Genomic DNA, 50,899 nt, shown 5'->3' with positions numbered 1-50,899 from the left:
TATATACTAGATGTCTTCAGGATGAACACTGCTTTGTTTTATAATAAGGGAGTAATTACTCATTGACGTCCACCCGAGCGCAGCCATACGGCCACAAAGGAAAGCTATACAGCTTTCACAGAAACTTCGTAGTTAAAGAAAAATTCGTCCTGGTCCGGAGTTCGAACCCGGGACCACCGCCACACCGGAGCAGTCGCTCTACCAATTGAGCTAACCGGGACGGCAAGCTTATGGTAGGGCGAGAGCGAATTGATCTATAACTCGAAGTGGGAACAGTGTTGACCAAATATTTTTTAGGGGAATCCCCCAAGGTGGAGTAGATTACAAATCTACTCCACCTTGGGGGATTCCCCTAAAAAATATTTGGTCAGCTTTGTTTTATGTACATGTATTCCGCTCAGAGAAGCATTGGTGTAAGTAAACAAAAAAACTAAGCATTTCTTGCTGAGTATGTTACAGGACTTTTGTGTTAGGTATTTCCTCAGGGCATTAATTTAATTAGGGACAGCAAAGGAATTGGCCGTGATGTATCGCATTGTGATGGTAAACTTCAGGAAGGGTTTAGCGATGTAAAATTCAATAAATTACGTTACAAAATGTAATGTATTTTCTAGTTTTTTTTCATTGATCCAGAAAAGGATTTTAGATGGCGGGAATTCACCGGTATCAATATAAAAATTTTAAATCCGCTCTATGCAACGTGATACAAACCCATACAGAAAAATTTATAAGCGAAACATCGTGAAAAACTGCATAAGCACGCTCAGAAAAACTACATCGTACCCACAACGCGCACGCACGCATGTAAAAAAAAACTGCCCTAACCCGCTGAACCACACAGATGTATAAAAAACCGTAGTCTGAAACTAAAGATGTCCTCTCCAAGAACGCCCCCAAAAACCACTGCCTATTATTCAGCGCATTCCCTCTCTTTACACAAAGAAACAAAACAACTCCTAGGACTCCTACCAGTGATGGCACCTTGAAAACACCCCAGATTATGTAAATCCGCTCCCAGTTTGAACTCATGAATTTAGCTCCAAAATAGACTCCGTTCCAGTGGACCCTCATATGCATGCGCAAGCATGCATGGTCTCCATGAAAAGAGATGAAATTTTAATTTTGATATATAAACACAGCAGTAGGTCGAGCCTCCCATCATTAGCGAAATTTGTTTACGGTTTGGGAGGGAATATCTTGGCGCTCTCCTAGCTAACTGCAAACTGAACGAGAGAGCAACGTCCACCTCCCCCCCCCCTTCCCTGTTACCCAGATGACGTCACTCGTGCTCGCCAAACTGCAGCGCATGGTGCCTATACTTAACTTCGACATCCCAGCCGGCTATTAAAACCCCATTCGAAACACCATGAGAGAAAAAAAAATGCAATGTATATTATTTACTGGTCACATGTTAATAGCCCATTTTGTTCCGTCTACAGCATGGCAAGCGAACAGCGCATGTGAAAAAAACAAAATATTTTGCCTGTCTACTTTCAACTGTAGTGCAGAACTAGCCTGATTCCTGTGTCTGGGTGAAGGGTCTACCGAAGTACATATTTTTAAACTGGCTGCAAGTGAACACCTCTCTGCAATGTAGAAAAAGAAGGCGATATGCGTGTTCGCGTTTCATTCCGGCTGGATTGTACAGCCTGAACCTTATAATGAACCTGACGCTCACGATCCTTCTGTTTGCTTCTTAGTATGATGACTCCCCATATTACTGCAAAAAATACTAAATCAGAGAAAGATAGCTTTTGTCTCTAGAATTGAACTCCATTGTGCACGCAACCAGACCATATCACGGCGCTTTCCGAGCTCTCCAGCGCCGTCATTAGCTGCTTCGATGAGACTCTTGCTTTCGACGAATAAGCGCTAGTCGGCATTGTTCGCGTATGTGGTCTCGGCTTTTGTGGAGAGCCAATACACAAGTTTGGCGAATGCAAATGGTCATAAGTGAAGTTTTGGAAACTGCAACCCTTAGCGGAGGATTGCTGATATCGCAGGACGAATAGAACGAGCGGGAAGCACCGGTGTCACCCGGCATGCCGAGCATTGCTTTAGGGAGCCGTCAACAGTCGACCACTGGCGCCGCTCGTGGATAACAAATGAGATCATTTTCGTCGATGCGATTAATCGTCGAACATGCTTCTGGATAAAGCAGTTCAGCACCGAATATTTGTGGTATGGAAGAAAGCGGATCTACCACGACCGGAAAGCGCCAGTTCTCCGGCTATCAAGTGTTTCGTCGCAAACATCCGGTCTTCTTGCAGTGATCATGCTCTGTAAACAAGTACAGTTACAATCCGCGCATCAGAAAGGGAATATTTAACATAGCTTGCGTTTTATGCCATACAAACGATCACAGGTATGCAGACAACGGTGGTACTGCAGTGCAGTCGACATTTGTGTATTCCCGCTGAAATTTCACGCGCACGCTGTAAATGCTGAATGACGAGTCATTAACTTGAAGCACTAAATTAGCGACAACGCAAGCAGTGTGCTAAACAAAGAGGAGAAGAAACAAGTGAGCAGCAGATGTCGAAATCAAGAGGGCCGAAGCAGTTGCGGGACGCGGCTCTGAGGCAAGATAACGGCCACCGCCAATCACAGGGGCGGTCTCTGTACGCATTTCGTAAGCATTTGAAACCGTCGAATGTCGGCCGGACGCCGAAGAGTGCTCAACTTTCCGCTAAGATATCTTTTTCTCAATTTCTGCAAAGCTCCGTCGACTCGAGTGGCGATCGGTTCGACGGGATTTCAAGCAACGACGTAGCAGGGGTATCGTTAGTTATATTTATTTTGATAAAGATACACGCGATATAAAGCCCCATCTCGATGGACACTTCTAAGGCATACACGCGAAGCGCCTGCGCGCCCAGCACGTGCCGCGACGGGCGTCGAAAAGTGGCATGAACCTCCATGCTCCTGGTGCTGGCTCGCTCCCCCTCGGGAGCCGACTGAAAAAAATGTCAAGCCGTGAACAGAGATGGTTGGGGATCTGCAAGGATTCCAAGAAAATTTAGGGGAGGCTGAAAGAGCTTCAAGCCATGAAGAAAAAGAGTCCCCGAGAGCCCCCGCGGTCCTCCCATTGTTGTAAACCGGACCCCGCTTCTGACGCGCGCGTGAGCGCCCGTGCGCAGGTGCCGATGTCTGACATGCACAGATATGCACAGATATCTGCTAAGGAAGGCATTGGTGGCGCCACCCTTGACTGTCGTCTGTTGCACAGAGCTAGAAGCCGGAATCTGCAGTGTGCTACGCACTTTCCAGCCGGGCGAGCAATTTCCGGTTATACCCGTTGTTGCATCCACTTGTTTTCCCTTTGAAATCATGGTACAGTGCCACACTTGTGCGTTTTGAGGAAGAAGACACTTTTGACGGCGTTAAAATGACCTGCGCCAAGCATGCATGGGATGATGAGCCATCGGAAGGATCCAGGGTGCAAGTGAGCGGGAAATACCAAGGTTTCTGTGAACCTGCAATCATCAATATTTCAGGTAAGCGTGAACAACCATTTACTGTTTTTCCCGTATTGCTTTGTTTACCTTTGCCAATGCTGTCGGCAGTTTTCGATGATAGGGCTATAAATTAAGCTAAATGGTATCATAATGCATGATTTATTTGTAAGCTTGGCTATGTGCAGTCGGAGAGTAATCTCTCATTTTTCAGTAGCGAAATTTTTACCGCCACCGAGTTGCGTTCCTGCCAGCGGTAGTTCAAGTGCATGACATGAATTGTGTAACGCAAAAAACTTAGACTAACCTCACTAAGCACATTGCGGGGCTAGTTAGGGATGTATTTTCTAAGTAACGAGACGTAGACAGCAAGCTGTAATGGATTCTCTCATATGCACGTGTCAGGAACTGAACCCTTTTAATTGTCGTAAGTAATAGTGCTAATTCTATTTTAACACGGGATCAGCATTGCTGCGTTCTGCGTGTCCAATTAGGTTACAATGGCCCCATTACATTTGCCACAAGGCTTGCGCTCTACAGCTAAGCAGGAGCAGTGGAATGAAGAGCTGGTACGCGTTTTATTTCGGGTGGTTAGTGCGAACGAATGTGTTTCAGAAACAATTGGCGTATACCTGTTTCTGTTCGCGGTTGTGCCAGGAAACTTTAATGGTAAAGCCCGAAAAAGGGGCATCGCGATGATTTGCTCTGTACCAGTTGATATTATTAAATAGATTCATCATGCGTTCCAGAGACCAGAGCAAAAAGAATTATTGAAATCGGGGCATGCAAGCGAAAGTTATTCCACTCTGAAAATTCGAAATGAAAAGCTCAGACGAAAACGCATTTCACTCTCCCATTTCACTCACCCAGCACCGACATTGGGCGCTACCAATCAGAACCGTGCCTAGCGCCCACGCAGCGGAAGCGTGCATGCAGTTGTTGCTTTGTCGGGGCTGTAGAGAGCCGCGCATTTTGACGGCGTCTTCCCCCCGTGTACGCGACGCTGTAGTAAGGGCAGGGGCGACTAACGACAAAGGAAGCTCCCCGAATTTACTTTTTTAGTCGGACTGTAAGGCTGTCAGCGGTAGCCCCCCTCCCCCCCAAACTCGACTCCCGTCTCCTGTCCGGCCTTTCTCTTCACATTTTGGGCAAGGTGTGTCGACTGGCTTTTTTTTTCGCTGCCGTCTTGGTATGGTCACGGCCGGTCTCGACGCGCGCGCTTTCTGGTCTGAGCCAACGTTTTTTGAACAGCGCTGGCCGCCATGAAGGTTTGAAGCGGAATCGAAAGTGTCGCCCCTAGCTGTATTCTTGTTAGTTTTCGTTCGCTTTCCCTGCTTCTTTCCAGTTTTTGTGGCATGCGAAAAAGCTTGCAGTACTCAGAGACATAATATTTTGGATCCATTTCGCAAGTGTGAAGGAACAATATGCAAACTGGACGCCCAACCAATGAGAAAGGCAGCACCCTATCTAGATGCCACCTCATTTCCGCTGCCGCAAATGGTCGCCGCGTTGCGACACCATCGGCTCGAAACAAGCATTTCTAGCGAAGATTAAAATATCAAATATTATGATTTCGGTGATCTCATTGCGCGTTCGGGACTCACAATGTCCCTTACTCTGCATACAAAGATTAAAGAACCCATGCTTTATGTACGTCGCAGGGCACCTTTAATAGCCCACAATGGATTTTACGGTAGGCTGTCTCAGATTCAGTGCATAATTCTGCGCAGATTTATATCATGATCGCTCTAAATTATCTCCCACGCAGCCTACACAACGGCCCTGCCGACCAAGAAGGGGCGGGAGCTCTCCGGAAAGCTGCTGTTGCTGGCCGTGGGCACTAAACTCAGCGAAATAAGGAGCGAGAAAGAAAAGCATCGACGATAAGAAGCATACAGAACTATAGAACCACAAGAGCATTAAATGTACCCCAATAAAATTTCCTGCGCAATTTCTGTGTGGTATTTGTGTTACTTGTGTTACCTATGCTATATGATTATCAGGAGCTTTAGAGCAGTATAAAACCGAGTGGTTTTTCAATTTAAAGCAGCGCTTAGAGATGTATTGGATGACATTTTTTAACGTTTACAGATTTTTATTTTACAAATTGCGAGAGATATGTTGGTTTGGTCAGTGAAGGTGGACCGTACAGCAAGACGGGCATTATGTACGTAATAGAGCTCAATAATCTGAAAAATGATTAATTATATTTAACTAATCAGCTTTCATAATTTTGATTTTGGGACGTAAGTCTGTATCGCGAAAATGAAGGCCGTCAGTAAAGAAAGATAACCTTAGCTTTTAAATTTTCGTAATCGTTAATGTGGTTCGAAATACTGAACATACACACTTGCAAGCTCAGTGAATTGCCTTGTCCGCTTCGCATATTCATAAACGCGTCGCTGCGCGTCGTATCATCGCCGAATTCAAAGAAACTTTTTCTGCATCATAAAATACACAAACGGTGTCCGTGTTTGATGCATAAAAAAAGTGACCGACAGTTTTATGCATTTTCAATGCGGGTAAACCAACTCAGCGAGCTTTGAAATGCGCAAAATCTGGCGCTCGATATTTCAAACTCCTATACCAATTTAAAAAAAAAGTTAGAAACTGGGCTCACCTTTTACGATGACGGCCTTTAATTTCGCAACATAATATCGACTCTTAGAATCAAAATAAAATGTTCATTAGTTAATGTTAGTTAATTAATTGTCTATTAAATCAGGTTTATCGCTTACATAATGTTAACCATCCTGTATAACCCCCCTACACAGCACCAACGTATCTCTCAAAGTTTTAAAATGAAAATCTACGTCAAAAATTTAAGCTGTATTACATATCTAAAGTAGTAGCGGTAAGGACGTACTGCACAGTCGCTCACGTCTGCATGTGGCGAAAACGGCATATGTATGACAGCATTCTGCAATGGTTGTAACTAATTTCATTACATCTTTTGTTTGGCCGCCCTCCATCACTGTTTGGAGACGCCACGCCCCAGGTTCACTCTTTATTGGCTAATATGATAGTAGCAGCCTGCAACATTGGAGAAGGGGAGCCTAGGTGCTTGCAGAGATTGCAGATGAAGCGCGCCGCAAATCGTTGGATTTCTTCAATTTTTTTTTTGTACCGTCTCCTTCGGTAGATCTCGCCGTATGAGGGCACATATACATAGATTGTCATTTATTATATATTTCCGTATGAAAGCTTATAAGGTTTTAATAAGGGAGTAATCACTCATTTTCATTCCGCCAAGCAGTCACACGGCTACAAAGGGACCTGACACAGCTTCCACAGAAACTTTTGCTCTTTCTTAAAAAGATTCGTCCTGGTCTGGGGACATGGTGTATGACTGTGCTTGGATGGATGCGAATAAGTAATTAATACCTTAATGGAAGTCTGCTCCGCCTTAGGGGAAATTTCCTCTCAACATTTAACCAAAAGTATATAAGGTTATGTGCAGATCTGTCAGTATATGTTCGTATATAGAACTAGCTCCATATATAAGCTCCAGCCAAATATGGACATTACAGATTTATCTATATTTGGCCATATATGGCCCATATAAGTATATTCATCCATATATGACTGTTCGCAGATATGGCTATATACGGATTTGGCCGTATCTGGGTATACAAAGACCATATATAGAAATCCCATATATGGGCTCCATCAGATATGGTCATATAAGGATAGGACATATCTGGCTATATAAGGACCATATATACATATATTTCCATATATAAGTTCAATCCATATATGAATATATAGGGAATTGGGCATATCAGGCTATATATGCCAGATATATCCATATATGAGTTCAATCATGATATAGATATATAGGGAATGGAGCATATCAGGCCATATATGCCAGATATATCCTTATATGAGTTCAATCATGATATGATTATATAGGGAATTGGGCATGTCAGACCATATATGCCAGATATATTCATATATTGTCATATATGAGTTCAGTCATGATATGGATATATAGGGAATTGGGCATATCAGGACATATACGACCATATGCACATATATGAGTTCCATTCACATAATGGTATGTAGGGAATTGGGCATATCAGGCTATATACGCCCGTATATTCATATAAGACCTTATATGCCCAATTCCCTATTTGTTCATATCTGGATTTTTTCATATCAAACCAGATATGACATTTTCGTACGGGTAGATACTCCTTTTACTGCATGCGGCAGCTTCTGCGTGCTTGCTCGCAGTTGTGTACTACACGGGGAGCACCTGCTTTTTCGGTGCGCCTAATGTAATACATGGACGGATTTAAACAGCAGAGTGACCACCGTTTTGTTCTGGTTGCTTTGTGTCAGTTTTTTTTTGTTCCTTGAGTAGGCGGAGGTCGGTGGTCAGTTTGATTGTCCTTGACCTAATACATCTAGAAAAAAACACTAAACGCGCCGGAAAGCTTTGTGCGCTGGAATGCGTACTGAAACCGAGATATAGCAGGGCGAACGTTGTTCCCGACAGCTGCATTCCTGGCGTCCCACTTCTGACGAGCAGATGGCTCTTTGCAGCCGCTGGTATTGTCGGTGAACTCTGACAGAGGTGGGTCGCAATCATGCATGTCGAGAAAGGAAGAGATTAAACGTATCCAATTACAGGTTCAGAACCGGGGGGCCAGTGCTCTATTATAAGCAGGGCCACGGAGCTGTGTTGTATGTGTCGTGTGTTTTCAGCGCTGAGGAGACCTACAAGTGGGACACCACGGGGATCCAGATCCCCGAGTTCCGTGCCGGCATGAACGTGGTAGCAGTGGTTGTAATCCTTTCTTCAGGCCCCCTTTTTGAACATGGGGTGCTGGCTTCCGACGGGTAAGCAAGCTCAGCACGAGCCAAATTCATATTAAAACTGAAAAAAAAAGATGCGCGGCGGTCATTCGCCTTGAAAACAGCATTGCCATATTCTCTACAGTGTTCTAGTGTTCTTTTCTACAGACCTTTAAGTATTTTTTTCCGGCGGAAAAACTGATTTAAACCTTGAACACGTAAAGGAATTCAGAGAAATGCCATTTGAATGAACATTCCTCGAGCTGAACTAACTTTTCAGTTCCCTCTAAATATTAGAAAATTAATCGCTAAAAGCCCCTTCTATTCATTGAGACTGTTTTTCAGGTGTGCAAATTTTAGCACTTTGCAACTTCTAATTCTGCGAAATCGAAAGCATGAATGCAGTGCTTTCGAGTCAGTACGCATACTTTCGGCTAACACGCAGCAGTTTGTGTTCGCGAAGCTAAATTTGAAAATTTTCAGCACTCTACTCTCATTTGCAAAACTTCAAGATCCGGTATTTGCTTTTGTTTGGTATGACTAGCCAGCTGGTTTTTAGCTCTAGCAGTAGGCGAACGTAATGCCTAGCGCGAATGTCTACTTTAATTTTCACGAGAAGCTGTAGAAACTTTTTTGACAAAACAAGAAATTATTCGAGAATTCCTGCAGCCAGGGTGCTAACGTATATACATAATTTGAAAGCTTTTATCACCCATTACACATTTACGACAAAAAAAGATAGTACCTGGAAGCATAGGGGATCGTGCGCAGTTTATAAATAGCTATGGTGAATGTAAAATTTTCGAAGACTGCTACATCGTATCCACAGTGACAAGTACAAAATATAGATGAGGAGGTTTCAGTATTGTGAAACATTTGCCTTGAAGAATCATTCAAATGCTTGCCCGTCAAAAGGAGAGCCTGAGCGCTTATTTTACATCAATGGACTTTCTATTAAGCGAACATCCCGTAAGGTGCCTTGAAGATCGCTATAAAGTTGCATTTCACTGTAGAAGGGAATCTCGTTTATTCGCACTCATACTTTTACAGCGCAGCTGTTTATGCCCCGTTTGCCTGTTGAGCGTTGGTGCCGGTGTAGCAGATCACATGACCAACGCTTGCACGTTCCTCGCGCTATCTTTGTTGTCGTGCGGTGGGGCACACGGTTGCAAAACTCCGCCAGTCGATTGAGAACGCTTCTCGAACACTCAATGTGCGTCTTTATAGACGTTATAAGTTATTAAAAAGGAAGGCGGGCTAGCATCCATATAGCGAGTAGACCCCTGGAGAGTACCGTGGAAATCGTGGAACCTTTACAATAATCAGTAACCGTAATCGTAAACGGTTATCCGGCGCAGAAGCACAGCGCCGGCTCCGCCAAGATCCGGCGGTGAAAGCCGCTTCAATACTTCAGTTTGCGCAAAGTATGCACAAATGAAAATAAAACTTATTCAAGCAATCGCAGAAACCACTCAAAAAACCTGCGCTGTGATAACGCTACATTGAGCATTGCAGTTATGTTTTGAGCGATTTGTCTATCTAATTTGATGTTTGGTCTCGTAAGCGAGTGTAGCAAAAAGAAGTCCGTTCAAGCTTACCTCAGCTCAATTACAATAGTCCTGCGTCCTGTTCTGCTCAGAATTCAGCTGAAATGCCCATGAAGCGCTCGCAGCATTTCCCTCATTTTCAAGAAGGGCGCAAACGCATAGAGACACCCAATCAGATTGAGCCGAAAGAGATAGGCCCCTGCCCGCTACTCCAATGCTGCATCGCAGTTTGGATGTAAGGAGCTAATTATATAATGATTTAAAAGTATAAGGTAGCCAAAAAAGTAGTATTTGGTGCAAAGAAATGCTAAAAAAGTGAAGGAGTAAGGTCAAGTTGAGAAAGAAAGGAAGAAATAAGAAGGTTTGGAGAACACGCCACCAGCTCCCCTAACAGAGGGAGCGGACCTTGAAATCTCTGGCTTTTTTCCAGTTATTTGTCTATTGTTGTTGTTGTTGTTGTTGTTGCCTTGGTGGCATGGCACATACCCACGACGGGGGATTGGCCAGGGTTCAGTGAGGAGAGCCCAAAGAAGGCAAATTGGTACCAAGCTAATGGATTACCTCTTAATACTTTTTCTCTCCCTTCTTCCTCTTTCTTCATCTACTTTTCTTCTCATGCTTTTGAAGACTGTTGCCCGGTTTTTCCTCCTTGGCCGCCGAAGATTTTGTCGGGCATAGTTTTACTGGATGTTGCTCTTCCTAATGTTGCTAGATGGTTTTGAGGGTGGCTGACTTCGCCACTTGAATGCCTGGATATTCTTCCTGGGTTGTCGGTTAGAAACAATTTGCTGAATCGCTTCATGCTTGCTGCTGTATTATCATAATTGTGAACGGCCGGGAGGCAGGGAACAAAGTGTGTTTATTATCAGACAAGCGGCTGCTTATATAAGGACAGGTACAAGCATGAGCATGCGCACTTGGTACCGTAAGGGCACGTGTTAACATGACAGTGCGCATACTTACAATAATGTAGTTTCCACTTCGCGCCGAATGATTTGAGCGGCTAAGTCGACCGTGAATTTTCCATTTATCGGTACGTAGTATAACTGGCTGGCCTAGCCACCTTTAAAGATGTTCTCCGGAGTTATTTCGGACACTCTTAAGAACATAATCCTGGTGCGTTGGTTGCGTAATTTGAATTATTTTTACAGAAGAGTGTATAGCATGTGTTGCCGCATTGTTTTCGGCCCCTGGAATCCTTCTCATTTCCCGGCTTGCAGACGCAGGGTTACTTTGGGCCCCAAAATGGGGTTGACAATAAAAAATTTCTACCTGGCCTCATCCTCCATTCTGTGATATAAGTTCAGTCTGTTGTTTTGACTATTTATCTTGACTATTTCTCTTTTTATTTGTAATCTCTTGAATTTATATTTCCTATTCCCTTTTAGTATTTGGTACAATTCTATTTCTTGCATAATATTGAAATGTATAGGTGGTACATTGGCTAAAATGTGGCATGCAATGTTTGGTATTGTTCTATATGCCTTCGTTTTATGATAAGTGAAATTGTTTGAAATCGTTTAGTTTATTTCTATATGCCAAACTGGTGAGGCGCGCACTATAAATTTTCACCCCGCTTAGTCCATATTTTTTAGGTGTCCACCTTTGATGCTTCTGGCGGCCCTAGTATTTATTTATTTATTTATATTTATACAAAGTACCTACAGCGCGCCCACTGGGGAATTGTTATAGGGAAGAAACATCAAAGAAACAACAGATAAAATACATTAATTGAGGCAAATGATGCAATATACAGAGAGAACCCATGGACTATAGGAGTAAAGGCAAAAATGAAAAGAACGTTCCAGAAACAAAAACACGCCCGCGACAGAAGCGGAGAAAACGACATTTAAAATACAGCACTCTTTTAGCAAACACAAAAATAGACATAAAAAAGAACATTGTAAAAAAAAAAAACACGCCCGCGACAGCGTTGACAAAATGATATTCAAAATACAGCACTGTTTCAGCAAACACAAAACTAGAACACAATGTACCAGGATAGGAGCCATCGCTACACTGATACTAACAGTCATGTTAACTTAATACAGTCATAATAACAGGTGGTTTTGCAAAGCAATGTAAAAAGATGTGGGAGTGGAAGCAGCAATTTGTACAGGCAGACTGTTCCAGTCATGTATTGTTCGTGGGAAAAAAGTATATTTGAATGTGTTGATTCGGGAATTGTACTCGCGGACTTTTAGTGGGTGGTCGGTGCGCGCGGAAACGTAACTCTTTTTAAATAAAAGTTTTCTCTCTCTGGCTCGTGTATGTACGAGGTCTGTTAGAAAAGTATCCGACCTTTGGCCGAAGAAAAAAAACTGGCATAACTGGAGCGTTAGAAACCTAATAACCTTCAAAGTAGTCTCCTTGGGGCTCCATATACATCTCTCAGCGGTTCTGCCATTGTTGGAAGTATTCCGAAAAGGCCCTTTTCGGAATGGAATTTAGGTCTGCTGTCGTTGCAGCCATAATATCCTTTCTTTTCTGAAATCGTGCTCCTTTCAATGACCTCTTGATTTTAGGAAACAGCCAGAAGTCGTAGGGGGACATATCAGGAGAGTAAGGAGCCTGTTGAACTACAGGAGTCTGGTTTTTCGCCAAAAAAGTCTGAATCAAATGCGAGGAATGTGCAGGAGCAATGCCGCGAGGGATGCGCCAATTCTTGTTGACCTTAATTCCGGTCTCTTGCGCCGCACAGCACCACGTAGGCGATGGAGGAGATCCCTGTAGTACTGTTTAGTCATTATTTGACCCTGTGGGGTGCGTACTCGTGGTGTGCCACACAGAGGGAGTCAAAAAAGCAGTCAGCATCACTTTGACATTGCTGCGCACTTGTCGGGCCTTCTTTGGTCTTGGTGACGTGGAATGCGTCCTCTGTGACGACTGGGATTTGATTCCGGGTCGTACCCGTACACCCAAGACTCGTCACTAGTGATTACGGCGTCGGTGAAGTCAGGGTAACTGTTTGTAGAATCCAGCATCTCCTGTGAGACTTCAACACGAAGCTGGTTTTTCTCCACCGTCAGCAGCTTCGGCACGAATTTCGCCGCAACTCTCTCCATGGCCAAATCTTCGGTGATAATGAAATGTGCAGAAAAATTGCTGATGTCTACCTCTTCCGCAATTTCTCGGATAGTCACACAACAGTCCCGCATCACCACAGCGTTCACTTCGGCAATTACCTGGTCATTTCGGCATGTTGATGGCCGACCGGAGCGTGGCTCTCTCTCCACGGATGTGCGGCCGTCTTTAAACCAGTTGCACCACTGCTTAATCTGTGTGCTGCTCATAGCATCATCACCGAAAGCCGTCTGAACATTTCGAATAATTTCCACCTGGCTATCGCCAAGTTTCTGGCAAAATTTGAGGTAGTAGCGCTGCTCCTCTCGCTCCGCCATTTTCCTTGCAACAAAAAACCGACGAGAGCACTGCGCACTCCCTCACTTAAACGCTGCTTCCCAGCGACTGACGCTATCGGCAGGCGGGAAAAAATTCGTGCATGTGCACGAGGGTTCAAGGTCGGCTGCTGTAAGCGTGCTTGTTTCATATCCATCAGGTGTTCGCAAAAAAAATAAAGTCGGATACTTTTCTAACAGACCTCGTAACAGACCCTTTTGGAATACCAGTTTTTTCATTAAGAACATTGTAAAAGAAAGAGAGTCTCAAATATTTTCTCCTTTTTTCAAGTAACGGCCACCCCAGCTTGTCGCGCAAAAAAGAAGAGCTTTTTCGAAATTGAAATCGCCGGAGACAAACCTAGCAGCCCGTTTTTGAACACGCTCCAGTTCCTCAATATTCTGTTTTGTATGCGGGTCCCAAGCGGTGCAGGCGTATTCAAGCGCAGGGCGTACGTTGGACATGAATAACGTCTCCTTGAGTGGAATTGGCGCATCCCTGAAGTTCCGTCGGAGGAAGTTTAATGTGCGGCTGGCTTTGTGTGTTCCATGAGAGGTCAGCCGAGAAAAAGACTCCCAAGTACTTATAAGTTGAAACAGCAGATATGTCGGAGCTGCCAAGAAAATAGTCTGTTTGGAAAATTTTTTTCTTTTTCGTAAACCGGATGAGATTACAGTTGGAGAGATTTAGCGCCATATTCCATTTTTCGCACCAAGAGAACACAGAATTGAGGTCATGTTGTAAAATAGCGGAATCTGCTTCCGAAGAAGTGTTGCGGTAGATAAAGCAGTCGTCTGCATAAAGTCTGATTTTACTTGAAATGTTGTTAGTGAGATCATTTACGTGCCACAGGTATTCAATACACTTGGTGAAGAATTTTACAATTTCAAAACAAAACATAAAATGACTAAAGCAATAAGAAAATGGTGCTCATCCTTGCAGATAAATCACTGATGGCCTCTTGCACTCTATAATCTACTTTCTCTGTTTTGCTATAATCTACTTTCCCTGTTTTTGCTTCAGATTTTAGAGTTGTTTAGATATTTTTAGATTTGTTCAGTTGTTTAGATGGCTCATTTCAAGTTATGATGACGTCTGTTCATGTTTGTTTTCGTTTTTCTCGAGTTGCATTCCTATTTGCTCAATATGCCTACATAAATTTTGTATAATATGCATTCATTAGTGTTCTCAAATTTATTGTTTTGTGGATAATTTTTTGTACACATTTGGTGATTCAAATGTACTGCCTGAACAACTAACACGCACGCTGTGCTTAGGTTGGACGGGGAAACTCATGTACTAAATGAAGATGAATAAATTTGATTTGATTTGATTTGATTGATTTATAAATACTAAAAAAGAAGAGGACCTAAAACCGATCCCTGCGGAACACCTGAAGTCACGCCCACACTTGCAGAGCTGATTCCGTCGTAAACTACGCATTGTTTCCTTCCGATAAGATATGCCTTTATCGAGGTTAGGAGTGTAGTAGGGATATTTAAATGTGAAAGCTTCTGTAGTAACAGGTTGTGAGCAACTAAATCGAACGCTTTTCGAAAGTCTAAAAAAATACAATCTATCTGACCAGCGGAATTTAAGTTAACGGAAATGTCACGGGTGAATTCTACGAGCTGTGTTTCACACGAGAAACCGGACTTAAATCCATGTTGTGTCGAACAGAAAAAGTTATTGTTTTGTAGATGGCTAATCAACTGAGTATATATGACATGCTCGAGTGTTTTGCAAGACACGCTTCTCTCTATTTAAGCTGTTGGCGAGCGTTTCGACGTTCTTTTTCATGCATTTGACATGTTGGAGAAAAGTTAGTTTTGTTTGAATGATTACACCAAAATTTGACGTTTCTGAGCTGCTTTAATTTTCCTTTTGTTCATTTTGAGTATGGGAGGTTGGCTATTATACTCGTTACCTGTGATTAACTGTTTTAATGTATCAGGATGAAATTTTAGGTTCAATTTGGAACTCCGTTCTTGTACTGTGCGCCGTGCCTCATTTCATTTTCGTTCAGCATCAGTTTTACCACTTGGATATAAGCACAAGCTTTCGCTTGTCTATCATTGAAAAACCTTAATGTAAATAGCTCTGGCATCAGTATGTTACAGTATAGAGGACTAAGCTGAGATCGCTGAGGGGATCAGCGTTAATGCACTTTCATGTCCAACATTCTTGGCGAAAAATTTTGAATACTAGAAAAGGGTAAGGTATTGATACAGATCTATTGAAGGTAATGATGCATTCTTTCGATGTGTAGCAAAATCTTTCCTTTATAATGTTTCTATCCATCTCATCGAGCAGTTAAGACTGCCCTAGAAAACCAATGGGGAACGGTTTTGACAAAAGCAAAAACGCTAATAGCAAAAACATTCAAGCCTATCGACGCGAGATCTGCTGATATACTGATTGTTATAGTGAAATCTTGTGATATATAAAAAAATTGCGCCCATAAACTCTTTAGCGTTCAATAATGCTTTCGTCCAGATTTGTAGGGTATAATGATTTAAATTGTTAGTTGCTCATATGCAATATTCCTATTACTTGAGACAGGTTATTATTGCAGTTGGGTCATTTTAGTTTGTCCTGCATAAAACGTGGTTTAATGGAATCGAAAGCGTTTTTAAAATCTATTGATAGGAATGAATTTCCTAATTTATCTGATTTTTCATCTACGATACATCTTTTTTCGTTCAGTGATGTTTCGGCTGATGTACTATGTTCGAATCCATACTGATATTTGCGGAACATATCTTTAATGTGATGAAGCTGATACAGTCTGCTTTTGATGAGTTTCTTACTCATACCGTCCCAAGTATAGAGTTCGTAGTGATTGGTGTATATTTGTCGGTACCTGTTTTCTTTGCGCAAGCCTTCGGAATTTTGTCAACTATAGAAGGTCTCTATTTGCTTGAAAAATAGCGTTAATCTGGACATGCATTGAATAATGTTATCAAAAAGCATTTTTGACCTTTACATATAGATTATACGAAGGAACTCATTTGGTCCTGGGGTGACATTTGTGCATAGACTCTTCGTTGGATAATCATTTTCCTCCTCAGTGAATGGAATAAATTCAGGGGGGCACTTTGCTGACCTAAAGAGCGATGTGGCGGAAGCCTTAAGCGCAGTGTTGCTACATGTGTCAATGATGTGTGGTTAAGATGTTAAGCTTCGCCACTAGGAGTGGAACACGACAGCGTCTTGCAGCGCTGGCACGGAGTCCACAGAACGCCATCGCCTGTTCGGCTCTACGCCTTGGTCGTCGGTAAATTATGGTGTGGTTTATGATTTATTGGGGTTTAACGTCCCAAAGCCACTGAGGCTATGATAGACGCCGTAGTGAAGGGCTCCGGAAATTTCGACCACCTGGGGTTCTTTAACGTGCACTGACCTCTCACAGCACACGGGCCTCTAGAATTTCGCCTTCAGGAAATTCAGCCGCCGCGGCCGGGATCGAACCCGTGTCGGTAAATTGGTTTTTGAGGAAAGGAAATGTATATGTCTCGCATATCTCGGTGGACATCTGAACCTCGCCGTAAGGGAAGGGAGGAAGATGGGAGTAAACGAAGACGTGGTATTCACAAGACGCGCCTTTGTTCATTCTAAACTATCGAGCTGGCATGGCGGAGTGGTAGCGTGCTCGAATCGCACTCCGGAGACCCTGGTTCGATTCCCCGACCTGACCAATTTCCTACTCGGTTTTATTTATCTGGTGTGACTGTAAAGGTTAGTTAGCCTAATTAGTGAATTAACTAAAAAAACTCCACTTACATGGAGCATCACTATACCATCTCTTTAATTGGTTGAATGGTTATTAGCCAAAGTACAATTTGTCCCATTTGAAATTCGCGCAAGCCGCCGCGGTGGCTCAGTGGCTATGGTGCTCGGCTGCTGGCCCGAAAGACGCGGGTTCGATCCCGGCCGCGGCGGTTGAATTTCTTTGGAGGAGGAATTCGAGGCCCGTGTACTGTGCGATGGCAGTGCACGTTAAAGAACCCCAGGTGGTCGAAATTTCCGGAGCCCTCCACTCCGGCGTCTCTCATAGCCTCAGTCGCTTTGGGACGTTAAACCCCATAAACCAAACCAAACCAAACCGAAATTCGCGCACTTTGACGTCACGACCATTTCGACCAATTGGAAAGCGTGACATTTTTGTCGACAACTCCTGCTTACAACGATGAGCCATTAAAGGCTTTCGCCTTATTACCTTGAGTGCTTAGGATGTTGCCTATTGCTTCTAATGTTTGTTCTCTTATTTTCTGTCGACTGCAATGCTTTCGTTAACCAGCATTGCGTTGCTTTCTTCAACTGTGTTCGTTCATTACGATTCTCCTAGTATGTAATGTATGATTTCATGGTGGGTTGAAGTCGGTCGTTCGTTTCTTTTTGTTCTGATTCAAATTTTTTAGACTTTAAGTTCGTCCCTAACAGTCTTATGCAGTACAGCAAAGGTGTCGCTTAACGCATTCGAGCAAACATTATCCTAGTGTTTGCTCCGAGCTTCGCCACCAAGCAAGTTAATATAAGTTGTATATTCTTTGTAGTACTAAACTCCATATGTATGTCGTAAATTTCCTCTATCCTGCTTGGTGTCCTTTCTTTCTTCATTGATCTTATTCTCTTTCGTCCTATTTCTAGATAGACATACTACATGGGTTCAACTTGTGTTTCTTTGCTTAAAGTTTTGTTTTGTTCTTGCCTTGTAAAGTTAGAATGTTTGCGTAAAATTCGGGTACGGTTTCTTTCATATCTTGTGAGTGCATGAAATCCCGTGGTAATGTGAACCAGCCATCAGCTGTTAAATTATCCAATGTTTTGTAGTAAGTCTTGATTGTTATAAGGCACTTTGCCGGGCTGTCTCTTTCTGATATAATCGTCAGACTATAAAGATGACCGCTATAGTTCGCCTCCGAAAGACTTCTCAATGACTTATTTGCAGGCGTGCGTGAATACACAAAGATTTCAAATATCGAACTGAATACTCTTCTATTCGATTCGCGAAGCGAATCAACGAGTACTTGTCAAAAATAATTCCAGACGAATTGAATTCGTTGTAAAGTTTTCGAATAGGGCACACAGTGTCTTTTTCGACAACTGCTTCCAATACAGGGCTGACGTCGACTCGGCACAGCATGCGGCCGTGACGCGGTCCATCAGTGCGGCGGCGGTAATAAAGATCATATTGTGAACCTTGACCTCCGAAGTTCAGCGAGGCGACTGAGCACGTGCAGGAGGGTTTGAAAACCCTGTTTTCATGCCCGACATCGGAGTTCATGGCTCGAAATCTCGTCGGTGGGATCAACTGATAACTGGAGTTAATTAGTTCGCTGTCACATTCAGAAGCAAAAACAAAAATTTCCTGTGCGTATGGCATGAAGGTCATAGGGTTAATATACTGACTTCGTGCTGCGTGTCCACTTGTGGAGATCAGTCCTGCGTCCTTGGGCTACTACAGCTGTATTTCCACGACTTGTACTAGTTTTAGGCGCTTCGTTGTTTGACATGGATATTAGTTCTTGTACATGTATTCGCACAAGTATCGCTTAATCGCACTAATATTCGACTCGTTTTCGATTCGGTTGTTCGCCAAGTTATTCGTATTCGAATCTGTTTCGAGAAAGTGCTATTTGTACACCTTTACTTACTTTGTGTTTTTTAGGCTGATACAATATTTCACTCTCATAGTTTTAAACGTTGATGAGGAGTTGGACTCGTTAAGTATGATATAGTTGTCTCTCATTATGAGTACGAATTTATCGTCCCCTCTATCGTCAGTCTTCCTACTTCCCCATACCGTATTTCGAGCGTTAAGGTCATCGAATATGGCAATGTGCTCGCCTTGGAATATGTTCACACACTCATCAATACTGCTGAAGAGGAGTATAATATGATGGCTCGGAGGACATTACACATTTCTTACTAATATTGGCTTGCTTGCTGTAGAGATTCTAGGTGCGATAAAATTTTTTTCACGTGAATGGGAAAGACGGATGTTTCATCATCACGGGCTGTTACTACAGTTTCAAAGGTATTATTGTGTACTACGATTTTATGTTTCATAAGAAATGGTATTAATTTACCGAGGTGATGACTGTGTAATCGTTCTGAATATATTCGCAGAAATCTTTTAGTGATTGGTTATTTTCGATTGCTCTCGCTAAATTCACCTCTAGAAAATGTAAATAGTCATTGTGCATATTGTTCAACTTCCTGGGTGTTGTTTTTTTAGTTGTCTTTGTTGTTCTCTGAGTGCCCGTTGCTTTAACCATTGTGCTGCTATTAGTTTAATTGAAGTGTAGTGATACTGTTGCTTTTCCTTTTAGTTCATTTGGTGGCTGCTCAGACAGTACAATAAGAGAAGAGAGTGCTTTGTTTTCTCCAAGGGAGGACTAGCGTTTCGACAGACGAGACGCGAAGACACGTTGCGGCAACTGAAGGCTTGGCGGCCTTGCCGGCTGCTACTGATTGATTGAGGAGGGTTGCAGTATTTTTGGAAACTGTGCAGGTAGCTTTGAAATTGCGTTAAGTGGAGGATCGTAATGTTGAAATAAATTGGACACCTCGTTATCTCACCGTGAGGTGTGTCCTGCCTTCAATTTTTCACAGACCTTCCTTATGACAAGTTGTGGATATCACACTCTACCACAGCAAACCTCCTGGCCTTTATGTCTTGAACGGTGCGGGTCTAGCCATTTTCGGTGATTGTTGCCTCCGGCAGGACCATGACCATATCTTCTTTTATGTCTGCGATCTTGAATTTTATGCGGCCCTCTTTGTTATCTTGATCTGTAAGCTCTTTATTATGTCCTTCTCTGTTTCTCTTCGGTAGCTGTATTTAGTGATGATGTGTCAGTCGAAATGACTACAACGCCGTCCATTCCCGTAAAAAGTGGCCCATTTTTAAAGCCTAGGTTGATGAGGTGAGCTGCCGCCTTCAGTTGAGTCATTACGGCATTTTGTTCCTATCTCTTGGATATGATGAGAACTGTCTGAATTTATTTTTCGGTCGACTCTCCTATTTCTTGAGGGCGTTGGCGTAGGTAGCGTCCTTTGTTATGCTGAGAGTGCCTTAGGAGCTATTATATTGTTAATATCTTCAGTTTTATAACTTAGTTGAAGACTTTGTGCAGCTGTGACTGGAGTTATCTTTATCGGTAAGGGTGGAGGTCTTGACCAACGCTTTAAAAATGCTCTTGCCGATCTTCGCCAATGCGGTAAGTAGATATCTTGATCCTCTCGTTCCTTCGTTTACTGTTCTTCTTCTATTAGTATTAGACCCGTCGAACTTTAGTATTCTTCGCATTCGATGCCATCGATGTGTCGCTGACTGATCCATTAGGCTGCGTAATCTGACCTTTGATTTCGTCGTCGGGCTCGTTTTCGGTCCCGTTAGTTCTCGACTGCTCGGGGGATGCGACTTTCTCTTCAGTTGCTTTTCCGATGTAAATTGCATTGTCTATTCTCTACTGCTCCGACGTTCCTACGGTGCCCTATTTTGCCCTGCCGCCTTTGAAGATCTGTGTAAAACTCTCTTCTCCCGGTGTCGGATTCCGTCTGCGTGTTATGGATGTCTGGAGCTTGCCCGAGTGTGGCCCTTTATTTCACGATGTTCATGTTTTTTTTTAAAGGGGGCCTGTTCTCTCCTCAGCCGGTCTCCGTTGTTCGTTTCAATCAGGCCCTCCGTTCTAGAGCATCTGCAGTTTGTGCAACAAATGAGTCCCTCATTTCCCTTCCATTGTCTGCTGAACAGCTTAACGAGGGCATGTAACAAGTGAAGGCAGGCTAGTTGGTGGTTGACAATGGAGTGCATATTGCAACCGCGCAAAAACGACGCAGGACAAGAAAGCAAAGCACAGGACAAGATGCGTCTTGTCCTGTGCTTTCCTTTCTTGTCCTGCGTCGTTTTTGCGCGGTTGCAATATGCACTCCATTATATAACGAGGGCATCGATTATGGTAGTTTCGACGCCACAGGTAGCATAAGAGGGTTCTCACACAGCTTGAGCCCTCCGCATTCGATCTCGTTCAGCGTGGCACTTACGGTAATACAGGACGTACTGTCGTCAAAACACCTGTTTAAGCTCTCGAATGGCACATCAAGGAGTACACTTGTAATATTTACGAGTGCAAAAAAGCTCGAAGCAAGATTTTATCATGCATGCGCATTTCATTGCACTGTGTTTAACTCCTGACGTCTTTAAAAGCTATATTGGGTCGCACACACGCAGGCGCAATTGTGATAAATGCACAACAGAGGGCGCCGTTCGAGCTCTCTAAATAAGTGTGTGGACGACTCTACTACGTCCGCCGCTATGGGCGAAGGGGGCGCTGATGAAAATTCTAAACTTTAGGTTGCATGCAACATAAATATCCTGGAATGCACAAGACTGAAGAGCCGCCTCTATAGCTCAGTTCGTAGAGCACCGGATGCAAAATTCGGAGGTTATGAGTTCGGTTCTGACCGGTGGCAGATAAAGGGAATTATCTGTCAGTGATAAAATAATAATACTATTAATGTCCTATTATTCAAGACTATAAATTCCCCTAAGAGCCTTGATTTCTGTGCGGTTGATCGCTACGATGATATTGCAAACTTTGAGGAAAAGCCTTCCCCACTCTGCCACAACTAGAGAGGCTGTTGGTTGTGTGTGAGTCTTTCACACTTGTTTACCAAGATTATTCTTTTGTGATCTGCAGAAGCTTCGTGTTTGAAAAGGGCGTTTTTTCCCCCAGTATTCCGCAGTGTTTAGTAGATATGAAAGGGGATTTTGGCAGCACTGTAAAAACTGAATAAGGCGGCCTTGTAAACTACGTCGTGGTCATCTTTTCTTCATAACCGCCCTTCTTACTCACAAAAAAAAAATTGCAAAATGTTGCTTTTCTTAATTTTCTAGTCTCAGTGAGCGGTCAGCCGGTCCTGGTTTGTTCCAGCTGGTACCAAAGATATCCGATTTTCTTGGGATTTTTGGTACCAATGGGGGTCCCGCCCACCGTGCGAAAACCACGGCTGGCAGGTGGGTGCATTCTGCGTTTTATGATAGTGTCTTTTGTGTTTCTTTTTTAGTTATAACTTATGGTCAATAGAGGTCTTGTAGTGTTTTCAGGTGGATTTCCGGCCTCCTGCTCGTTTGAAAAAGGGCTCAGTGCTTGCTTTCGAATTGGTTAAGCGTAACATAGCCGAGTCACAAGAAATGGCAATATTGAAGATATTGTTACGAGGTGGCAAGCCTAAGAAAAGGACGACATGATGACAGATGATAATATGATTTAATGGCTGTGGGCCTAGCACGAGCGCTCCGTCCCGCGCCACTACCCTGTTCTTCTTCTTCGTAACAATATCTTCTTAAAATCTAAGCTGATTTTGATGTGGTTTGTTGTTTTGTGTGCTCAAACAGTTCGCAGAAGAGGTGCATCAAAGGAAAAAGGCAAACCAACTTTTTTACTCGCCTCGAGGTAACAAAGAAACTGCCCCGCGAAGCTTAAGGCCCTCCAAAGCTGAAAAAAAAACGTTGACGATGAACAAAGAAAAAACACTGAATTAGTTATAAAATCCATTATGCATATGGCGAAAAAATATATAGAGCCAGAGAAACGCAGCATCATGTCTCATTTGTCGCCGACACCTTCAGCATGATTTTTGCGAATATTCAGTGCCATGCTTTAGGTTCACTTTCTCTGAGTGGTTGTAGGGGTGTTTGTGCGCCCCGAAGCAAGACGGTGGTTGTCGTTCTAGAAAAGAGAAGCATAGGCGCCCAAGATGCCCTTTCATAACCATATTACAACGTTTATTACATTATCCTTGCTCTCCCGATTTCCCATGGTCGTCTGTGTTGCTGGTTTCGTCGTCGTATCGTGCGCGTTCCGCAAAAAAAAAAAAAAAAGACAGACAACTGTATGCATGACTCCAAGGCTGCCGGATCGGGTCGCCATCTCTTCCAACGCGCCACTTCCCGACGCAGGCCAACTGGGCAATCGAGTTCGAACCGTAGGGTCTAGCCAAAACTGTGATGAGTACAGGCCGGAATGAAATGCTTGTGAATACACTCGAACCTCTTATAACGAAGCAGTTTATAACGAAATAATGTAATAACGAAGGAATGATGTTTCCCTTTGGAAGCTTGGTCAACACGGCCTATACCGAAGCTACGCCTATAACGAAGTAATCACCGGACCCATTCAACTCCGTTGTAACGATGCTCAGCTGTCAGTATTTTGGTGGAAACGTTACCCAGAAACATGAGTTAGGCTAGTTGCACACTGTAGCTTAAAGTACACAAACAAAATATATTGTTTTGTGCACAGGGGCTGTTCGCGTTTCATTCCAGCCTGAATGGGCACTTCCTCTAATCCCCAAATGCAGGCAATCATAGGCTACTGCTGCTTTTTATGCTTGATGAGTGGCAATTCACTCTCAGTCTTAAATGAATTTAGTGTCAGCGTATGGAATTTTAATTATGCGAGGTGATTCCAGAAAGCGCACCATTCAAGAAAGAGGATTCTTGAGGTAAATATGTGGCTTTCAGTCGGTTAATGGGATTTAACACCCCAAAGCGGCTCAGGCTATGATGGACGCCGTATAGGAGGGCTCTAGAAATTTCGACCACCTAGTTTTTTTTAAAATGCACTGACAACGAACAATGCACCGGCCTATAGCCTTTCACTTACATCAAAATGCGACCGCCACGGCCGCGATCGAACCAACGTCCTTCGGGTCAGCAGCCGAGCACGATAACCGCTCAGCCACCGCAGCGGCTTAGAGGTGGGTTTCGCGTCATCATAATAATTGCAGTGGCGGACATCAGAAAACAGATGGACCATGCTACTTAGCCATGCTACTTAGCAAGCTACTTAGCTAAATTCCGGTGTAACTTTCTAACGAATGGAGTTTCGCACATTGTTATAGTCAGAAAATTTTAGCTGGTCGCTAGTAATAGCCCATAAGCTTTTAGAATTTCGTTAAAGCGATTACGCGATTACGCTGGGGCTCGAGAAGCGAGCAGAGGCGACCCGGGCTGGACATAGAAGTTCAAGTGACACGTGAGCAGTAGAGCGACGTGTACTGATAGGCGTTCTTGACAAAGCCGCGCGATTTCTGAATAACGCATAAATTGGCGAAAACTTGTAGCGTCAAAGCGCTCAGCGCAAGCATGTTTAAGAAATTCTGACATGGCTGTAGCTAATAATAACAGTCAGCTATAATTGTCTGAGTACAACCAGGCGCCTAAATTTAACAGTTAAAAGTGACCAGCTGGAATTTAGTTAACAAGCTTACTAGTTAACGTGATTCGTTTGTTTTCACCCACCCACCACCACTATAATTGTTTGATTACAACCAGGCGCCTAAATGTAACAGTTAAAAATGAACAGCTGAAATTTAGTTAACAAGCTTACTAGTTAACATGATTCGTTTGTTTTCACACAGTACAACCAGGCGCTTATCTGTAACTGTTAAAACTGAAACAAGCTTACTAGTTAACGTGATTCGTTTGTCTTCACCCGTCCACTACCACTGGTATGAATATGTCGCAAAAGGCAGCGTTACATCTCAAAAGTCTATTTATAGTAACCAGGAGCGGACTTCCCTGAAATACCCAGACATGTGTAACACATAAATGAATGTCAAACGATTTAGAAATATGAAAAAAAAAAACAGCGTGAAGTTGCACCAGCGTGGCTCATTAATGTACAGAATACCCATCCAAATGAGCGAGACTGAACAAATATAGACATCGCAAGTGCTCATGCATTTTCCGCTTACTTGAGCTAATATTCTGCTCAAAAGAACAATTTGGTTATTTAAGCTTTCAGAGTAAGCGCACGTTCTGAAGCTGGTGGTATCAGGCGGACTAAAAAAAGACGTTTCGTCATCGGACCTGAAGAGACGTGTCCAGTTTAAGGCTTTTGGTCGGAAGAATTGCGAAAGTTTTTAATGTAGTTTTTGAATATGATAATGAGTGCATGCTTTTCTGCCGTTATCACCTGCTCACAGAAATAAAAACAGCATATAAAATATCGCAACAGCTAGAAATGAAAGGCGCGAAAGGGGCTGAATGAACTTTTTAACGATGTGCTGCACGAAAAGGCTGAATTGTGTTCCACTGCAGGTTTCCTACGCAGAAGAGCGCGACCGTGCAGGCCGCAGCCAGCGGCGACGACTTAGGTGAGGCAGAAACCCTAAACCTTAATTAGTGCAAGTATTCTCAACTTTTTACAATTTACAACCAGCGCGTATTACACTGAAGACAATCACACTTGGAAACAAATGCGAAAATGTTCGTACTGTTCTCACTTTAGTTCTAGGATGGCGTTTATAACTCATGGATCAAAGCGGAGCATAAGTGGCAGCAGTAGTCTGACTGAATTTCGTTCCGTGAGTTTATGGCTGCATAGTTCATCCTTTCGTAAAGAACAAGGTAACAGAAAAGTACGCGCAGAAAGTCAATTAAGTCCGAAAAGGATAAATTGCTCATAATATTACAAATTTATTGCTTTCTTCTGCCCCACCTGGTATATAAAATTCGAAATAAAATTGTTCACAGGGAGGGGGAGTTGGTAACGCAGTAGGCTAGACATCAAAATAGCTAAGCATTCAGAGCAGGCACTGCATTACGCAGTTCGTGTTGCATCTTACTTTAGGCCTAAATATACGCACATTATTTTTTAAGGTATTAGTTGCTGATAATGTTTTTTTTTTTGCGCTATGGTGTCACAGGCCAGGCTTGAAATGCAATTATCTGTCCTTGAAAGAAAGATTGAGCTATTTACGTACATTCCAATCATCTTTTGTCAAGTTAATTAAGATAGTTGTCAAGTTAATTAAGGAGTCGTTAACATTGTCTAGCACTGTGTAACTTACCAGACTCCCTGCACGAGTGCTTAAGTGACTTCAATGAAGAGCTCGATTCACTCTTTATGGTGGCATGGCAAAGTTTTCAGAATGATTATTATGCTTTATTGATTACTTAGTTTGATGTATACTTTCAAGAGACGTCTTGGCAACCGTAAATGGGCCTTTCAAGTGCTAATATGACAAACAATCTACTGATGCCGGATGCGTTGAAACGATTTTCCGCATTTAGGTGTTGTTTTGCATGAAGAACCTCCAACAAATTATTCACTTAAGACGAAATCACAATTAAATAGCAAGCATCTTTGAAAACTTGCTTGCTTATCCTGCCTACATGCGCCATACCCTCATAGTGGGAGGCTTCTGGTGCCTAGACTTCTCCGCACTCGCCATCCTTCAACACCAATGATGCAAAATGCCCAACTGAAAAGGACAGCCAGTTTTTGGATAGCATTCCAAATATTTCCAAGCAGGCACGGTTTCTCATCTGCCTTGAAGGACAAACTGATCTTCGACTGTGCCATAAACTAAATGATTTGCACAGATGGAACAGGTATCGCAGGGGTCGGCAATGGAAAATGTATTGACTACTCTTAGTGCGCATCACTTTTGCAAGCACTAGAAGAGAGTGGTAGACAAAAATATAGAAACACAGGAATATAGAAAATAAAAACCGCACATAGAGAGAACAGACAGTTTGTAATAGCAGTCAGAATATAAAAAAGTAAGAAAAGTCTGAGTTTTTTCGATTTGCATTGAAGAACGGTGTAGCTCTCACAGTAGTCACGAAATAAGTTTTAATATTTTCGTTGCCTGTAAATAAGGTCACACACTTCTTCTTTCAAGAGCTTTAGACGATTATGAACTTCTAATTAACAGCGCGAGAACCTCGCGCACTCGTTTTTATTTTACGTTAGTGGTTGAGTAATGTAGAAACGGACTCGAATGTAGAGATATCGGTGTAAAGTATTTGTAGTACATATAGTCTGTCACTCATGTTCATGCAGCCTTTTAAGCTCTTTGAAGCAACAATTGTTGATCAGTAGTAAAAGTTGTAGCAGAATTTTTTTTTATGTAATTCATCTCTGTCGTCTTTCTCTTTCTGTACTGCAGTCAATATGACAAAAACTTTGTTTCACTTTAGTATACGTCGCTTTAGAAAAGAAGCAATGGACGCCCCATCCAGCCGCGCTGTGTCATGCAGAAATGCAGACATAGTGTGGAATGGTGGTCTAACTTCAAAGAAGTGTTCATTGGTTACGAGAGAAGCCCTAGTGGAGGGTTTCTGATTTATTTCGACCGCATAAGGCTCTTCAACGAGTCGTGACATCACATATCCCACGGGATATTTTTTTAAGCATGAAATGCTTTTAGCTCCCGTTGTCGGCATTGTGGTGACGTCACGCCGAGACCGAGAGCCATCATCCGGGCACTGAATTCCACTCATCCGGGCTCTGAAACGAGAACATCCGGGCACCGTACGAGACGTAACGAGATTCAACGAGACTCTCTAATCCCTCCTACGGGACCGCCATACAAGCGCCGGTTGCTCTCCAAACGAGTCACAAAAAATAACTGCTGCCAGTGTCTTCTCAATGTTTATCAAGATATCATTCGAGCTGTGCATTTGGTAATGCACGGAATTATAATTTCCAAGTTCTAATAACGCGTGCAAAAAGCACATACATGCCACGATACACTTCATTGATATACGTGATCTGTTAGGGGCTTTGAGAGAAGGCCGCTTAGAGAAAGAGGGCGAGAAGGGCTTCCGGCGGAAAGCTTTCGCTCCCTCCCCAAGGATGGCGCTGCGGTCCCACACTCACGCATGTAAAAGAACGGCCGCTTGGCCTTCAAGCCCTTTCCCCCTCTGTCAGGTAGATGTATACACGCTCGCGGAGTATTCGAACGCGCTGCATATACATTCTTGTCAGGCCTGCGTCTCGTCGTGTCCGCGTACGCTTCTGCATCGTCCTGGATTTCAATGCCGCCACCGTCACAACTGCTTAAGCCGAGCAATGGAGCCTGTGTTAGGCCCGTAAACATTTCATGCTTTCTCTATTATCGGTTACGGGAGAGGCGCATTTTTTTTTTGCATTTTGCGAAGATCGAAATGTAGTCACAGCTGTAGGGATTAGATCCTGTGACTTCGAGCCAAGCCACACCAGAGGAATACTAATAATTAAACCTTCAGTAAGTCATTTCAGTGGAACTATTATGTGGATATTATTCGTAGGGCTCAACACCATTACTTCTTAAGGTGTTCTTGTACACAAGTTCAGAAAGACAAAAGAAAAGAAAATAGCGCTGGATGCAATAAATTCCTGGAAGCCTTTTTCTGTACATCTGAAAATAAGAGGAGTTCATGTTTCAAACCTATTCGGCACAAAGTTTTCTTATACAGGAAACCATTCGTATACAACGTTAGAAATACGCCTAGCCACAGATATCGCGAAAAGGACCACTTCACGGACGTCATGTTAACGGCCCTCCTTTTTCCTCAGGAGAGCCACTCTTCCTGACGCCGCTCATCGAAGCAGGCAAGCTGGACGAGGCTAAGTCGCTCAGCAAGGTTGGCCCGATCGGCGCAGATTTCGAAGTACCCTCGTATGCAGGCTACATAACCGTCAACCCGCAGTACAACAGCAACCTCTTCTTCTGGTTCGTACCATCCATGGTGAGTTCAGTCTTCCTTTGCTTCTTCTTAGAGAGGCGGGCATTGCGTCAGTTATAATTTGCGTTCAGAAGCGAAGGTTTCAAATGTGCGCTATCAGCATCAAGTTTTCTTGCACTGCTGCTGCGGCTGCATAAAGAGTCCGGCGCACACTAGTGCTGATATGCCCATTGAAGCCGTGTTTCATGGTCAAAACTGAGGCTTACGTTCATGTGTAGGTCAATCAATCAATCAATCAATCAATCAATCAATCAATCAATCAATCAATCAATCAATCAATCAATCAATCAATCAATCAATCAATCAATCAATCAATCAATCAATCAATCAATCAATCAATCAATCAATCAATCAATCAATCAATCAAAGACTCTTTATTTGCTCATTCAAGGCAATTCAAATTAAAAATAAAAAAATGACATTTATAAAATAGCGCTCTGAAAACTCTTACTGATGTTTTCGAGATCCAATTATACAATGAAGCACTATAGGCACGTTTGCATGCCCGAGGACATGCTAAAAGTAAAATTTGGCTTATATGTTGTCATGTCGTAAAATAGCGAACACGGCGACATCGTTAATTCATGCCGAAATAACAGAAAATACATTTCACCACGAGAAAAAAAAACGATAAAAAATAAAACGCCCCACTCTACGCAAATAGGTATAGTAGCCTTTTGCTGATTTCTGCCGCCTTTAACTTTTTCATTTTGTTTTGTTCCGATAAGGTAGAAGACGGTGTCCTAGACAGCAGCTGTATCATTACTAGTCCGGCAATTGGAGTACTAGTGTCTTCGCAGTAAAGACAAAATCAGTGTTAGAGTTTGGCGGCGCAGGGCTATACCAGGTTCACGCTCCCAGTAAATTCATCCTCTTGTTGAGCCCAAGGGCGTGGAATAAGCCTGCAAGCTCCCCAGATGCAGAAAACGCGGCTGACGTTACGAAAACGAGCGAGCTGCAATTATTCCGCCCAACTACAAGGTGTAAAGGCAGATAGTTTGTACCGAGTGTGTGATTGCTGTTAACGACGACAGAGAAAGATTCATATAAAAATGATGGCAGTGGCAATACACTCAATAGTTAGGGCATGATAAGAGGATAGCAGGTAATCGATTGTCTGTCAGGGAAACACGATGGATTCAGATACAAGATGAATGTGCATCAGGGTGACACCTTGAAGAATGAGTTCATGAAGTCTGCGGCGGTGTAGGGTTACCGCGGCTGGCTCAGAATAAAAATGATAAGGTAAATGGGGGAGGCCTTCTCCTGATACTAAAAGTAGCTTATCTTGTGATGGTGAGAAATAAGAAACAGACTGTGCATTCGAAGCGTCTACCTTAACACCCACGTTCTCGTTCGCAGTCGTACGTACCTATATATGCATGCATAAAAGCGACAGGGTTTGACAGGATGCCCCTTGAGAATGTTTTCTTACTAACAGAGTGATCCTGAGAATGCCCCCGTGGTGATGTGGCTGCAAGGCGGGCCCGGCACAACCTCGATGATGGGTTTCTTCAACGAAAACGGTCCCTACTACCTGTCCGTCGACGGAAACAAGGCCATGTTTCGTGAGCTCACTTGGGCGCAGCGTTACTCGATGCTGTACGTGGACCAGCCCGTGGGCACGGGCTACAGTTTCACTGAGGATGACGCAGGCTACGCGCGCAACCAGACCGACGTCGGCCGTGACATGCTGGAATTCGTGCAACAGTTCTTCACGTTGTTCGACGAGCTGAAGGAGAACGGGTTCTACATCACAGGAGAGTCCTACGCAGGTATACGATGCCATTGAAATGCATCTTTTACTAAAGGTTACATGACGTTGTGTAACGTTGGGAGATTTATCGGTGGAATTAGTTTTCTGCTACAGAAGTAAGGCAGGCTGTTAGCATTTAGGTGCGAGTTGCGAAATTCCTATTCTGACACAAGATCTCCCCTAGCAAGACAAAAACGAGGAGTGAACTGCGTACTTAGCGAGAGTCTCCATGTTCGGGGCAATGAAATAGCTTTACCCCGAGTGCTGTTTATCTAAGTTTAGACAGTACAATTATCAAGCACCTCATGGGCAAAACTACACGCGTGAGCCTTCACTTTAACTTGCGCCCTACTACTTCGTAGTCACGAGGTGTCTGGGTGCTACAGAGCGGTAGGCAAGCGTAGCAGGGGATTGCAGAAGGTTAGGTGGGCGGATGAGATTAAGAATTTTGCGGGGATACAGTGGCCGCAGCTGGGAAAGGACAGGGTTAATTGGAGATACATGGGAGAGGCCTTCGCTCTGCAGTGGGCGTAGTCAGGCTGATGATGATGATAACAGAGCGGTAGCCGCGCGGCGCACCTGAATGGCTGAGCTGCGCCGGCCGTGTGACCGTACTCGATTGATCAGAGCACATGTCGTCTGTAAGGTGGCTGCCACTAGTTCCGCGCTGTTGCTGCAGCTGGCGCGTGCAGTACAGATCATGTGACCTTGGAATGTGATCATGTGACCGTATTTTCAAGCGGGTGATCAGTCGGGGCAACGCCACAGGCTACAGTCAATGCCTGGGGGCTGCCTTCCTGCCCTGCTGGGCGCTAGGCGTCTGACAGGCCCGTTTTAGTTTTTGGACTGTCGCTGAATGTAACAAACACCTTAATTGGTTAATGAAGAATACCATAGTAATCAGCGATTCGCTGATGATATTGCTGTGCTAAGTCACTCAGCGGATGGACTGCAAAGCAGGATCAATAATTTAGTTAGGCAGGGCAGAATGGTGGCTGTAAATATTAATTTGCAGAAAATCAACAGAGTTGGAGGGGAATGGTAGTTCGTGATTGGTAGCGAGGCGCTGGAAGTGGTAAGAAAATACATGCACTTAGGGCAGGTAGTAACCGCAGATCCGGTTGAACAGACTGAAATAGCTAGAAGAAATTGAATTTTGGAAATTTTCTCCGAGCATCAACGGCAGTTTACCAATATCCCTCAAGAGAAAAGTATACAACAGCTGTATCTTACTGGTACTCACCTATGGGGCAGAAACAGGGAGGTTAACAAAATGGGTTCCCCTTAATTTGAGGACAGGAAGAGAGCAGAGTGAGTCAGGGATCAAACGCGGGTTAACTACATCCCAGTTGAAGTCAACGAGATTGTTTTTATGGTTTTATGGGGTTTAACATCCCAAAATGAGTCAGGCTATGAGGGACGTCGTAAGAGTTCGGAAAATTTCAACCACGTCGTATTTTTTTAACATGCGGTGACATCCCAGAGTACACTGGCCTCCAGCATTTTACCTCAACTGAATTGTGACCGCCGCGGCAGGAACCGAACCCGCGTCTTTCAGGTCGGCAACTGAGCCCCGTAGCCAATGAGTCACCGTGGCAGTGAAATCATGAACTGGGCTTGGACAACGCATATAATTCAAAGGCAAGATAACCGATTGACAACGCACTAGATACCAAGAGAAGGCAAGCGTAGCTAGGGCGAAAGAAAGTTAGATGGGCAGATCAGATTATGAAGTTGGCGGGGATAAGTTTGCTGCAGCTGGCATAGGACATGGTTAATAGGAGAGATATGGGAGAGGTTTTTCTCCTGCAGTGGACATATCCAGGCTGATGATGATAATCGTGATGAAGGCATAAGCTTAGCTAAGACGGCTTTCCTGTCGTTTCATTTGGTGTCGAAAGTGGGATTTAATGATCCCAGACCCGAGCTCAGACGCAAGCAAATGGCCCTTCGTTGATGCCCGGGACTCCGCCTGAAGAAAGTGATTAGAAACAAAACGCACCGACGATAACGCTGGAACAGATGCGAAAGCTGTTTGAAGCCCAGGAAGAACGCATTACCACAAGGTTTCAGCAACATCGTTCTGAAGTAATGATTGATCTCCGAGCGGTTCAAGAGGAAGCAGGATATGCTTCGGCGACCTGGAATCAGCGACTAAAGGCCCTAACCTTCTTCCTCGTCACACACTGTTCTGCTCTGCGCGTTGCTCTTCTTTATGTACGTCAGCAGAACGGACGCCCGAAGGCGCCTGCGGTACCAAGGCAGCGAACAGCGAACAGGAACAGGAACCAAGGCCAGCCTCCGTCGTCGCCCGGCTGGCCGCCGACAGCAGGGCCTCTCAGAGCAATGATAGCTGTTAACGTACATCAGCCTACAGCTCTACCGCGCGCCCTGAAATCGGTACGGTGGATGTCTTGAGACCGTATATGTAAGACGGCTCCACCGACTTCGACTCATACTCCGCCCAGTTCATTGCTATAAGTCGAGACAGTAGCCGGAGCGAATCGCAGCACATGGCCGCGCTTGTGGCTCACCTGTATGGCAGCGCTCTGGATGCCTACAGCAACGTCTCAGAGAACTTGAGATCAGACTTGGTGCTGCTGGTGAAAGAATTGTCCTCCTGCATCGGCGACGCCCGCCTTTAGCACTTTCGCACCTAGCTTCGAGCACGTCGTCATTATTTCTTGGAAAGCTCTCGAGACCTTGGTGTGGACATCGAGAGATTTTTAAGCAAAGCCTTTCCAGGTTCCCGAGAAATCAGCGAGCTGGTGAACGCTGCGGCCTCATTTACCGATGCCACGGAATGCCCGGACGTGAAAAGTGCGCTTCGACAGTCTCGCCCTGGCACTCATGACGCTGCCTTGGCAATCTCACTCGAAACGTAAGCCGCCATTTGTCCTCCGCTCCCCCCCCCCCCCCCAAAAGAAACAAACAAACAAAAAAACGCCTAGTTTCTCCGTCTGCCACCACTCAAACGTAGTTTGGTCGTTAAGGATACTCCCTGCAGCACTGCTACGCCTGCGGAGAACCAGGGCACTTCTCACAGAACTGCCGGAAGCAGTGAGTGTGGTCGAAAAACGGTTGGGCCGGCCTACAGGGGCAAGGTCGGACATAACACAAGAGGTCCCCTTGTTGTTGACCGGCGTCTTCGCAGTTTACCCAACTCTTCCTGTTGAAATTTAGGCTCACGCTCACATGGCCCTCGTCGACAACTGCTAACCTGCAAGCGTCATCGGGCTTTCATCTCTTCCACCCATGTTAGTCAAGCCGGTGGAGTGCGACGTAACCATGGTTGCAGCCAACGGGGACGCCCTGTTTAATGCTGGTGTCTCCTCTACTGAACTGAAGGCTACCGTCAGGAAGACTGCTGTCTGCACTTGCGTTGTAAATGCACCTGTACGCAAGATAATTCTGGGGCCGCAACTGGTGCATGACCACGCACATTGAGCTGCCATTCCGGGCACGAGGCGTTGCAGTGATCACGTCATGGTGCAGTAATCGGTATCCGATGTTTCGATTAACACAGGTGACACGGAAACTTAGCGACCGGGATGACGTTGGCAGAGATCGTACCTGTGCCGCCAGACCTGGCACTGGTGTTCGACTACGCCTCCGTTTGTGAACGAAACCCATCGAAAGCTTGTGCGACCCATTCGAGGGCTTCTTTTGAAGCCTGTTGTGATCCACGAAACTTCTTCAGGGTAGGTTGGGCACATGTGCTGACGTTTCCCTGTGTCTTGCTGAGTGAACAACTGTGCCTTCGTTTTCTGCTTTCTTCGTGGCATTTAAATGGGCGGTTGTTTGTTTTAACCATTGTAGACCTCCATCCACTGTTTATATTTCATCGGCCTGCGCAGCCTCCTTTAATGTAATGGACACCAAGTAAATGTAATGGGCACCAAAGGTAGCTTGGTCCGAACATCGGGCAGCGTGCTGGTACTGCGTCCTCGCTGCCCCAAGACATTGTTGTCGCTTCCATTAGCCATACTCGAAGAGACGGTTGCGAATTACCTCCTGTACAGCCCGCGAATATACTGATCGGCATTCAGGTTTGACCTAGAACTCAGTCACGAATAACTACCTTCAATTAAACATCGGCTTTGTAGACATAACTACTATTATTATCACGTCCATGGAACTCAGCAACGCCTTTCGCCCATCACCAAGTTAAGACTGGTGAACATACACCCGTCCACTAACTTGACGTGTATCACCTGCCGAAAGACTAGAATTTCTAGCTCAGGGGAATCACATGCTTGAGCAAAGAATCCTTGCCTCTTTGACAAGTGCATAACCTTTTGTCCATGGGTTTCCAAGATAGACAGCAATATTGATTTTGTGCGTCGATTACAGGGAGCTAAACAGCGTCACAAAGCCCGACGTTTATCTTCCACCAGCACTAGGCGACACATTGGTTAGGTTGCACGTATTCCAGCTTTTCACTACGTTGGATTTGGAGATATCAATACTGGCAAGTTCCATTTGACGTTCTTATCCGATCGGCGATGGGCTCGTTTGCCACAAGTTATCACCAGAGAATGATCGGGTTCCTGTCGTCCCGTGTAACCTGCGGTCATCTCTCTTGAAGCTGTGCCATGATTCTCCTTCATTTTACTTGGTGGAAGGCTACGGAGAAAGTCTCTGAGTGGTTCTGGTGCAAATCCTGGCTCTACGACATCAAGAAGTACTTACTCCATGTCCTACTTGTCAACATAGCAAGATTGTTTGCTCGTTCGGCTGTTTCTCTCTTGTGCGTATCATGCCGCCTGTGAGACCAGTCAAGCTTGTGGGCGTACACAAACTCAGCCTTTTCCCAAAGTAGTCCAACAGGAACCGTACGTCATCGTCTCCATATACTACTTCATCAATTGGCCTGAGGTGCAAGCCGACCCTGATGCCAAGGCTCACTATTTTGTGTTGAAAACAGTGTTCAAAACAGGACGCAAGTTGCAAGCATGCGTGCGATAGCAAGGAAAAAATTACATTCACCCATGTCAAACAGAACTCTACAAACATGAGAAATGTGACGGTGTTGTGGCTTCTGTCTTTGAGTTTGGCACGTTAATGTATGACAATAATGTTTTTGTCCTTTCAATAAGCATTTCGTGATATATGTGATGCCCTACGCTCGGCTTTAACTCTATTTGGCACCGAATCAAGCGCGTTTTTATCAGAGAAGGGTGATACAGCGATATTTGGCACATTTACCTCGAATGCGTTTTTAACTTGCCTGTGTGATTGCAAGCAAACTGGCAAGAAGGTTTTCATGTAGCCTTTATTTCTCTAAGAAAGAAACAAGAAACATTGCATTTTGATGACGTTAACGTGCATTTTCCTTTTACTATGCACCACTGATTCGACTGTCGATGTTTGCACTGATGCAGCAAATAGCATTCATAGTAACCAGTTCAGCCAAGGCAGAGGTTATGAAAAGTTGGTTTGGTTTGGTTTAGGGGGTTTAACGTCCCAAAGTGACTCAGTTTATAAGAGACGCCATAATGAAGGGCTCCAGAAATTTCGACCACCTGGGGTTCTTTAACGTGCACCGACATCGCACAGTACACGGGTCTCCAGAATTTCGCCTCAATCAAAATTCATCCGCCGCGGCCGGGATCGAACCCGCGTCTTTTGGGTCAGCAGCCGAGTACGATAACATCTGAGCCATCGCAGCGGCTGTATGAAAACTTAAGAAGAATAATGATCAAGATGGTAGAAGCTTCAGGCGTTCAATATCAAGAAATATTTCTGAAATTGTTACGTAAGAAATAAAACCATTCATGCTATCGGTACTTTACGCGGTTCCGTCGAGCCGATTCATGCTTAAAAGCCGACTAAAAGTTTCTTCTTGTGTTTTTTTTTTTCATGATTCGAACACGCAGGAAAGTATGTTCCTACGGTGGGAGCAGCCTTACACGAGAACGCCGACACTATGCGTGTCAAGATAAACTTTCAGGGAATTGCGTATGGGAACGGCTTGACGGACCCGGTCAACATGATCAGCTTCGGCGAAGTGATCTATGCATTTGGCCTTATGGATCGCAACGACGCCGACCACATGACGCGCGTCTCCAATGAGGCTGAACAACTTATACGTGGCAGCAAAATGAAAGAAGCCTTCTACCTCATGGACAGGCTGTTCTTCGGAGTCGTGAACGGCAAAGACACGTTTTTCAGAAACGTCACCGGCTACACTTACTACTACAACTACCTGACCGACACAGAGCCAGCGGGCAACAGAGCGTACAAAGTGTTCCTCAAGAAGCCCGAAGTCCGGCGCGCGCTGCATGTCGGTAAAAGGCCGATGAGCACAGAGCGTGATGTCGTGGCCGGGCACCTTCTCTACGACATGATGCGCTCGGCGGTGCCCCAGCTTACCACTGTAGTGGAGAACGGCTACAAGGTGCTCGTCTACAGCGGTAATTTAGACATATGCGTGCCCACAGCCTTGTCCGAGAACTTCTTGTCCCGAATGGCCTGGTCACGCGCTGAACGCTGGGCCCACGCGCCGCAGCACTTGTGGCGGAGTCCCGACGGGAAGGAGCTGTACGGCTACAAGAAAACCGTCGAGAACTTAAGCTTTGTGGTCGTACGCAACGGCGGCCATGAGTTGCCCTACGACCAGCCCAAGCCAATGTTCGACCTCATCACTGCCTTCGTCGACGGCACAGGTCCCTTCGCCGACGAGTCTGTATCTCCCCAGTAGATCTGCTTTGACTGCAGTTGCGGAATTTGCTTAATTTCGGACTGCACTTGCCTACATGTTTGGAGAAAGGCGACGCTAAATCTAGCACAACTTTTTTGCGACTGAAAAAGAGCGTTTGTAGTGGTATATTGGCCTAAATAAATAAATTGGTGAATTCGTAGATTGCGATGCTGTGTGCTATTTCATTGTATACAGGCAATATCGGCAACAGAGGAAATCGATAACAGTTGACTGGGTAATCCCGAGTACGCACCCAACAACAGCAGCGCTTTCATTAGAAGTAACATAGGAACGTGCACCAGTACCGCGCTTCGTTGGCTATAGTTCCTGGCAGAGGTATGAGGTAAGAAATGAGTCATTAGGGAAGCATTTCGTGCGTCACCTGACGCGGACATCTACCCGATGAACACATTTCAAGGGGAACGAGTGCGAGACTTCAATACAACTCTGTACATGCTACCCATACATATACACATACCTTCGAACGGATACCATGGCCTCAAGCTTAAATATCCCGCGGTCAAGAGTATCGAATAAGTTAAAGTGGTACATGAGCAAAGAGCAGCGTTTTTTAAATAAAATTTGTCACTGTGGATGCAATCTGGGGTAGGCACCGTACAAGACATTGAAAACATTATTCTAGTTGAATGACACCATAACTCTGCATCCGATGGGAAAACTTCCGGGACACTATGCTTAAAATATGTTTCTAAAGTTGGTTTATAGTTATGATCCGTTCATTATAGTAGGATTTCCAGTTTGTAATACTGTTTTATTGTTATAATTTGAAAAGAAGGAAACGAAAATAAAAATGACAAAAAGATACCTGGCAATTACGAGTCGGCGTTTTGGCGTTCTTGACAGGTGAGTAGCTTAGTCGGGGTAGATAAAAGAACGTTACACATTGGTTTCACATAGGTTGGTTCCGACGCACTACAAGAAAAAGCAATGATTATGTTGGTGATTTTAAAGCGACCTTTTTCACAATTTTACTCTGCTGTCAGGAGTAGCCTGCCTAAAGAAAGCTTCTGACCGCCGCCAGGTGGCTACAGCAAACGATGTCCCGGACTCCTGTACATTAATAATAAAGTAGGCTGATATCTCTGTTTCTGAGCAATTTAGGATGAATTCCATTAAACACAAAGTGGAAAATAGAAGCGAAGTGCCAGGCGTGCACTTGGCTAATTCTGGAATAGACATTTTATGCGTTGCATATTGCAATCACTCAGTTCAGCCCTTAGGCGCGGCCGGGCAGCCACCATTGACCTTGAGCGCAACCACGTGACGTGACGTCACGACAGCCGGAGGAAAAGCTGGGCCCCAACTCGCGCGGTCGCGCGCGGCCGCAGCCACCACCTGACTCCCGCTCCTTCCGCTAGGGGCGCTGCGCCGGCGCGTGACGTCTTGCCGAGAAAATCGAGCGCCGCCAAGCAATACCTCGCCCTCAAAAAAAAAAAAAAGACCGCGCAATATGCAACGCATTCTTGGCTTAACCAAGCTAAGCCTGGGCATCTTTTTTTTTAGGACGGTTCTATCTAGGCTGCGTTACAATATGGTTTTACCATTAAGCGCTTAGGTCGTATTGCAGCAGTGTATCAAAAACCCGCGATGTGATCTGTTGCGAAGTTTCTGATGGTTAGGAGAAAGCTCATATGCTAATCCCGCTTAGTGAGGTTACTCAAGATAACAATTCGTTTAAACATGTCAATAAAACGATGAAGCTTCACACCTCGCGCAGTCTAAGCACTGCAAAATGGCACCATCAAAACTACATCTTTATTGACAACGATAGGTACTGAACGTACGCTGAACAAGAGCACTGAAGATAGCTAGTACGTACAAGGACATGGAAAGGAAAATGTTACTAGCGTTACGCTGAGGTACTTGCCAGAGCAGAGAACCACTCAAACCTGTAAATGAAAAGGAAAATCGTAGTGCAATAATGCCACGGAGAAAACATAGCGGGATTAATAGGTAATAGTTAAACTGTATGAAACCAAAAGCTCGGCCCCCGACTTGCCTGGTAAGGATAAATGGGACTTTGATGCTTTCTGTCCTACCTGTAAACATAGCAAAGTGGTTTGTTAGTTCGGCTGCTGCTCTGTTGAGCATATCACGCTGCCTGCTAGCCCCGTCGAACTTGTGGGCATAAATAGACTCGCTCCCTTCCTGAAGTCGGCCAGCACGAACACTACGTCATCGTCCCCATAACTACTTCAAGAAGCGGCCTGAGGTACTAGGAGACCGGGACGCCAGGGAATCTTGTGAATTTCTGCGGGAACACATTACTCTCGTGCATGGAGCTCCGAAATTGTTGCCCAGCTTTAAATGTATATATTTTCTCACAAAAGCGTCTGAAGGAGCTCTACGTGATGACGGCTCGGTTACACCACTGCCTATGCCTGCTAGCCCCATACAAACGGGACCGCGGAGCTATCACACAGCATTGGAGGATCCACGACACGATTCCCAGCCCACATCTGCCACCTCAGTCGTACATGAGCTGTAAACATGACTCAAAAAGAATGGAAGATAGGAGGCCAGAGGAAAACGAGGACGCTGATGCGATATCAGCCCAAGGAAGAGAAGTGGACTGGAGTTTGGGCAATGTCGCCATGTAGGGACGCCGGACCAATTTTCGTTGTTTCGAGATATATTTGGGTACAACTGCGATGAAGCGCGCTTGGTTTTAGCGCTCTTTGGGACTCTAAGCTGGCAACATTTTTTTTAGTCAGAGGAGGTTGATATAGCGACATTTCACGCATTTACCATAAATGCGTTTTTCACTTGCGTGTGTGGTGTGAAGCAAATGGACAAGAATGTTTTCAAGTGATCTTTTCCTAATCATGACTTTGCATTTTTTCTGATGTTATCATGCACACTTCTTTTCAATATGAAGATCAGGATCGATTGTCGATGTCCTCCACAGGTAATATATTTAGAGAGAAATGTTTTGCAAGTATTAATACTGTTCATACTGACCACACTCTATGCGCCTTCGTCGTTCCGATTCAAGCTTAAAAGCCTACTAATCGATTCTTCTTGTGTTCTCTATCTTTTTATGCTTGGAACACGCAGGAAAGTACGTTCCTACGGTGGGAGCAGCATTACACGAGAACGCCGAATCTATGCGTGTCAAGATCAACTTCCAGGGCATTGCATATGGGAACGGCTTTACGGACCCGGCCAACATGATCAGCTTCGGTGAAGTGATCTATGCATTTGGTCTTATGGATCGCAAAGACGCCGACCACATGACGCGCGTCTCCAATGAAGCTGAACAACTTATCCGTGCCAGCAAAATGAAAGAAGCCTTCTACCTCATGGACAGGCTGTTCTTCGGAGTCGTGAACGGCAAAGACACGTTTTTCAGAAACGTCACCGGCTACACTTACTACTACAACTATCTGAGCGACACAGAGCCGGCGGGCAACAGAGCGTACAAGGTGTTCCTCAAGAAGCCCGAAGTCAGGCGCGCGCTGCACGTCGGTCAAAGACCGATGAGCACAGAGCGCGATGTCGTTGCCGGGCACCTTCGCGACGACATGATGCGCTCGGCGGTGCCCCAGCTTACCACTGTAGTGGAGAACGGCTACAAGGTGCTCGTCTACAGCGGTAATTTAGACATATGCGTGCCCACAGCGTTGTCCGAGAACTTCTTGTCCCGAATGGCCTGGTCACGCGCTGAACGCTGGGCCCACGCCCCGCAGCACTTGTGGTGGAGTCCCGACGGAAAAGATCTGTACGGCTACAAGAAGACCATCGAAAACTTAAGCTTCGTGGTTGTTCTCAACGGCGGCCATGAGTTGCCCTTCGACCAGCCCAAGCCGATGTTCGACCTTATCACTGCCTTCATCGACGGCACAGGTCCCTTCGCCGAAGAGTCTGTATCTCCCCAGTAGATCTGCTTTGCCTGCAGTTGCAGAGTGTCGTTTCGGCATTTGTTTCGTTTCGAACTGCACTTGCCTACATCTTTGGATAAAGCCGACGCTAAATCCACAATAATTTTTTTTCCGATTAAAAAAGAGGCTCTCTGGTGGATTACTGGCCCAAATAAATCGGAGAATTCGTAGCTGAGATGCTGTGTTCTGTTTAATTTTGTATAGGGATTATCAGCATGAGAGGAGGTCGACAACACTGGGCGGGATAATGCCGAGTATGCACCCAAGAATAGCAGCCCCTTTATTAGAACTAAAAGACCACCGCAACCACCAGCACCACTCTTAGTTGGTTATACTTCTTGGCTGAGCTAAGAAGAAAGGAGTAGTTTAGGGAAGCATTTCACGCGTCACCTGACGCAAACATCTACCCGATGAACACATCTCAAGTGGCAACGAGTGCCTGTCTTCAGTACAGCTCTGTAGGTGCTACCCATACATATAGCTTCGAACGGATACAGTGGCCTCAAGCTTAATTATATATCCCGCAGTCAAGAGTATCGAACAAATGAGAGGGGAGCAAGATCAAAGAGCAGCTTTTTTTTAATAAAATGTGTCACTGTGGACTTAATCTCGGATGGCCACCATTGAAGATAATATAAATATTATGCTAGTTGAAAAATATTATAACTCGGAATCCACCAGGGAAACTTCGGTGACACCAAGCTTGAATAATGCGTGTATTGTTGTTTTATAGTTATGAGCTGTTTATTATTGTAAGGTTTGTAATTTTTAATGCTGTGTTATTGTTATAATTTGAAAGTTGCACTCTTTATAAAGCATTCATGTAATGATTACTTTAAACACTAAAGCAATATTTGCGACACATCAACACATTACTGGTTAACCATGATTGTAACGCTTCGATATGTAACGTTGATGCAACTTACAGAACAATTTTATAAGATTATTCTAATGGTTTCTGCTGCTCACATGAGGATAACTATGCGCTGATAGGAATGCTGCCTGTGCTCTGAAATTATTGTTTCTGTAGAAGAGCCGTCTAATGCAGTAGTGAGGTTGGGCGACACGCGCGAAAACAAGAACAGAAAATTATTCCGCGATTCAATAACTACAGCTCTTTTTTCTTGTCTTACTCTGCAATGGAGCTTACACCCCATGTCACTTCATTTTGTCACCTTAGAGGTCCGTGTGAAAAAGTATTACACAAGAGGTGGGAAGTGTTGGGTTAACATCAGTGTGACAATAGATACTTTTTGTACTTTCAATGAACATAGATGAGCAGGTGACTGCAGCAATATTGCAATATCGCTGTGATGAAAAAAAAGGAACTGGAAAAATTGGCAGTGCGTGAGAGCGGACGGGCGACATGTATAGCTGATGACACGTGCGTGGTAGTATGCGTGGGGGAAGAATGATATAATGTGTGAGGTGCATGGGGCTGTTAAAAATATCTAGGAATAGAGATAGGCTTGAAGGGCAACGACGGAGTGATAAGGGCGATAAGCGGAAAGCTGTGTTTAATGTGGACACGCTGACGTGGTAAGAATACTATGTATGAATAAATCTTCCTGTGCAATTTTGAACGGATTCGAAGAAAATGACAAGATAAGCTTAATGAGCATCGCAAAAGAGTGACTTGAAATCTAATTTTGACCTGATTGATGGCTTCTAGGCTAACATTTTGAGCAACGTGCTATAGATGACGCTTTTAGGTTCCTAATAGTCAACTCGCAGACGATATCGCATTAGTTACATGCAAACTCTAGGAAATATCACTAGAAATTGTTGATCCTAAACTTATATCCCTGAACTGGTTCTATGGGCCCGTCAGAGATTACGTGGGAAAAGGTGCAAATATTACGACGACGGTGGGAGAGCTTACACTTCTTTTGGGCCTAGTTCCATTAGCCAAAGGTTAGACTAGTTCTGGACAGCATTGAGGTCACTTTGGTGGGATGATTGATCAGTGGGGCGCGGCAGAAAAATGACACAGCCGTCAGCAAACATGCTCCTGATAGATGTTACATTTTTAGGCAGGACATTAAAGTATATTAGGGAAAACTGGCGCGTTGAGTACACATTCCTGAAGAACGCCTGAAGTTACCGGGAGAGAATAAGAGTTCGTGTTTTTAAGTGAAACATACTGAGAGTGGTTAGTTAGGAACCCATCAATCGATTTCAAAATTCTGGGATGCAAATTTAATCAAGAAAGTTTAATCAGTAAGCGTTTATGGAGACTCTTGCGAAGGATTTAGCAAAATCTGAAGCTTTGTCGCTGGTCTGGTGATGAGAATCAAGGTTCATGTGAACGCCGTGTAATAAAGTGGCCAGGTGGGTCTCGCAGGAGTCGCCACTACGAAATCCATGCTGTGCAGGATAAGAAGTTGTTATAATCAAGAAATTCCATGATATGGGAACAGATGACGTGCTAAATTGCTTTGCACAGTACATGGTTATCGAAATGAGATGGCAATTTAAAGGCGAGTTCTTGTTGATAGACATGTGGACTATAACGCACTTGCCATGTTTCCAGTCATGGGGAGTCGGCCTGTGAGGACTGTCCGGGTGAACAACAATCGCAAAAAAAAGGTGTTTCGTTTTTGTTTTTTAGTATTTTACCGCTAACATTGGCGCCGCCGGCGGTGAATAAAAGTTTCATGTTTTCTATTAATAACAAGATTCCTCTTGGAAATAATATTAGGGGGGCATTTTATCCTCAAAAGATGTGGGTTCTAAAGGCATTGACGGTTCAATTTCCTACGTAAAGATTGACAACGCTTCATTGAATATGTTGACGCAGTGTGTATCAGAATGTCTGAATGCCGAAAATATGATGTCTTTTACTGGAGAGGAATGAACTGAATGCCACTCATCTATGACCTCCGCTAAATTGTGGCGGGGCAAGCGCAGATTTACATGCTAATAGCATCCCGAAGGCAGGCTCGTTTCTTTAGGTCATTAAAACTGCAGGCTGTGTAATTGTCAACAGTTGAAGATCTCTTGCAAGATTGTTACTATTGCCACCGAAATTTATTTATTTATTTATTTACACAGTACTGCTAGCCTCTAGGTGAGGCTGTAAGCAGGAGCGGGAGAAGAAAAAAAAACATAAGTGACATGCGCAAAACAAATCAAGGCACGACACGCTCCCTTCACAACAAATGGGATGCACTCGCGAGAAAAATAGATGATGCAAAGTTGCGTGCAGAAACACAAAACAATCGCAAGAACACTCCGTAATCATCAGTTACAATTTAACAGCATTCATAAATGCTTCAGTAATAGGGCATTCTACAATGCTGGCCGGAAGCCGGTTCCACTCACGAACAGTTTTCGGAAAAAAAGAGTTAGCGAAGGTTTGAGTGTGACAGGAATAATCTTTAAGTTTTTTCTATGATGCGATCGGGTGGTTCGTCGGTGTACAGGCTCTATGTAATCGTGTTTTCGCATACCTAATTTATCATGAAACAGCAAGTGCATGTATTTTAATCGATAATACTGACGCCGTTTTTGTAAATTGTCTAAACCTGCCTTTTTACTAGAGTACTCGCGGAAGTACGCCAGCTATATGATCGGTATATAAACCCAGCTGCTTTCTTTTGTACAGATTCGAGCTTGTCTATGTTGCCACGAGTGTGCGGGTCCCAAACAATTGATCCATATTCTAGTACTGGTCGAACTAAGGTTTTGTACGCTATTAGTTTAACTTCGTTTGTACATTGTCGCAGAGTTCTTCTTAAATAACCTAATTTCCGCATGGCCCTCTTCACAATATCCGATATATGTTCATTCCACCTTAGATCCGATGTTATGGTTATGCCTAGGTATTTATTATCCTCACAACCATGATATATAAAAAGCTGTTTTTCGAATTTTTGTTCCCACTCGTTCGCACCAGATCTGTATTTGCCGCGGCGACAATATACTTGCAGAGATTTTGGATGCTAATTAAAGCATGTAATTCGCGTCAACGGACGTTACACCAAGCAAGATATACCTATACGAAAGATGTTTACTCACAGAGCTGCAGGTTAAAACTTCGCAAATAAGTTGCAGTTGGAAGCGGAGTTTCTCTATTACTACGTACGAAGCTGGTGTCTCCGGTTTGTAAGAGATTATTTTATGTACAGTTTTTTGAACGATAATGCAAAAACAAAAGAAGTATAGCATTTCTTCCAAAAGCAATACGGCACCATCTGTTACCGGGAATATAAAAAGACTACACAGGGTAGATTATTCACTGAGTTTCTCTGCAGAAAAACGACGCCAATTTCGCCTCAGAGGTATTCATCGCCGTGCCTTTCGGCGCCTAAGGAGATTTTAACCCTTACAGCATCATCTTGAAAGTACCATTTTACCTCGTTATGTTCCTCTCTGAACGAACTCCAAGATTATCATTTTTTTTTCCGCTGCTACACCGACTGAACCCTTCTGAGCATTGTTGATAACAGATGACCAGGAATCTTGGAGATCGGCAGTTGGAGCAGTCTTTCGACCACATTCTTAGGTCGAGAATGCATTTTAATGGGCGTCCTTAGACAAAACTGTTTCTTCGAAACACAGAATTGCACTCGCTTTTACCAACAAAATGTATAAAAAGCCTATCGCGTTCTGAGAAAAGTACGAACCGCAAAGAAACACGAGAAAAAGAAACCTGGCAATTACGAATCGGTGTTTTGGCGTTACTGAGAGGGGAGTAGCTTTGTCGGGGTAGATAAAAGAACGTTACACCTTTGTTTTACGGAGGATGCTTTGCATGCACTACAAGAAAAAGCAACGATTTTTTTTGTCGATATTTAAGCTAGCTTTTCACAACGTTACTGTGTTGTCATGTCAGGAGTAGCCTGCTTAAAGACAAAGCTCCTGACCGCCGCCAGTTGGCTTGAGCAGATGATGCCCCGGACTACTGTTCATTAATAAGGCCAGTTTCTATATGTATCAAAATATTAGGCCGAACTCCATTAAATACAAAACGAAAAAAGGAATCGCAGTGCCAGGCGTGCTCTTGCCTGATTCAGGAATTATTTTTTTTATGGTGGTTTAGCTAGGGGGAGTTTCAATGTAGTTTTAGCATTAAGCGCTCGGGTCGTATATCGGCAGCGTATCAAAAAATGCGATCTGTTGCAAAGTTTCTGACGATAAGGAGACAGCTCATATGCTAATCCCGCTCAATGAGATTAGTAAAGATAAGAAATTGTTAAACATGTCAATAAGACGACGAAGTGTAACACTTCACGCATTCTGAGCGCTTCAAAATGGCACCTGCAAAATGACCTCTTTTATTGACAGTGATAGGTACTCAACGTTCACTGAACCAGCGCCTAGAAAGCGCTAGCGCGTACAAGGACATGGAAAGGAAAATGTTGCCAGCGCTGCACTGACATACTCGCCAGAGCAGAGACGAAACCACTGAAACACTTAAATGTAAGGGAAATCGTAGCTTAAAATGGCAGGGAGAAAACAGAGTGGCTTTATTAGACAATATTTAGACTGCATGAAACCGAAAACTTGGTCCCTGACATACTCGGCTAGGTTAAATGTGACTTTGGTGCGCTTGCACCAAAGCACACACACAAGAAATATGTTGTTTCCTGTCCTACGTATAAACATAGCAAGGTGGTCTGTTCATGGTTGAAAAACAGCGCACAAAAGACTAGAGACAAGAGTAAAGGCGACGACAGGACAAGCGCTGAACTCACAACTAAGGCTTTATTGCGAAAACCTGGGTATATAAGGAAGGCATAATACATGAAAACAAAATTGAACAAACAAAACTATCACAATGATAAAACTAGCGTGCGCCCGAAGCCCAAAATCTGCCAAGAAACGTGATCTCGTTATCACTTAAAGCAACCGAAGGTTTGCTAACGCAGCCCCGTTTCTCCGTTGCGTTGAAGTATGCTTCTGCTACTTCCCGCGTGGTTTGATCAATACATACTTCATCGCATACTTCATCGCAACGGAGCAACAGGGCTGCGTTAGCAAACCTTCGGTTGCTTTAAGTGATAACGAGATCACGTTTCTTGGCAGATTTTGGGCTTCGGGCGCACTCTAGTTTTATCATTGTCATAGTTTTGTTTTTTCAATTTTGTTTTCATGTATTATGCCTTCCTTATATTCCCAGGTTTTCGCAATAAAGCCTTAGTTGTGAGTTCAGCGCTTGTCCTGTCGTCGCCTTTACTCTTGTCTCTAGTCTTTTGTGTGCTGTTTTTCAACCATGAACCTATACCAACTCGCCGAACTTAACGTTCTACTAAGTGGTTTGTTCATTCGGCTAGCGCTCTGTTGTGCGCATCACACCGCCTGCGAACCCAATCGAGCTTGTGGGCATAGATAAACTCGGTCCCTTCCCGAAGCCAGCGAACAGGAACCATACGTCATCGTCGCCATGTACTGCTTCAAGAAGTGGCTTGAGGTGCAAGCATACCTGGACGCCAAGGCTCATTATGTTGTGAATTTCTGCGAGAGCACATTGTTCTCATGCATTGCGCTCCGAAAATTTTGCTCAGCGATAAGTTTACATATTTTCGCACAGGAGCGCCTGATGGCGCTCTTCGTGATGACGGCTGGGTTACGCCGCTGCCTGTGCGTGCTACCAGCTACAAATGGGATTGCAGATCGGGTATAAGCGCATGTAGGCGACATCGTGGCCGCCTGTGTGGTTTCTTCCCAGATGCATTGGGACTGCTGTGTTATGTAGGTGGCTTCTGCTTCCAACACAGTTTTCCAAGAGTTGACACACTGACATCCTACGATCCGGTGCATGAACGCACAGCGGCCCCTTCTAGGGAGTCCACTCTAACCTTCAATCCCTGCCCACACGATGACCTAGCTACGACAACCATTTCGCGGTGTTGCTGTCCGATGCTTATGTCCGGACGAGAGGTCTTTAGGAGGCAGCAGGAGTGGTGTGACTGGACTTCCTCAGAAAGTGTAGATCCAGGGAAGCCCTTCACTGTCGGCGATGTGGTTCTCCTGCGTCCAACACGGAGTTAGGTTGGTAGGGCGGAAGAGTTGCTGCCAAGGCACCAGGGCCTTGAGAGTTACGAGGCTGCTTGGCCTTGGAAAGTAACGGTTCACGAGAGTCCTTGAACTATCACTCAGTACAGGAGGATACGCTACACGATTCCCTGGCTACGTCTGCCACCTTATTCCTACGCGAGCTGTACACTTGACTCAAAAAAGTATGGAAGATAGAAGGGCCGACTAAAATGAGGGCGCTGACGTGATATAAGCCTGAGGAAGGAGACTGGACTGTGGTTTAGTGAATTTCATCATGTTGGGACGCTGAATCAGTTTTTGTTGTTTGACTATATATTTGGTAAAAACTGTGATGAAGCACCCTCGGTTTTTTCACTCTTTGAGACACTAAGCGAGCAAGGTTTTTTTTTTCTTAAAAGTCAGAGGAGGGTGGTGTCAACTACGCGGACAAGAATATTTTTAAGTGTCCTCTCTTTCGGCAACTTTGACTTTGCATTTTTTGTGATATTATCGTGCATTATTCTTTTTAATAGGAAGAGCAGCATCGATTGTCGATATCAACAGCAGGTAACATTTCTAGAGAGAAATGCTTTGCTATTAATGCCATTGGTACTAACCGCGCCCTATGAAGTTCCGTCCTTCCGATTCGAGCTAAAAGCCTACTAATCGGTTCTTCTTGTGTCTTCTGTCTTTTCATACTTCGAACACGCAGGAAAGTACGTTCCTACGCTGGGAGCAGCCTTACACGAGAACGCCGAATCTATGCGTGTCAAGATCAACTTCCAGGGAATTGCGTATGGGAACGGCTTGACGGACCCGGTCAACATGCTCAGCATCGGCGAAGTGATTTATGCAATTGGTCTTATGGACCGCAACAACGCTAATCACATGATGCGCGTCACCAATGAGGCTGAACAACTTATCCGTGCTAGCAAAATGAAAGAAGCCTTCGACCTCATCGATAGGTTGTTCTTTGGAGCCATACACGGCAAAGACACGTTCTTCAGAAACGTCACCGCCTACACTTACTACTACAACTATCTGACCGACACAGAGCCACCGGGCAACCGAGCGTACAAAGTGTTCCTCCAGAGGCCCGATGTCCGGCGAGCGCTGCACGTCGGTCAAAGACCGATGAGCACAGAGCGCGACGTTGTGGCCGGGCACTTTCTCGACGACATCATGCGTTCGGCGGTGCCCCAGCTCACCACTGTCCTGGAGAACGGCTACAAGGTGCTAGTCTACAGCGGTAATTTAGACATATGCGTGCCTACAGCGTCCTCCGAGAATTTCTTGTCCCGTATGGCCTGGTCACACGCTGACCGCTGGGCCCACGCACCGCAGCACTTGTGGTGGAGTCCAGACGGAAAAGAGCTGTACGGCTACAAGAAGACCGTCGAGAACTTAAGCTTCGTGGTCGTACGCAACGGCGGCCATGTGTTGCCTTTCGATCAGCCCAAGCCGATGTTCGACCTCATCACTGCCTTCGTCGACGGCACAGACCCCTTCGCCGAAGAGTCTGTATCTGCCCTGTAATCTTTTGTCGGGAAGTTGTGGAGTGGTGCTTCAAGATTATGGTTCGTATCGAAGTACACTTACCTTCCCGTTAGGAGGAAGTGGACGCTAAATATAACACAGTTTTGTTGCGGCTAGAACAGAGCCTTTCTATTATATCATAGGCCGAAATTAAATCGCTGACTTCGCAGCTGTGGCGCTGTATGCTGATTTTGTATTGGTAAGATAAAAGGGAGCAACAGAGGTGATCGAAAAAGATTCACTTCATAATGGCAAGTATTCACCAAACTAAAGCAGCTCTTTCCTTAGAAGGAAGAAACCCGTTTGAACCAGCACCGCTTCTCGTTAGTGGTACTTCATGACAGAACGCAGAACGAATGACTCGTGTAGGGAACCATTTCGTGAATCACCTGACACCGGCAACTATCCTATGAACACATGTCAAGGGGCAAGAAGTGCGGGACTTCAATACAGCTCAGTAGATGCTACCCATACATTCACCTTCGAAGGGATACCATGGCCTCAAGCTTAAATATATATTCCGGAGTCAAGAGTATCAAACGAGTCTCGGTGTGAATGAGCAATGAGCAGAGTTTTCTAATAGAATTTTGTGACTTTGCATTCAGCTAGGGCAGCCATCATCGAAGATGTTTTAAGTAGTATGCTAGCTGAAAAAAATCACGACTGTGCATCAAGTGGGAAAACATTCGGGACTCTATGCTTAGAATATGTTTGTAATCGTGTCTTATGATATCTGCCGTGTACATTAAAGAAAGATTTTAAATTTCTAACACAGTTTTATTCTTATAATTTGAAAGGTACAGCCTTTATAGCAAAATATCAGTGTAATGATTACTTTGAACACTGTAATACTATTTACGACACAGGAATAAGTTTCAGGATAAATTTTTTTGCAAAATTTATCTTTTAATGTAATATTTAACGTTACAGCAAGTTACACAAGAATTTTAACATCACTGTTCTGTTCAGTGCTACTCGGATGAGGATAACCGTGAGTCAGGAAGAGTGCTTCCTTTTCTGTGGAAGTGTTGTTTCAGTAGGGGAAGCGTATAAAGCAGTAGTAAGGTTGGCGGTCACGCTCGAGAAGAAAAAAAAACATTAATCCGCGAGTAAATAAGTACCGCCTTTTATTTCCTGTCGTACTCTCCAACGTAACTCACACGGAATGCTGAATAGTGGCGTCCTTTCGAGGAAAAGCATTTACTGAATAAGATTTCTCTATTAGCTCCACAAAATTGTGGCGAGGTGAACGCAGTTTGCTATGGTAATACCTTCACGAAGGCGCCCT

The 50,899-nt window shown here is 44.4% G+C and overlaps 1 protein-coding gene across 5 annotated transcripts; it reads left to right on the top strand.

Moving 5' to 3' along the window:
* Positions 1–8,031: 8,031 nt before the first annotated feature.
* Positions 8,032–49,625, top strand: LOC149339249 (venom serine carboxypeptidase-like). Of its 5 annotated transcripts, none has more exons than XM_089550437.1 (6): positions 8,032–8,300; positions 22,107–22,226; positions 25,317–25,372; positions 28,564–28,736; positions 30,175–30,508; positions 48,788–49,625. In XM_089550437.1, the coding sequence occupies exons 1-6, from the start codon at positions 8,227–8,229 to the stop codon at positions 49,609–49,611; spliced, it is 1,581 nt and encodes a 526-aa protein (XP_089406563.1). In that variant the 5' UTR covers positions 8,032–8,226; the 3' UTR covers positions 49,612–49,625. The 5 variants fall into 5 exon arrangements, with proteins under 5 accessions (XP_089406563.1, XP_089406561.1, XP_089406564.1 ...); XM_089550435.1 differs by lacking the exon at positions 48,788–49,625 and adding an exon at positions 36,369–37,192; XM_089550436.1 differs by lacking the exon at positions 48,788–49,625 and adding an exon at positions 40,271–41,163 and having other exon boundaries at positions 8,038–8,300.
* The last annotated feature ends 1,274 nt before the right edge of the window (positions 49,626–50,899 follow it).

The sequence above is a fragment of the Amblyomma mixtum genome, chromosome 6 (genome assembly GCF_055824585.1).
Source record: "Amblyomma mixtum isolate Tamu chromosome 6, ASM5582458v1, whole genome shotgun sequence".
Lineage (NCBI taxonomy): Eukaryota > Metazoa > Arthropoda > Arachnida > Ixodida > Ixodidae > Amblyomma > Amblyomma mixtum.
This window is presented reverse-complemented; position numbering and strand designations above follow the sequence as displayed.

What these genes read in the sequence shown, in the direction of transcription:
- LOC149339249 (XM_089550437.1), top strand. Translation starts at nt 8,227, where the DNA reads ATGAACGTGGTAGCAGTGGTTGTAATCCTTTCTTCAGGCCCCCTTTTT. An exon ending in AGCCAGCGGCGACGACTTAG is followed by an intron (nt 25,373 to 28,563) that starts GTGAGGCAGAAA and finishes CTTTTTCCTCAG; the next exon opens with GAGAGCCACTCTTCCTGACG. An exon ending in CACAGGAGAGTCCTACGCAG is followed by an intron (nt 30,509 to 48,787) that starts GTATACGATGCC and finishes TCGAACACGCAG; the next exon opens with GAAAGTACGTTCCTACGCTG.